Source organism: Ictalurus punctatus, chromosome 25 (assembly GCF_001660625.3).
Source record: "Ictalurus punctatus breed USDA103 chromosome 25, Coco_2.0, whole genome shotgun sequence".
Classification (NCBI taxonomy): Eukaryota; Metazoa; Chordata; class Actinopteri; order Siluriformes; family Ictaluridae; genus Ictalurus; species Ictalurus punctatus.
The window spans coordinates 10791633-10853652 of record NC_030440.2 but is presented as its reverse complement, the minus strand read 5'-3'; the positions used below and the strand labels follow the sequence as shown (position 1 = coordinate 10853652).

General features: G+C 40.0%; 5 protein-coding genes across 7 annotated transcripts in view; 4 read left to right on the top strand and 1 right to left on the bottom strand.

Moving 5' to 3' along the window:
• The first annotated feature begins 14381 nt into the window (after nucleotides 1-14381).
• On the top strand, nucleotides 14382-24634 carry LOC108257527 (coiled-coil domain-containing protein 190). The gene is made up of 3 exons (XM_017455391.3): nucleotides 14382-16072; nucleotides 16167-16299; nucleotides 23540-24634. Exons 1-3 carry the CDS (start codon nucleotides 15895-15897, stop codon nucleotides 24084-24086), a joined length of 858 nt encoding a protein of 285 aa, XP_017310880.1. The 5' UTR covers nucleotides 14382-15894; the 3' UTR covers nucleotides 24087-24634.
• Nucleotides 24635-25078: 444 nt separating this feature from the next.
• echdc2 (enoyl CoA hydratase domain containing 2) lies at nucleotides 25079-35300 on the top strand. Its single transcript, XM_017456651.3, has 9 exons — nucleotides 25079-25443; nucleotides 27567-27634; nucleotides 27966-28053; nucleotides 28172-28258; nucleotides 28585-28677; nucleotides 28850-28906; nucleotides 29015-29202; nucleotides 30814-30912; nucleotides 31194-35300. The coding sequence occupies exons 1-9, from the start codon at nucleotides 25233-25235 to the stop codon at nucleotides 31269-31271; spliced, it is 969 nt and encodes a 322-aa protein (XP_017312140.1). The 5' UTR covers nucleotides 25079-25232; the 3' UTR covers nucleotides 31272-35300.
• Nucleotides 32744-48287, bottom strand: zyg11 (zyg-11 family member, cell cycle regulator). Its single transcript, XM_017456495.3, has 16 exons — nucleotides 47910-48287; nucleotides 46251-46416; nucleotides 45481-45995; nucleotides 42560-42805; nucleotides 41360-41500; nucleotides 40809-40985; nucleotides 39961-40025; nucleotides 39533-39632; nucleotides 39341-39391; nucleotides 38420-38581; nucleotides 37381-37428; nucleotides 36789-36986; nucleotides 36457-36509; nucleotides 36245-36342; nucleotides 35930-36109; nucleotides 32744-35456 (listed from the first exon to the last, which is right to left on the bottom strand). The coding sequence occupies exons 1-16, from the start codon at nucleotides 47910-47912 to the stop codon at nucleotides 35440-35442; spliced, it is 2220 nt and encodes a 739-aa protein (XP_017311984.1). The 5' UTR covers nucleotides 47913-48287; the 3' UTR covers nucleotides 32744-35439.
• A 133-nt stretch (nucleotides 48288-48420) lies between these two features.
• On the top strand, nucleotides 48421-50529 carry LOC108258110 (cytochrome c oxidase assembly factor 7). Its single transcript, XM_017456496.3, has 3 exons — nucleotides 48421-48798; nucleotides 48918-49058; nucleotides 49797-50529. The coding sequence occupies exons 1-3, from the start codon at nucleotides 48693-48695 to the stop codon at nucleotides 50237-50239; spliced, it is 690 nt and encodes a 229-aa protein (XP_017311985.1). The 5' UTR covers nucleotides 48421-48692; the 3' UTR covers nucleotides 50240-50529.
• A 2678-nt stretch (nucleotides 50530-53207) lies between these two features.
• Nucleotides 53208-62020, top strand: part of ralgps2 (Ral GEF with PH domain and SH3 binding motif 2) — a 119798-nt gene continuing 110985 nt past the window's right edge. For all 3 annotated transcript variants that reach the window (XM_017455851.3, XM_017455848.3, XM_017455850.3), the window contains exon 1: nucleotides 53208-54629. The gene's annotated coding sequence lies outside the window, so the exon portion shown is untranslated. The remainder of the gene's footprint in view (nucleotides 54630-62020) is intronic.

The following is a 62020-nucleotide window of genomic DNA, read 5'->3' as shown; positions in this document are numbered from 1 at the left end:
GAAATCTCTCTCTCTCTCTCTCTCTCTCTCTCTCACACACACACACACACACACACACACACACACACACACACACACACACACACACACACACACACACTCTGCAGCGAGCAGGAGATAACTAAACACGGTCTTTCAGTTTACTCCTCAGGGAGCTCCAGCCAGTCCATAATTTTTGGTGTCCCACATCCTGAGCCGCATAACTGACATTGTGCAGACTTCATTATCTGGTGTGAGTGTGTTTGGAGCTGAAACTGAATGAACATGTGGTCTATATGGGGGTTGCTCAAGGACAGGATGGAGATAACTCGGAGTTTGTACGCTGACAGGATCTGTCTGTGGCGTGGTGTTCATCACTGCCCATTATACCATGCATGCAGTAGTGCAGCATTAAACTTCAGTACTGAGGATTTCCTCTTCTCTTCTCTTCTATTTTCTTCATCTCTTCTCTTCCCCTTTCTTCTTCTCTTCTCTTCCACTTTCTTCTTCTCTTCTTTTCCCCTTTCTTAATCTCTTCTTTTCCCCTTTCTTCCTCTCTTCTCTTCCCCTTTCTTCCTCTCTTCTCTTCCCCTTTCTTCCTCTCTTCTCTTCCCCTATCTTCCTCTCTTCTCTTCCCCTTTCTTCCTCTCTTCTCTTCTCTCCACCTTTCTTCTTCTCTTATCTTCTACTTTCCTCTCTTCTCTGCTCCTCTCATCTCATCTCTTCTCCTTTCTTCTTCTCTTCTAATTTCTTCTTTTCTACTCATCATCTCTCCATTTCTCTTCTTCTCCTCTTTTTCTCTTCTCTTCCCCTTTCTTCTTCTCTTCTCTTCCCTTCTTCTCTCCTGTCCTCCTTTCTTCTTCTCTTCTGCTTTTCTCTTCTCTTCTGCTTTCTTCTTCTCTCCTCTTCTCCTCTCCTCTCCTTTCCTCTCCTCTCCTTTCTTCTCGCTGCATTGCAAATTTCCCAGTCTACGGTACTGAATTAACAGTGAAAGTATTAAATTGACATCTACAGCTGGTTACAAATAAACAAAGTAAGAGTGTACAGGAATGTTTGCTGTCTCCCTTCTCTCAGCCCCTCCCCCATCCCTCCCTTTCTCTCACATTCATTCTCATACTATTATGCTGTTCTCTGTAACCCTCCCTTTCTTGCTATTTCCTCTTTTTGCTTCTTTCTTTCTGCATTGTTTGCGAGGAAGGATAAAGCACTGGCATGATGCATTACATTGCAATACACTGTATTGTTATTGTGCATGAATACAGGCCAAGTGCAAAACGCTTTTGAATGATTTAGATCCCAAATCTTTCACGCGCTTGGATGTGAGAACTGATTCAAGACACTCTTATTGTTCTGTCATTCCTGCACAGAAAACCAATGGCTACAGAGACAGGACGGGTTAGGTTTGAGTCTCTGTAACCCAAGACCTGAGGATTGGAGGGACATTTCGAAAAGTTAGTTGCCTCCCATTCACACAAACACAAGAGCCTGCAAATGCACACACACACACACACACACACACACACACACACACACACACACACACACACACACACACACACACACACACTTGTGTAAGAGTCTCTTTGCTCTGCCTGTCAGCAGCTGATGGGGCTGCGAGGAGAGGAGAGGGGTGCTGCAGAGAGAAAGCACAAAGCTCAGAAAGAAATCCGACAGATGTAGACATTTAGACCAACACACACACACACACACACACACACACACACACACACACACACAAAGCTACATAATGGCACGTTCTTCTCATGCTTTAATTATCGATTACTGATTTCCCTCATACCTTCCGCTCGCTCTCTGTTACTCTCTCGCATCCGTTCAGAATGCTGCAGTAGGATGGAGTCTTGTGTCTGAATCTAAAAAAAAAAAATCGAAAGACTTTGACATGCCAAAGCTACAGATTCAGCTTGCTGCTCACTGAGAATAACTGGGACCCTCTCCACACTTCAGGCTTTTAACCAACATAATATACTTTAAACATAGAATAAGCAATATACAATTAGAATTTCATTTGGAAAAAAATAAAGGAAAACTGTCCAGCTGTGAAAAAGTGGAATTGACCTTGGGTTGACCTGGACATGACATGGAGAGTGTGTGTATGCAGGAAGTACTGCATATATATGAGAGCATGTGTATGTGTGTCTTTATGAGCCGTGTTTCTACTTACTGATGACCAAAATAGAGCAGGAGGCTAATGTGCACAGATCTATAACATGGTCCATGACTGCAATGTACCTTACAGTAGTCTATATTACACACACACACACTCCCACTCCTTATTCCCTATAAACTGCAATGTACAATATGGGGCACAATCACACACACATTCACACACTATGACAATTTGGAAATGCCAGTCAGCCTACAACACATGTCTTTGGACTGGGGGAGGATACCGGAGTGCCCAGAGGAAACCCCTGAAGCGCGGGGAGAATATAAACGCCACCCACGCAGGGCGGAGGTGCGATTTGAACCCCCAATCCCGGAGGTGCATTGCAGTGCATTGTGGGGTTTCAGCTGGACAAATAAAATATCATATACGTAGTAGTAAGCCTCTTTAACTAGTGCACTATATAGTTAAGTGGGAATTTTTTTCAGACATGCTGATAGAATTGTTATCTCCACTCACAGAAAATCAGACAGATAGAGAGAGAGAGAGAGAGAGAGAGAGAGAGAGAGAGAGACAGTCAGCATAGAATAATACAAATCAAGGGGTAGTTATTTTCCTCTTTACTGGGGTACAGGATGAAATCAGTCCTCCGGAATCGACAGCACTTTCTGCTCCAGTGTGCGTTCGCATGGATCTGGCTGTGTGCCGCTGCTCTGTAGGAATTTCGTGTGTGTCTCTAAGACAGCTGTATGCTTGTTACGTAAGAGGTGACACACACAATCACACAGGGGCCCTGACCTATTTATGGGCCCCAACCCTGTAGCAATGCTGCTCACACACGCACACGCACACACAAATGCATATGTCCACCAGCTTGGTATTGACTATGGCTATACAATAAATGATAGCAGTAATTGCAGTGTTCATTAGCCTTTTTTTTGTTTTTGAAAGGGATATGTGATGATGTGTATCACCTCTGCTTGATTAGGAGATTTGTATGAGAGCGTTTGATAAGGGTCAGATGTGCGTTTGTGTTTTACTACACAACAATTTGTGTAGAATCACTGGACCGACACATATATAGTACCAATCTTAAGTTTGGACACACCTGACTGAATGTATGTTTTTAAGTTTATTCACAGACATCAGCTAATTCGATCTATTAGAGATGCTACTGTGGTATTTTATTTTATTTTATTTTATTTACACATCCTTTAAAGGGTTGTGGGATAGCTTCCACAACTTGGAGACCTTTCAGATTTTGGGGTTTCCATTGGAAAATGTTTTTTGATCATCATCATTTAATTACTTCAGGCAGTTGTTAATTGGGCTAATTAAAAGGGAAAAGTCACTAAAATATTAACCAGTTTGTACACAATTTTTCGCTGAGTTTTTTTTTTGTCATTGTTGCGGCCAAAAACGCTTGATTTTGCTGTGGCTTTTTGTGCTTTTTCTTTTTTTTGCAGAAAAGTTCTTGAATTGGTGAAATTACAATTGCATGAAATTGTTTTGCACGGTCTTTGACAATGATGATTATTGGTAAATGAGATCTTTCAGCTGTACTCATGTTCGACGCACGTGAATCGAAGAGGTCTTCGGCTGAATGCACGTTTGGATGATGTTACATCCTGAGTCGTGGCCCAAATCTGCGGAAAATTGAAAAATTGCAAGCTCTTCTTTATATTGCGGCATTTTCTCGATTTTGCGTTATTTTCTGCGATCGCAAACTCGAGAAATCCTGGAGGGACTGATTAATACAATAATTGATATAATAAAAGCTGCAGCTTTCAGACACGGTTTAAAGCCTTACTTCATATTCATGTCACAATATAATGATTGTAGATTGCAAACAAATTCATGGTCGAGTAGTGTAACCAAATCATATATGTGACACAAACATCAGGGTTCACTGGAAAATAAAACTGCTAGAAACCCACTTGTCCAATGTTAGCTAATGTTAATAGTCATATGGATACAAGGGTATTTATCACAGGGAAAATAATATTGTCCAAATAGGGCTTTTCATCATTTTACAGCCATTTTAATCCGGAGGTTTTATGTTTCTGAGGTAAATATTAATGAGAAGTTTCCTATGTTTGAATTTACTTGAATGAATCTACAAATCTAACAATTCTTTGAAAATATTTGGACTGTTTAATCTGCCCCCAAATGTAGGTGGTGTTTTTTTTGTTTGTTTGTTTGTTTGTTTTTTCAGTTGCAAGTGCATAGGTACTTCATGAGGACTATTGGAAAAGCATTGCAGGTAGCTCTCTCATGAAGCTGGGTTGGCAAAATACCACGAGTGTGTAAATCTCTCTTTAAAGCTACTTGGAAGTCCATAAAATATGAATGATATTTGGCTTCATTAACACATTTTTGGCACTGCATAATTCCAAACATCCGTACAGGATTTCTCAGAGGGTTATTTTTGTTGATTGTTGCGGCCAAAAATGTTTGATCTTGCAGATTTTTCAAACTACTTGAATTGGTGAAATCGCAATTGCACGGAATTGTTTCGCACGCTCTTTCGATGTGATGTTTGTTGGTAAATGAGACATTTTAGCTGTACTCGTGTTCGACGCATGTGAATCGAAGAGTTCGGCTTTGGCTGAACGTGCGTCGTGATGATGTCACGTGACGTGTCTCAGCCCGAATCTGTGGAAAATCTGTGGTAATTTAGAAAAATTTCAAACTCCTACGAACACTGCGGAGTTTGCTTCATTTTGTGTTCATTTCTGTGAACGCAAAATCGCGAAATCCTGGAGGGGACATGGTTATGACTATTATCGATGTGTGAAATAGTGCTAGTAATGAAAAAAGCTTGGAGTATGTGTGTTTAAACTTAACTGTAGTACTGTTTCTCTCTAAATAATATCCTTAAGATAGTACAGTCACGCACCAGCCTCTGATAAGGCCTTGCACATTTTAGTCATCTTAAATGCACCTGTTGGACACACAAATACAAAACGATAGCTCTCATTCTGAATTAGCACAAAAGTAGACCCATGTGCACTGTACTCTGTCTCTCACACAAAATCCTTTCTTTCTGTATGAGCGAGTAAAGAGAGGATGCCTGTGACCCAAATGCCAGGTTTCTGACAAGCAGGACACTCGTCAACTAATCAATCTTCAATGCTTCTTTTATACAGGGAGCTCTGTGTATCTAAAGAAAACCTAGTAACTTATATTAAGTACCATATATTTTACTATGATAGAAGTACTGTATAATATTTATGGATTAATTGAGGGGGTTCATTTTGAATTTAATTTGAATTACTCTGATATGGAAGCTCAACCATGGCAGCACTAAACGACTGTGAGGTGAGGAAAAGCTGAATGTTCTCTCCAGGCTGCGCCATCCGAGGGAACGGGCAAATGAAGTTTGAATTGTGTCATCTCAGCAAATTTGAGTGTGTTTGTGACTGCGTGTGGTGCTCACTTGTCCACACATCCAGCACAGCAAAGTGCCAACTTTGTTCTCATTCCCTATAATAAAACTCATCAGAGTAAAGTGTCCTGTGTCTTGTGTTTCTGTTGCGTATAAGGCAAACGTTTCTCACCAGCACTCTCCTGTGGCGTGGACGATGAGAGAAGATGTGTCTGTGACCCAAATACCAGGATTCTGACAACCAAGACAAGTGAGAAGCTTCTCAACTTCCCAGCTTCTAAATCTACAAAGCTTAATTTATACAGGAAGTCTGTGTATCTGTCTGTCTGTCTGTCTGTCTAAAGAAAACATAGATACAAATTTATGATGCTAGACATAATGTATACCTGGATTAGTTACTATCGTGGACTAACTATTAACTGCATGAATTACTACATTTACACCAAAGAATATTTTTTTATGGATTTTTATTACTTGAAATATATATATGTATACTTATATGTTTTTTATTTTTATGTTCAGGGGGTAGTTGGTAAATTGTTGCCATCTGGCAACAATGTGCAATGGTGGAAAGTATCATATACTCAAAAATTATACAAAATGTATGAGATTACAATTCCAATTACTGCATTTTCCAGACTATAAGTTGCAGAGTTTTTTGCCACCTAGTAAGCATGTGCAAGTTATATCTTCTAGAAAGGTTTTTAAAAAATATGTGGATGGATAGTAGCTCATTTTTGTTTGTTATGTCAACCTTAAAGCCCCCCTTTTCCAGTTACATAGGCAATAATACAAAACTACTATTTTCCTATAAAAAATAGGAGATAAATTAATTGATGCCATATGGCAACACTATGCAGTAAAAGGGCTAACAAATCCCAAATATATTTAAACATTTACTGAAGAAAACATTACTTTTACATAATTCCTAAATAATTAAGGTAGATTGCTGTGATTTGGATTCAGTGGTTTGGTATTATGGATTATACAGAGAATATACTAGTAAATATTATAGGCTGATGAGTGTGTAATGGGATCACAACATGTCATAATATCATGAAGAGGTTAATGGGAGAATACACACAGGGTCCTGTAGTGTGTGTGTCTTATGGTCTCTATGTGCCAGATCTTTGGAAAGAATTGTTGCATGCTATTATGTGGCTCATCAGGAAAAAAAGACAAACAACATAGTCATATAAACCCGCAGACTTTTATCTCTACACTATTGCTCAGGAGAAGGACCTGAACTGAGAGGACAAAAAATAAAAAGCTGTAAGATCTGAGAGAGAAAAAGGGAGAGAGGTCTTGTGGAAGCTCTAAAAATCCACGGATTTACATTATTTACTGTATGTAGTTATTGCATAATGTGGAACAGTCTGAGAAAACTTGTCAGATGTTTGTTGTGGCTGAATTCTGGACAACAACCAACATTGATGAATAACTCAAGGTTTAATCAACATTTTCGATGAATAATATACTTTGACATCTCAACTTTAAAATGTTTTTTACCAGAATGAATGGATTTATTATTATTTTCCCCCATTTCTAATCTTGCAAAGATCACAGGCCAGAGAGATATCCAGATCATTTGCTCAAGCTGTTGAGATAGTGGAATGTTTTATATGAGTATGGAAGTAAAATAATGACAAAGTAATCATGATTTTTTTAAATAAAAAAATCATGTTGAATTGCACTAGTAAAAAAAAAAAAAGCATTGCATTAACAGTTCTGAATATTTCAATTGGAAACATTGCACACACAAATTCATTATCAAAAATTCAATAATCAATATTCACCTTCCAAAGTTTGTTTCAAAATATTCAGTTTACCGCCTATAATATTCAACGGGCAAATTTATGTCATGTATATTGGAGAAGGAACTCTGAACTACAGTTCCCAGCAGCCACTGCACCTCAGTGCATCACAGTCACATGACCACCTGCACCCTTGTTAACGTATATATAGCCACAGTTTGCACTGTACTCCTTGTCTTACATTTGTCTTTCTTTGGCATTGTCTTTGTTGCTGTGTTTAGGTCTTTGGTTTATGTTTAGTCTTTGCCTTACTGTTTTGCCACAAGGTCATAGTGTCTTTTTGTGTTTTGTTTTGGTCTTTATTAAACTTATTATCTACACTTGCATCCGTCTCCGGCTCAAACTGTGACAATATCAAATAAAACAAACTCATTATCTGAATAACTTATGTCAATAAACTGTGTGAAACAGTGGCATTTTAGGGTTTCTGTAAGACCAAAATGTGACTGTGACTTTCCTTTTTTCCATTTTCCCATGACCCTAAACTTGGTATGTCCCTTTCCTTCAACCTTTCCTCCATGTAGCACAGTCTGATGCCACCATTCTCTCATCCTAAATGAGAGTCATTCTGCTTGATTTGGCCTCCCAGCCTTCTCCCCTGTGTACCTGGATCTTTTTTTATAGTGAGCTGTATTCATTAATAGGGAAAGGCCTCTCTGGAGAGCATGAAGCTCATTATAGAGCTGCGGCTCATCTGGGTGCTGATGGCTTCATTTGGGATTCTTGCTCTGCAGGTCAGACTCTGCTGACACCTTTTCCTGATTTGGACGTCTTCGGCAAAAGAATTCTTCACCTCAATCTCATCTCTTTCCAAACTTAACCACCCCCAGGACAGAGGGAGAGAGAATGATGCTTTGTGCATCACTGGAGTGTAATGAGGTTTGATAATGAGTCTCTCTCACACACTATCCCTAAGTGATATCGTTCTCATTATAGCCAGCATTGCCAAGTGAACGTCACTGACGGATTTCTTGTTTTTGCATGGATTTGTAAAACCACTTAGGATATGTTTTTAAACAAAATCATGAGCACGGAGACCATCAGAGAGAATTTACCCAAGACCTGAACGAAGCTAGGAGTAAAAATAAATATGGGATAGGGAAGTAAATGCCTGCCTAATTCAAATGATTTATCTGAGAGGTGAAATAAAATAGAAACTTCAGAAAGAGATTTTATTCATTAGGAATATCCATCCATCTATTATCTGTACCTCTTATCCTACACAGAGTCACAGGGGAACCTGAAACCTTTCCCCAGGGACTCAGGGCACAAGGTGGGGGACACCCTGGACGGATCGTATACACATTCATTTACACACAACAGACAATTTGGAAATGTCTTTGGACTGGGGGAGGAAACCTGGAGGAAACCCTCGAAACATGGGGAGAACAAGCAAACTCCAAGCAAGTTTTCGTTGACTTCTTCCAGCTATAGCAAAACTAGGTAATGTCTGCTAAACGTTCTAAATTGACTTCACAAGGACTAGCATAGTAAATTATTGATTTTGAATGGAAGTTTATATAAATACTTTAGACACATACTGAGAGTCCTGTTCATGCACTGGTGCTTCTTGCTACAGAGATAAACTTTATGCTGTTTGAGCTGTGAGTGAGGGCCTCAGATGCAGTGCAGATGGGAATAACTAACTGGAGAATTGGCACAGATTCAGTACTGTTGTCCTGACATCTTTAACAAACAGAGAACTGATTTAGCCTTTTTGCAACTGTCTACAGTACACTGTGTATTTGTGTGTGTGTGTGTGTGTGTGTGTGTCAGTGTACGGGTGATTCTATGTATAACTGGCGAGAGGACATATATAATATATTCTCAGTTGTTATTCTTTTATTCTAAATAAACGAATAAATGTCTATAAAGCTTTATGAGAATGGCGTAGAGCTTCACAGTAGCTTAAATTAGTTACTGGGATGTACAGAGAGCAGATGGAGGGAGGGGCAGTCTTTGCCTTCAATGAGAGATTTAAACTGATGGCCTAAAATTAGAACTTAATGGGCTTTACTCATGCCTGTCACTCATGCCTGCTCCAAAAGACAAGCACACACACACACACACACACACACACACACACACACACACACACACACACACACACACACACACGCGCACTTGATTAATTATTTATCTTTTCATTAACTGAGGCTTGGGGCTAAATTTGTAAAATATGGAAAAGAGATAAATATTAGACATGTCCTGAGACACACATGTTCTGATACATACACGTAGGTGTGATTCTTATGCGTAGTTCTTTGTAGGTTACTTGTCTCTATCCACAAACAAGGTCAAATACATTGCATATGTACTGGTAGTTGTGTTTTTATCAACTCAAAATAATATCAAATATCATATATCAAATATCAACCTGTATTTATAAAGGTACAATCAGTAGAGTAGGACCCTCAATGGTATGTCATTTATACCATTTGTACTGTCATGTTTACCCTCATTTAGATGATAAAATGCATTTGGTGTACCTTTAAAACTTGTCATATGGACGTCACGTGGATGAAACCAAGAATGCGTCAAGAAAATCCCCCATCTTTATTTGCACTTAATCAGAATCACTTCACTGATGACAGGTGTAAAATAACATTTGAACATAAGGTTGAATGTGATTGGTTAACAGAGTTAATCGACGTGTGAAAAATGAACGTTTTAAATACATGTTATTTTTCTGATAGTGACCCATGTGTGTTTTGGTAAGTTGGTGGAGGAAGATCATTTTCAATTTGAAAGGGAATTCAAATAGTGGACTCAAATAGTAGCACTGATAGGCTTGCGCTCCAGAACTGTCTTTAGATGTCTATCATGAGTTTTAACCTGATTTTTTTTTTTTTTTTTTACTTGTCCATTTATTGTTATTGTTCAGGTCATAAGTTGTATTTCTAACAGCAAAAAAAAGTTAGCAGTGCAGCTTCTTTATTTATTTCTTTTACAACCTGTGTCTACTGAACTGTAATAGCTATTTATTGCTAGACTAATATAGAAGTAATGTGTAAAAACACTAAAGTGAACTCAAATTAACTCATACAATAAATTTTAAAATGTGAGTTGGATGGAACAGTGTAGCTCCTCTGGACTAGTCTTACAATGTCAATCAAAGTGGCCTAGCGGACTTCCTACCTTTTTTTTTTAAGAAGAGTCCATTTGACTGACAAATGCAAATGTCAAACTACAGACTGTTGTGTTTTCGTAACATGTAGTGGGACAAAACTGTGAAAATAGTAACACAACAAAAACATACCCATGTGGAATAACTTGGAAACAGAGTGATTTGGTAAACCATACTAGAATGCAATTTTTTTCCATTTTTTTTAGATTCAGTCACTATATGTTTCTCCCAAAAATTTGTTGTTGTCACTGTTCAAGGGTTTGTCTCTTTCTTGAACTTCTGAAAAATAAGTGCATGGAGGTCGATACACAGAAAAGGTGCAGTGGCCAATGAGATGTTGCTGTGCCTTTCCAGCAGTGCATTACAGAACGTGTATACAGTCACGCACTTCTGATGATGCTCCCATGCAGAAGAAAATAAAATACCATGCAGAATACTGACAGAAAAATATGTATAAAAAGTTAATTGTCAATTGGAGTACTGACAGGTACACTTGAATCTCATAGGAGCTTTGCATTTTCTTATTTTGTGAAAGCCAGTTCCAAAACAGAGACTGTCCTACTGCCACCCAAATTCAGTCCCAGCCACAAATAATAGAAGGAAACTGTTAAAACAGCATTGACAATCACACTTGTTAAATCCCAGTAGCATAGTGGTGGTACTGAGAATTTCCTTCCCATGCTAGTCAGTTAGGACCTAACTAGAAAAAAATCCTAGAGGGAACATTGAGTGTAAGTATATGTACATTAAAAAATTGTGTACTATTACTTTTTTCCATCTCATCTTCACATTTCTCTAAAATATGATTTAGCTGATTTAGTGTAAGAAGAACCATAAACAACATGCAGACCCATCTGGCCCAATTTCTCTTGTATTCTCTCAGGGTCCATGTTTGATGTTGAGGCCACCGGTGTGTGATTGTGTGAGTTTAATGCCTTTCACCAACAAAAAAAAAAAAAAAAAAAAAAAACCCTGCTCCATTAGGTATCAAAATGTGTAGAAAACTACCAAGTTTAAAATCATTCTGTAGTGTACACACATTAGCAAAGGTTCACTTCAGACCCTCTGATTTCAAATATGCAACCCCTCAGTGTTTGTTTTCAGCTGTAAGCACAGAAAGGCCATGCAGAGCTGAGTAAGTGTTCACATCTAAATGAAAGCAACCGAGGCTTACTGGGGGAGGGAATGAGAGAGGGAAAGAGCAGGGGGGAAAAGATTGAAAAAAGAGGAAAAGATTGAGTTAGAGAAAGTGAGAGAGAAAAGAGATAGAAAGAGGTTACGAATCTTTTGCTTTAGGCATGTGCTAAAAACAGTTTCTGCTCTTCAAATCGATAAAAAAAAAGAAAAGAAAAAAAAAGAGAGACGTACACTGAGACACTACACACAGAAATTTAAATGCAAGTGCACACTTCCTCTTGGAGATGCAGATGAACTACTCTCTTTCCAGTCTGAGATTAAAACAGTGTTTTAAATTGGCCAGTGTTCATATTCATGAGGGAGAGAGAAGCAATCCCAAAGCTGGATCATCATGAAATATGTTCTGTATTTTTCGTACCACAAGACAGCACATTAAGAAAATGTGACTGGATCGTAACGTAGTACTATCTCACGGTACCGCTACAAATGTCATAACAGTACTAATAAAACAAATAAACAACACAACAAAATCCCCTTCGTGATATGTAAAAATAAATAATAAAAAAATTATAAAATAGGGTCTTGTTCACATTTCAGTACAAAGTTCTTGCTTCTACGTTCTGCATCAACAGACACAAAGTTGATTTTCATTGTTTTCCCTGTTCAGGCCTGTCTCTGTGCTCCATGATTCTCAGGTTAATTCTTAATCCAAGCTTGGCATGACAGCTGAACACTGCGGCTCAGAGATAAATGTCTTTGGGTCTGTTTCTCCATAAAGTCAGCTGGGACTGGAAATTTTCCATTTACAAAGCTGACCTAAATCGTTCAGATGTTATTATAAACGAGCCTGTGGCATTTCTGTGTGTTTTCCTCAGTGAGTTGTTAGGGATTGTGATAAACTTTCAATACAAAGGAAGTCCTGTCTTATTAGGCATTGTAATATATAATACTTCACTACACTATGATCATAATGAATCTAAATTAAAACCAGTAACTATTTGCTTAGGCCAATAGGATGACACCATTTTCCACCATAGAAGATCACATCATATTGCATATAAGTGTGTGCAGCGGTTAAGCTATACAGTACATAGAGTTGGTGAGACTGAGTGTACCATAGCATAAAATTATTATTGCTCTGAACAGTAAGTTAGGAAAGACATAAATTATAGATGTACATGTTTCAGATGGAGCTTGAAAACACGTTACCCTTGTCCCACTTCATTGATTATCATCAATGCTCAGCATGCAAATAATAATAATAATAATAATAATAATAATAATAATAATAATAATAATTATTATTATTATTATTATTATAAAACAGCTTTCTGAATATCTGATATACCAGCAGGTCCACGTGAATCCAGTGATTACTGTCTTTATCACTTAAGAGGTAGCTATGTCTCATGCCCACAATCAGCTCCTGCATGTGTTTGCCTTGTTAAGCTCACACTGTAACTTTGCCAAACAAAAGAGTGTAATTATGTGAAAGGCCTTTTAAAGTTAACATAATACATCCATTATCTGCAAGCTTACCCTGGTTGAAGCACTTTAGCCAATAAAAATATTAAAAAGATTTTTTAAAAAGCATAGAAGCTTGCTTTAACCAACGAAACACATAATCACTAGGAAAGTTTTTTGGTAGCTATGGAGATCCTGCCAGTGGGACTGGTCACATTTCTTTGCCCAGTGCCATAGTTGCCCTTGGTAACCCCTTGGGTGGTAGGGGACATAGGGGACTACAAGAGCAAACATTCAATCATCGTAAAGTATGCCACTGGTACAACTGACCAGGAATGAACCAATTTTCATCTGCGTTGTTCAAATTCTGTGCCGTTCTCCAGATTTTATGGACATTCTGATGGATAGGACTCCTTATCTCACAGCCTACATAGCAATGGACATTTGAAAATTTCAAAGATTTAAAGTTATTTCCATCTTTCTATACAGATGGCTACAGAGGCAAGCAAACTTATTTAATTTTTTTCTCGGATAAATATATGTCTTGCGTAAACCAGTATTTCAGGATCATATCCCACTTGACGGTAAGTTCCAAACATGGTAATATTTCAGAAGCTCTAATTATGGATGTTTTAAAATTCAAAATTACCATAATTTAATGAAAGCTCACTAAACTTACTAAACTCTTCATAAACATGGGGGAACAATTAAATGCAACAATTTAAACAGTGGAATTGAAAGACAGAGGCACAGATACTTAACACTGTATATACCGACATGTTATAATGCAGACAGAATTAGGTACAGAATATTAGGTTCATACTAATAAAGTTAATGGTTTTGAACACATGCAATGTTCCAGTACCTTATGGTTCTATAGCCATACATGCTACAACAAAACAGTATTCCCAAGTTAGAAAATAAATATTACATATGATTATATTATTATAGATATAATTATATCTATAACTATAACATGATGTACAAGATCTACAAGAGTGTGTCTCTCACAGTAGTTCCAGCTGTGCTTTTTCTAATAAGTTATTGTTTCAGGAACTTGTATGGTGGATGTTCCACATAATATAAGGCTAATAATAGACATGTTAATAAACGTGTTGTTATTTCACAAAGAATAATACATAATCATTGATCTGATAAGTTTTCTGTCAGTCGACATTTATTTATTTAACATTTATGGAAGGAGTCCAGGGTGACAAGGCTTTGTAACGGTCAGTAAGTTTTCTGCCACAGGAGAATCTCCAGGACAGAGGATTTTGTGCTTTCTGGTTTCTTGCTATATAATATAACAAGCTGCATTTTTGTCTTATTAGCCTCAAGAGAGAAAAAAAAGAAGCTGTTGAGGAAACAACTGTTTATAGCTTCTATAAGTTAAGTGAGAACAGTACATAACTTGTCTGGTGGACGTTCCACGACATTAAATGTAACTGTAAATGCATGTTAAAAAGCATGATTTATTAATAAATTGAAATATTGCTATGACTGGCACAAGGCTGTGATATAAGAGGGATAAAACTCTTCGGGATGTTCTGCTACAGGAAATTAATTCACTTTGGGGTGACATCATATCACCCTGTCAAGGATTTTTCCTCCCTATATAACAGCACTCCATGCCGTGAGTTATTACTTACATAGCATAATAAATATATGTGATGCTGGAGATCAAAAAGAGCTAAATGTCTTAAATAAAACGTAACATTATAGAGTATAGTTTAAATAGGGTATGTTCAAAATGGCCCTGTTTGCAGTGTTTTACAGCTGTATTTTGATGCTATGTGTAAGATTCAAGTGTCATTTCTTCATTTTGGGGAAGAAGAGTCTCTCTGATACAAATGCACATGAGACACATCATGTGCCATATTATTATTAGGACTTAACGACTTGTGATAATTTGATAATTTGATATCAGATAATTGTCACCAGTTAAGGCAGGGAAATTAAGGTGGCTTTCTCTCCTGCTGATCCTCATTTGTGTTTCAGATTAATTGCTTGTCATAATGGATATCTCAGGCATAATTTAAGGTGCTAATCTTTTCGTTATGTTAATTAGGGATTTTGCGTTGTTGACAAAACATGGACTGCATTATAACCATCAAGACTTTTAATGCAAATGCGACTTTTATCGTAGGCCAAATGTAGAGAGCTAGACAAAGAAATCATGATGTTTTTTAATGTAATCTAATGTAATCTAATGTAATATAGTGAACTGACTTCATCATAACAAGAGAAAGCCCATTGAGTTGTAGGGATAAATTGATTGGATTGACTGAATGGGTTGATGAATAGATGAATGGATGTTGCTGATATAAAAAACCATTAGCAGTGAAAGAGAATGAGCATTTCATGGAGATTTTCATAATGTAGCATAAATCTGAGAATAAAGAAAAAACCATAATGGATATTGGGGTCTGAAGCACTTATTACACACAAATATTAGGTAGCCAAACCATTAGCTCTCAGGAGAAGAACTCAGAAGAAACACACATGAGAACATGATGAACTGATGTGTAGAGAAAGAAGCAGGTCTCAGTGCAACAGCTGAGTTCATAGCCCTGGTCATAGACCAGACGAAGGTTCGAGAGCTTAGAAACACTACAAGCTGAAACATGCCAGTCCTTCTCGTCATGTTTCTATCAACAAATATTAACAAAGCTGTGAGCACACATACTTTACCACCTACAAATATTATAGTTCATTTTTTGAACAAAAGATCAAAAGGTTAAACAATAATGACAATTATTGTTGAATAGGTCACTCTGGGTCAGGTTCACTTTATAGTCATATTCTTGTAGCTATGATAAGTGTGTGTGTGTGTGTGTGTGTGTGTCTGTGTTGGTAAAGCATGCGTCGTACAGACTGGTTAGTGTGGCCAAGCGAGGCCCTGAAGAGAGAGGAGAGGAGGGCTGAAGCCAGGCTGGCTTATGGGATACAACGGCTCGATGAGGCCAAACACTACCACCTGAACACGCTGACCCGAGAGCAACACAGACTACACCGCCATCTCATCGCCCTTAACACAGGTGTTTAAGTGAATGTTTAGAGTGTTTTCTATATTGTGTTTTGAGGGCAGCAATTCTCTAAATCTCACATGCCCATTTTTTAACTTGGATTCAGGTAACCGGTGGAGAGGCTTAAACTCTGTGGGCTCACGACCCTCCAATCATGATCTCACCCACCCTGCTGTGTCCTATATCAAGACTCGTTTACCCATAATCCCACCTGCAGACAGGGAGACAAACAGGCATAGGTGAGGACAGCAGTTTTAATTTCCTATTTTTCCCCTGTAAGACTTTAAATGTGTGCACACATGGTAATGCATTGCTGCTTTGAAACCTTTAAGATTAGCAATGCCATAGGAATGGCATCTATTTAATAGCACACATAAAATATACACGAAGTGGATAAAAGTTTGTGGACGCCTGACCAACATGCCCATATGTGCTTTTTGAATATAAGATTCCAGATTTATTCCCCTTTGCTCTTATAATATCCTCCACTCTTCTGGGAAGGCTTTCCACTAGATTTTGGGACGTGGCTGTGGGGATTTTTGATCATTCAGCTACAAGAGCGTTAGTGAAATCAGGCACTGATGTTGGTCTGGGGTCTGGGGTGAGGAGGTCTGGGGTACAGTTCATCCCAAAGGTGTTCAGTGGGGTTGAGGTCAAGGGCTCTGTGGAGGACACCCGAGTTCTTCCAGTCCAACCTTGTCTTCAAACCATGTCTTCATGAACCTCGCTTTGTGCACAGGGGCATTGTCATGCTGGAACAGGTTTGGGCCTCTTAGTTCCACTGAAGTGAAATTTTAATACTACAGTACTATACAAAGACATCATATACAACTATCTGCGTCTAACTTTGTGGCAACTGTTTGGGGAAGAACCTCATATGGATGTGATGGACAGGTGTCCATACTTTTGGCAATATAGTGTATATGGTATGATTGAAAATATATTTTCAAATATAAAACATGTAATGAAACAAAGTTTTACCTATTGGTCACCTAATAATACTTAAAAATATGACATATGTTACATTTTCTGTAATCCAAAATAGAATTTGTCTTCATCTTCATCGAGACTTGTATATTGTCCTTAAAAAAGATCAGAATATCTGACTTTTAGGATAACATTCAGACCTAAGTGAGCAACGCTGTCAGATTTATTGCATTTGAAATAGGTGAAAGGTGACAAAAAGTGTCATTTGTCCTCAAATCCTTATGACATTCCTTGTGTTCCCTGTCATGGTCTCCTACCTCTCCAGAAATATTGAAGATTGATTTAGTATGATGTTTAAAAAGTAAAAGTTCTTATAGATCATTTAAATTAAACAAGTTCCCAAAAAGCTGTTTGAACATTCATTTTTGCAAGCTGTGCTTGACATGTTTGTAAGGTCAGTCGTAATTTGTGCCCATAATGAAGTCAGGGTACATAATGTCAGAAAGAGCTGAGGTTACCATGGTTTAGAAGTGTTCATTTCCAGAGAGGTAGGGAAGAATGTTAACTCCTACGGTCACTCTTGATGCAAAACTTCTTCAAAGGGAATGTTGAAAATGAAGCAGTAGCAGTTTTGACTACAGCTTCAAAATCAAAATGAGATGTATCCTGTGCTTGGTGTGATGTTGGCTGCCCACTTTGTATTCATCAAACTCCAGCTGGTTATATAACAAACTAATGAAAAATAATCAAAGCCTGATCAGAACATTAAGTAAAATGGTATAGGTAAAATTATTTTTACTCTGTAAAACTACAGAGAAATTTAGGTTATGTAGATTGTAGATATAGCTGGAAAGCTGTATTTGTGTGATTGTATGGTTGGTACATATGGTTAACACCATGCACATAGAATAATACAACCACAAACTAGATATATTTAGTTATTGTGGGACCAGGATTCAGTTGTAGGCTAATACAAATCTATGGAGAGATCTACTCTGTTAAATTCAGCTGTAACTCACATTTAAGAAAAATTCATTGCTTTGCTACAGACATCATAAAATTCTACATGTTTCAGATATAATATACAGTTGCAATCAAAATGATTTAACCCCCACTGCAAATCAGGTTTATTGTCAAAATTGACACACTTTCAGCTGTTTGCAATGTACAAATCAGACAAAAGCTATTGAAATAGTTTGACACAACGAATGCTTGGTGTGTCCTCAAATTCAACTGAAAATGCAACTTATAAGGATTTCTCCAGTCTAAAAATGACTCAATATAATGATTGGCATTTCCAAATTGTCTGTAGTGTGTGAATGTGTGTGTGGTTGTGCCCTGCGATGAGTCTGCACCATGTCCAGGGTTTCCCATGCCTCGTGGATGTATCCCAATACCCTGGGATAGGCTCCAGTCTCGCAACTTCTTAAACCCGCAACCCTGTGTAGGATAAGCGGTACAGAAAATGGATGGATGGATGTATAATATACTATAGGATACTGCAGTGTATTTTAGTACAGATAGTGGATGTAGTGAAAGTTATGTGCAGTACACAAACTTTCCAGAGAAACAGGACATTTCATCATCAGTATATCCATTGCTTATACACTCTAAGTACTAGAAAGAATTCAAGAATCCATCAAATCATAAAGCATAAGCTTCATGTATGATTAGGTAAAACTATCTTTATATATTAAAACACACATTTACATATAACAGTGGTGCAGCAGGGAGTGTTGTGGCCTTCAGGGTCCCCAGTTCAATCCTGAGCTCAGGTTGCTGTCTGTGTAGTTTCACATGCTCTCCTCACGTTTGAGTCGGTTTCCTCCTACTCAATTAATTAATTATTCAGTGGCTTAGTGAGTAGCGCATTTGTCTCGCACCTCTGGGGTTTGGGTTCGAATCATGCCTCCACCCTGTGTGTCCGGAGCTTGCATGTTCTTCTGTGCTTCAGGGGTTTTCTCCAGGTACTCCGGTTTCCTTCCCCAGTCTAAACACATGTGTTGTAGGCTGAGTGGTATTTCCAAATTGTTCGTAATGTGTGTGTGATTGCGCCCTGCAATGGGTTAGCACCTCGTTCAGGGTGTCCCCCACCTTGTGCCCCGAGTTCCCTGGGATAGGCTCCTGACTCCCCTGTGTAGGATAAGTGTTATGGAAGATGGATGTGTAACATATTCATGACTACATATTACAGATTTATCCTGTAACATAACCACAAATCTTATTAAGAACAAACGAGGTCAAGCAACAGATAAGCTAAAAAGACTAAACTGTTTAGTAAAAATAAGTAGATACGATGCACATGCATTTATTCCACTGATAGTTCACAGCTACAACGTGCTTATTGTGGAGTACTAAGAGCACCCGCAGATAGAAGCACTATTTGGCGTACTGTTATATAAAAATACAGTTGGTTTGAAGTGGTTTGAAAGGTTGCTGGCTTTGTGTGTGTGTGTGTGTGTGTGCGTGTGTGTGTGTGTGTGTGTGTGTGTGTGTGTGTGTGTGTGTGGGGAATAAGAAGACCCTAATAGCTACAGTATAATGCCACTTTTAGGCAATTGCAGGCAGTACAGGCAGGTGTTGGTGTGCTGTGTTATGAGTGGGAGGATGCAAGCACCTTTGTGTGTAAGGTGTGTGTGATTTGCTTTGTGCTATGTGGCTGTGTGTCGTGGTTAAATTATATCTCCTGCTCTAGTTATTAAGATGAGAGTTGTGTGTGTGTGTCTGAGCGCGTGGGAGTATAAACGTACAAATGTGTTCATTGCAATTGCTGGGATTTCCTTGGATATTTGCACTGTTGAATTTAATAATGAGACACCACTCACACACACACACACACACACACACACACACACACACACACAGAAGGAAACAATCACTGAGAGGAAAACATTACCAAGGTGAATGCATGCAAAGCCATGGAGAGACAAACAAAAAGAAAAGAAAGGTCAAGGAATTTCAGAATATGTTCACCCTTGCACACCAGATCATTCTACACCTTCCTGTAATTGTAATACAACCTAAATTACCTCCTTTTTCTACTTATTTCTCTCTCTCTCTCTCTCTCTCTCTCTCTCTCTCTCTCTCTCTCTCTCTCTCTCTCTCTCTCTCTCTCTCTCTCTCTCTCTCTCTCTCTCTCTCTCTCTCTCTCTCTCTCTCTCTCTCTCTCTCTCTCTCTCTCTCTCTCTCTCTCTTTGTGGACTTGAGGCCATCCTGGCAGTTTCTCCTCTCTATGCCAATTAATCAGAGGGCTTATGGGACCATCTCAGCACCTCTTCCCAAGTTATGTTTCTGCATATCACATCATTTCAGCTTCCTCCCTCCCTTCCCTGCCCTCCTTTGCTAACAAAACACAAAACACATCAGCTTCTCTATCTGTCAACTCTACTCCTCTTTAGCTCTTATCATTCATCATTCTCTCATCACTCCCCCCCCCTTTATTTTCCTTGGTCTGTCCTTTCCTTCGTATTCTCTCACGTCTTTTCATCCGCAATTCAATCGTCCTCTTTTACACACTTATTCCACATAGATATGTGCCTTACGTAAGAGTAAATGAACGGATATTCGTTTAACTGCTTAGAGTGGGAAAGGTGCTCTGAATAAAAGCATCTGCTAAATGCCATAAATGTAAATGTAAATCTTTAATGTGGGACATGCAGACTTTTTTTTTACTCCTGATACACACTTTGATAGTGTTTTAAAATTCAATTTGATTTGATTTGTATAGCGCTTTTAACAATGGACATTGTCACACAGCAGCTTTACAGAGCTATATAAATTCAGACTATTCAATTTACTAAAAAAATAAATTATCCTGGGGCAGTGGTGACTTGGCAGTTAAGGATCTGGGTTACTGATCAGAAGGTCGGGGGTTCAAACCCCAGCACTGCCAAGCTGCCACTATTGGGCCTTTGAACAAGACCCTTAACCCTGTCTGCTCCAGGGGCAATGTATCATGGCTGACCCTGCACTCTGACTCCAACGTCCTGACATGCTGGGGTATACGAAGAAAATAATTTCACTGTGCATATGTATATGTGATAAATAAAGACTCGTTATCCCTAATGAGCAAGCCAGAGGCGACGGTGGAAAGTTAAAACTCCCTGAGACGATATGAGGAAGAAACCTTGAGAGGAACCAGACTCAAACTGGAACCCATATTCATCTGGGTGACACCGAAGAGTGAGATTATAAATCATTTATCTTCTATAACTTTGTACTACATAGTCAAAAAGTGCTGATTGCGTAACCAGGAAATTCATGATAATTAACAAAATGTCTATGTTGTTGAAATGATCAACTGTTCACTGATGGAGACGTCCCTTTTCTTTTTCGTATTTTCTCATGTGGATGTAGGGCACAATGTGTACACGTATAGTGATTTCAGTATTCAAATAACAGTGCCTCAAAAGGCTAACCAGGTATTCCAATAATCATGCGCACCTCTTAATCAAAACAAGCCTTCTTTCATGACTACGCAGTCATAAGCAAACTCCTGCTGAATTAAAGCCAGCTATAGTACAGTATAGCGTGTTGCAGGCTTTAAGCAGGATGCAAAAAAGAACCAGGCTGACTAAATGATTAGTCCTAATGTTTATTCCATGCTGTGTTAAATGATCAGTTTAAAAAAAGCAGAAGCGAAAAGATATTTCCATTCATCTTGTACTGTTTCAGTAACTTGCACACGATTTATTTTTGTGGTTGGAAATCAAGATATTCCTCTCCTTAAGGCTTACGTTCCCTCATGCAATCTGTGATCAGTTAACGACTGACGCTTAGTAGTACCTACTCAGCATGGCTCAAGGTCGCTTTCCAGAACCTTCACACTAACTGTCCCTCAGTGGTGGAATGAACTTCCAACCTCAAGCCGGTCCGCAGAATCTGTCCCTATCTTCAAAAAACAGCTAAAGACCCACCTCTTCCATGAGCATGTAACTAACCCCTAAAATGCCAACCCCACATTATTTAAAAAACAAACATACAAACAAACAAAAAAACCCTTACTCTGGCTCTTACACCTCTACTCTGTGCACTTTGCTTTACTTGAACTCAAGTATAAATCTTGTTTGATAGCACTACTTGTATTGTTCTCTGCTTGACATATCGCTTTGCTTGTATTTCCTCATTTGTAAGTCGCTTTGGATAAAAGGGTCTGCTAAATGAATAAATGTAAATGTAAGATGCAAACAGGGTCAGAGTGAAACCAGTTTAGTGGCAGCATAATGAGCATGTTGTTAACTCACTCGTTTGGTACTTGACTTGCTGTTCCAACAATGATCCTGATCTGCTAACTGTGTCAGGCTCATTGATCTGATGACTGCAGGCCTGTGGATGCTGCAGAGGGAGCAGAAGTGCAGCCTGGAGTCGTTGCGATCAAATCAGGTAGCACAGAATCAGGCCGCTACAGTGGAATATTTGAATTTTTCAGTTGTATTATACTGTAGGCGCAGCACTGGTGCACAACCTTCCTATCAGGAACATGTACAGTACGAATGCAGACCATTTCCTTTCAGTGTTTGTTATAAACCATGCTGCAAATTTCAGCATGTTTTTTCAAATTAGTTTTTTTTTTCTTCTAGATACTTCAGTTTCACGATATCCTGGACCTAAATTCACGATGCTTGAAAAAATACAGTACATATTTTCATGTTTTTCTGTTCATTCCTCTCTGCAAATCTTTAATAATAGAAAGTTTGACTTTTGTGTATGTTGTTGTACCCACAAATTGCACCGTTTTTCTGCTATCTGAAAACACCGTTTGGCCTTTACATTGCGCAAATATTTCATGGCCAATGGATCAATAGAAATGAAATAAAATAAGCTCTACAAGCTCTGAAATCTGCCAACACTCAGAACTCCAAGGATGCTACTCGAACATCAACATTTCTGGAACATGCTATCTTTGCCAAATCGCCTCCAGAGCTAGAGAATATTTCTACTCAAGGTTCATGAGTAACAGTGTTTGAGGCGGTAGATTGCCAGCTGTAGAGACTTTTGTGGTTGGGTTCGAGTTAGCTAAAGACAGCTGAGGCAGACTTCTGAAAGAACCCTGTAAGTCTTTTGGAAGCACCTGTTATCTAATATTTCTTCATTTCAGATTCGACTCATACATGATGCCAAGTTTGATTGGCACTCAATTATAAGTAGGCCGACAGATGAATGGTTTAGAAATCTTTAGCTACACGACTCCCAAAACCTAACCATCATGTTCTCAAAATGGCAACGAAAAGTGGCGTTGAGGCTGAAAGGAATGAGTGTAACAGTGAAAGAGGATCAGCAGCTCCAGATGCTTGAAAAGCACCAAGGACAAATACACGTACTTGCAGCGATTATAAGTGTCAATCATGGATTTCATCAGTTTATTACAGAAGTTCTCCTTTTACAGTTTTGCATACAGGATGATGCAATTCAAGAACTCACTTCCTAGAGGCAATTATTTAATGTTTCTACTGGCTTTACTTCAGAAAGTTTTTCTGTACAGTTGAGAAGGGACTGCTTCAGTAATGACAAAGAACTAGCTCCAATCCTGCTTTTATTCCTTTATCTCTGTAGGTCTGGGAAGCCGCAGTCCATCTGCTCCCTGCAGGCTCGCGTTCAGGACTTTCTCAGCAGTGGTGAAAACAGGGCTGATAACGCTACAATGCCTGTATGTCTGCCAGACCTCAAACCACGGCCCCCAAGCAGCATGCTTCCTCCAGCCAACCCAGAGAGAGAGAACAAGGCTGGAGATAGGGATGGACAGAATAAGAAACACAGGGCTAGAGGGAGGGAGGGATTGAGGTCAGCACTGGAAACACGTGGATTTAGTTCAAAAGACAGTCAAAGAGAAAATGATCAAATAGTAGCAAGTTATACAGAAAAAGAAGAGGAGATGACAGTAACAATACCCTACTCTACTCCTCTTTCTCCCCTCTCTGACACCCACGCTTCTGATGGCCAGTTGAGGATGGTTCACACACCGCCTAATTTTGTGCAAGCACTGGCAGAGGCACGCAAAGCCCGATACATACGATACAGAGGACATCCTTTGTGTGAGAGAGAGCTGAGCATCAGAGAAATATTCTCAAGCAACTCCAAAGACACAAATAACACTCACTAACACAGTAGTATCTGCTAGTGTGCTTCACACTCAAACATACTTATGTTGAGACCTGTGAGCACACAAACACATTTTTAATCTATGCAAGGTGCATTTTTGAAAGAAAGAAAATAAATAAATTTTCCTTATGGAGACCAGCCAAATGTCCCCCAAGGTCAAAACAGTCATGTATTCCTAAACATGGTCTAGTAAATGCATTATTTAAATTTTAACATCATTCATATAATGGACTACACTACTGGGTTAGGTCAATATAAAGCATTTTGTAAACTCTGTAACTTATGTATGCAATTGGTATTGCAACATGACCTACATTTTCAGTTCAACATATTATAGTCTATTGACAATATTTTTGTGGGTTTTGGGAAGCATACATTATATTTATGCTCTGGCATGAGCTATGTACAGTATAAGTTTACCTCAAACTTTGCCAGAGTAAACACAGAGGGTTTACCATATGATGTAAACCATTGGTATGCCTCAAAAACAGGAAGACCAGGTCTGAGTTTGCCAAAAACATAGTCTTGTCCCATATCCATCTTTTGATCTCAAACCCAAATGTCTTTTGTATACACACACACACACACACACACACACACACACACACACACACGAATATATATATATATATATATATATATATATATATATATATATATATATAAACAAACATAAATCTATTATTATATTTGTCCTCTGTCAGACACAAGTCCTTTAATGTACACCTTTCCTGTACCAAAGCAGAACATGTGTACAGTATAATGATGCTTTACTGTGCAGTACTGAATGATTTAGATCTGCTGTTCCCACTACAACACTATCGCCCTCTGCTGGTAGTGCACACCACTGTACCAGAATAAACCTTTTTTTTTTTTTTTTTTTTTAAACGTTAAGCGTGAGTGAAACAAGAACTATCGAAATAAGTTAGAATTTCAGTGAAAATAAAGTGAAAAACTTTCTGCTTGGTCACTGTTTGAATGACGTGGGGCGTGTCCATGGTGATGTAAGGACGTGTGCTGTACATGTGGGTTAGGCAGCCAACTCATACACGGAGTTTCAGAGTTTTGCGAACTCGAAATGTGATTTATAAATTTCTGAGAAACAGACTTCAGTCACAGATTAAGACCGCAGACTAACAGGCAGAACATGACTGTGTTTCGGAGGCTTGCTGCAGGAGTTTCCTCGTTTAGCCAAAGTCTCACTAAACTAAACGGGCTGCTTTCTGCTCGTCAGTGCTCACTACCTGACAACATGGGTGTACTTCACGGGAATAAATGCTTTGTTCGAGGGTTTAGCGCTGTGCCGAATCAAGACGCTGTCGAAGTGGACATAAGTCGCCTGGAAGGTGAAGACCAGGGTAGGTGCATCGTGTTTTTAATTACATCTGCTCGTCACAGCTTGTGGCGCCATTTTAAAGTGTATTTAAACAACTGGGAAACGTTGATTAACACGTAACCGATGTAAACTCTTGTTTAATAAATACATTCATTAAGAGCTAGTTTGGCGATCCTAATGGCGTTGGGTGTGTTCCAAAAAGTAGAACACTCCGTGTATAGGTGGGCTATAGTATTTACTTGTACTTCTGCAGCCTGTGTAGTCGTTTAGAGGCTCAGAAATTCAGCCAATGGCGAGGCACTATTTAATCACGTGACCATACATTGCCCCATACATTCAGTGTGTCAGAAGGCTGTTATTACCTTTGACAAACTTGTTTAGCGAAGTCAGATAGGTGTTGTTGCAGCAAACGTTACACTTAACGAACACCTAACTTGACCCGCCCCTCCTTATATTTATTTAAATAAACACCATTTTGCATCTACACTGACTCTTACAACTCTACACTTCTTCTCTAGAACTCAATTAAAAGATCTTGTATGGTAGCACTACTTGTATTGTTCTCTGCTTGATGTATCGCTTTGCTTGTATTTCCTCATGTGTAAGTCGCTTTGGATAAAAGCGTGTGCTAAATGAATAATTGTAAATCTAAACCTGGTTTATTAACTGACTTCACTGACGCATCAAATACACTTTTGATGAACATAAGCCTAACACCACATTTATATATGTGTTAGGCAGGAGATGTAAAAATGGTCGGGCCCAATGACTCAACCTAGGATGGGGCAAAATACTAACCCACATCCATAGAAAATGGCATAATGTGGCTCCCCCATTTGTGTATGGCCTGATCCATACACAGATGGATCCATCCATCCATTTTCTGTACCGCTTAGCCTACACGGGGAGCCTGGGAAGTCGGGGCACAAGGCGGGGGACACCCTGCACGGGGTACCAACCCATTGCAGGCCATAATCACATACACATTTACACACTATGGAAGATTTGGAAATGCCCATCAGCCTAGAACACACTCCAGAAGCACAGGGAGAACATGCACACTCCACACAGACAGGGTGGAGGTGGGATTTGAACCCCCAACCACGGAGGTGCCCCCTAGTTCCACATCATATGACAGTAGTAATTATATCAAGAACAATAATAATAATAATAATAATAATAATAATAATGTCTTACTGGGGTGGCCAGAGGGCTAGCCATGCTTTGCACTGACCACCCCTTAGAAAGGCCCATGGCAGTAAGGTCACATAGACAGGTTGCATGTTTAGTTATTTAATTCTGTATCAACAGATGTTTTGGGGAAAGGCAAAAATATTATGGGTCCTGCATAAACTCCATACTCAAACCACACCCCCCTGCCAATAATTAAATTGTTTACTTATGCTGGTTACTGAGTGATAGTAGTAGTAGAAGAGTACTGATTTTGTCAGATAACCTGACAGTCAAGGGTCTCCATCAGCAAAGATATCGAATACGTCTGTTCTAGTAGTAGTAGGTCTAGCATTGCCTCAATTTCACAATAGGGAGCTGTGCCGTACTATTTTGGACAGGTTTTTTGAGTATACATTACTGTCTAGTGTGTTTATACTGAGAAATATGAACAAATATATAGCATAGTAAAATGACATGCACGTATAATATTGACAAATATAAATAAACTTTGGAGAGCGGCAATTTAAATCATGTAGTTTAAGAGACCAGTACAATCCTAGTTAAAATGACATACTGCTGTATTAAATACCAGAATAGTGCAGCAACAGAGGTACTGTATTACTTACTGCTTTCTGACAGAGCTATTCGGATTGTACATTAAGTCCCATTGTTTTCCCGTTGTAACCTTCAGGATGTTACCTGCATGTTTAACATTTCCAGTTAGCTACTGTATTAATCGAGGTAAATTAAGACCATGTGTATGTGGCTGCATTTGAAAAGGAAATCTGCCTCCACCTGCCCTGAGAGATATTAAATCATTACCAGTGGCATAAACACTGACTTTTTCCCCATCTGTTAAAGTTAAATGTGCAACTTGTAACCTAAAACATGTCTTATCTGTGTGAGCATTTCTCTCTCTCTCTCTCTCTCTCTCTCTCTCTCTCTCTTTCTCTCTCTCTCTATCTCTCTCAGGCATTGTGGAGGTTCTGATGTGTCGGGAACGGGCGCGGAACTCTCTGGGCCGTGTGTTTGTGGCTCAGGTATGATCAGACTTGCTCATATCTGTGAAATTAACCTTTTATTCAGCACCTCTCAAAAATCCCAGCAGACAATCCAGCCCATCCACACTCTTTTTATCTGATATTTTTGTCCTTTTTAAAACTTATTTCATCTGTCAAAGTCAGGCTGTGCCTGAAGGATGCTATAATTCATCTTCTGACAGCAGTAAATTCTTATGTGCAATATAAAAAAATGACAAAAAATGGCAAGATTTATGATGTTACTTTGCTCTTGCTGATTCCTCTGTCTTGGCTCCATTTCTCAGTTTTATCAATATTTCTCCCACTCATGGTTTCACATTTCTCTCTGTAGATGCGAGAGCTGGTGTCGGGTCTGCACCATGACACAGCCGTGCGGGTGGTGATCTTTAGGAGTCTGGTGCCTGGAGTCTTTTGTGCAGGTCAGCTTTTATCTATACAGAGAACATACCTACATGCAACCTTAATTTATTTCTCCTTTTCGAAGACATTTCATTTGTTAGCTAGATTGAATGTGAGCGATCTATGATTCTGTGAAAGGGGCTGATCTAAAGGAGAGAGCACAGATGAGCAACTCTGAGGCTGAGCAGTTTGTTCATGGACTCCGTTCACTAATGAATGAGATAGGTGAGACATGATGCCAGGAAAATAATAGCAGTCTGGACTGTCCATATTTTATGTGATGAGATGTTGCTTAATTGACTATTCCAAATTGTAACTATTGTCATGATGATAATTTTTTAAAAAAAGTTGTTATAACAGTTGAACTTTAAGTTTGCGTTCACTGCTTCATTCATTCATCTTCATTAACCACTTCATCCTGGTCAGGGTCATGGTCAATCCAGATCCTATCCTGGGAACTCACTTTTTTCTGAGGTCTCTCTGAAGAAATTTAAGTGTACTATTTTGTAACAAGTTATAATATTGCCCTATATCTGGTCCCATTCTGCCAGCGGCGTTGCCCATGCCAACCATCGCTGCAGTGGACGGCTTCGCTCTAGGCGGTGGGCTGGAGCTGGCGCTGGCGTGTGACCTCCGGACAGCAGGTAAATGGTTACTTTGACCTTTCAAGTGTAGGTCATGGCAGGGTAGGGACGAGAGCACAGTCCTCACATGACAAAGTGGGGTTGTAGGATTTGTTTGTTTGTTTGTTTACATAAGCAATCATGGCAGAAGCATGAGTGTGCAGAAGCATTGGGTGTGCTTTTTTTTCTGCAGCATACACTGCTCAGATGGGCCTGATTGAGACCACGCGGGGACTTCTTCCAGGGGCAGGTAAGATAACGGAGTTTGTTTATAGTGATGACAGAAAGGCAAACCATGAGATACCAACAGTCTACCAGCCTGTCATCCTGTGTGTACATTCCCCTCACTGTGCACTAGGGGGCAGTCAGCGTTTGCCACGGGCAGTGGGATTTGCTGTGGCGAAGGAGCTGATCTTTACTGGGCGGCGTGTGGGCGGGGAACAGGCTCTACACCTTGGATTAGTGAACCGTGCTGTCCCACAAAACGAGAGCAGAGACGCAGCTCATAGAGAGGCTCTGAACCTGGCCCAGGAAATCCTCCCTCAGGTGGGTCAGATTGACACGGCTTCTCTTACTGTGATTCGCCAAAGGGACCTAATTAGATTCTATGGTCAGAGTGACATCCTGCTTCAGCAAACTCACTCAGTGTTTCTGTGTCCTTCCCTTTCTAGCTGTACGTTTTGTACCATAATCTTCCTGCAGTGTGTAATCTTCCAGCATGACTACCTATTGTACTTTGTGCAAGAGACTGGGATTGATAATAACAGAGAGGTGCTAACTTTTTTCCACCATGTCTTGTCTGATAGCCAGTGTAAATTATAGCGGTGGATCGGTGATGCTTTGGGGCTGTTTTAAAGCATCATGAAACACTAAACTACAAACAGGGCTCGGGGTGAAGATTGATGGCATCATAAATTCTGCCAGGATATTTTAGCCTAAAATGTGGTTGTCTGTGCCAGGACTTGGATCTTTATTCACAATCAACCTCTTGCAATAGCCAGCTCAGTGTCTGGATTTAAACACTATTAAAAACAGTCCCAATGCATAAACCTATGATTTATAAAAGAGCTTGTTCCCTCTGTGTTTGTTAGACATTACAGGAAGATGCTCCCTCCTGTTCTCTACATAGTCAGAAATGGAAGTTTTTTGTTGTTGTTGTGTGTGTGTGTACATATGTATATGTGTGTGTGTGCATGTCTCCATATCACTCACTGCTTATGGTATTTATTTGAAAGTCCCTGTGAAGTGCAGAGTTATTCGATGTGTTGTTATAATTTCCATTTAAACAGTAAGTCAGAGTGGGACATTTTAATAGCTCCTCCCCCTTTTTAAATAGCCAATAGCATTTAGCTTGCTTCACAGCCAGGAAACCTACAACTCTTGCGGGCGGAACACTTCAGATTCTAGAGAGAATTTGATTGGACAGAAAATCTGTTGAGCCACTGAAGTGCAGAATGATGTCATCGAAATTGTTGATCTGTATTGGTGGTAGAGAGAGAGAGAGAGACTGTAAATTTGAAACGCACGTCCTTCTAAATGCGACTTTTGTTATTGTTTTGGAGCGCACTAGCTTTTAGATAACCTTAAGACTAACATGTTCATACTGAAAGCCAGAAAACTTCCATTTCGATTTCATGGGGACTTTAATACATACTATGTTGGCACCCTTCATGGAAACTCATTTTCATGAAGGGTGCCAATAATTATGGAGAAGCCGCTACTTAAATAACCCGTTATGACAAATGATTAATAAGTAAATTCGCTAGAAAGAGTTTGTATTATAATCTACATGTACTTCCCATCTAGGTGAAACATTTTTCCTGACTGACAAACAAACCTATTTAAGACAAAGTCATTCACGGAGTGTAATTCTTCATGTCAAAACACAATTAAGCCGAACTTTAATTGCGTCCTCCTTTTTCACAAAACAAAGCTGTTTTTAATCCCTCTCCGGTGGAAGCGGAGATGAAAGGACTATTTATGTCACATCGATGAAACCCAGTTGAACCAGAACACTGCCATCGCCTCTTTATGACGAAGTAGGATTTTGATTGGATTGTGAGAATCTGATTAGGTGTCAGTATCTTAAAAGGAGTCTTGATGCAGATCATTTGATCAGCTTCGAGACTGTCAGATTACCTACTCTGGTATTTGTAGGCTCCGTTTGCAGTGCGGATGGCCAAGGAAGCCATGAGCCGAGGAATAGAGGTGGATGTCGCTTCAGGAATGGCCATCGAGGGGATGTGCTATGCCCGGGTGAGACACTGATTAAACACAGTACACATTCTTTTACTGTGGGATTCTTAACCCTTTTATCTCTTATATTTTAATTAGTTTTTGATAATAAGTTGATGTTGGTATAAAGGATGGAGGGATGTTGAGGCTTAAGATAACATCTTGGTGATAAAAAGCGATTTTACTGTAGTCAGAGGACGTACTTTATTAAATATTACAGACTACCGCTTATAATTTTCTGTATTTAAGCGCAATGTTCTAATTGTTTTGTATGAAGAGTCATTCCTGCTTGTTTCCTGCAGGTTATTCCAACACAAGACAGGAAAGAGGGAATGGCAGCTTTTATAGAGAAAAGGCAGCCCAGATACACTGGAGAATAAACAGACACTGATCACACAAGCACTTTAAAGAGCTGTTTTGTGATTCTAGTTTTACTGGATTATTAGAATACTTTCTAATATCAAAACATACAATATCGTACATATTGGTTACATACAGTTTAGTTAAGTAAGGAATAAAACACTTGGGGGTGTACTGTGCTAGGAAAATTATCAACAACACGGTGATGTGATGGCGTTACCAGTACTATGCTATTTTCCAGTAAACCTTTAATTTGCCTTGTAACTACTGTCAGAGCTGTGCTAGGACAGTATAGAAAATTAATCAACACCTTCTGACCAATCTCAATCAAGAATTCAGCAGCATCGTGGTATAATAAACATTATATAGTATATGCTGAGAATCTGTCTATGGTTAATGTGCCAAGAAATGCAGTCATACATCATTTACTTCAACCACGATGAACATATCAGATAACAATATTATGTATTTTGTTAAAAAAATGTTTTTGAAAGCTTTGGTATTAATTACCATTTGGTATGGTCATTCATAACAACCACAGTACAGTTGATTTACAGATGCATTTTTAGCAATCTGTATTCATACTGTTTAGGTGAACATGGTATTTCTGATAATAAACATTTATTACCAGAAGGAAAGATCCTATGTTTTAATGTTTTGTTTGAATTATGCAGACATTTTGATTGTATTACAAGATAATCATTAAGTCAGATCAAGTTTTATCCAACTAAATCTGCTTAGATGAAGGCAAATAAATTTGGGAAATGTATTTTCTGAGTTCATTGTGCATCTTTTTTTTTTTTTTTTTTTTTTTTTTTTACCAAACCAGAGGAACAGCACTGCATCAGATAAATACCAAATTGATCTAATATCTCTTATGGGATTATTATAAATCAAATATAAGATTATTCAGATTATTCTGTTTTTAGATGCCTTTACACATTTCAAGCTTTAAATTTACTCATTCTGTTGGCACATCATTTTGCTTCTTTTTAGTGTTTAAAGAAGGGGGAAATGCTCTGCCAACAGAACAAGACTACAGGCGCATTTAAAAAATTTGAATATCGTGGAAAAGTGGAACTTCCATAAATCCTAGATTCATTACACATAAAGTGAAATACTTCAAGCCTTTTTTTGGTTTTAATCTTGATGCTTACGGCTTATAGCTCATGGAAATTGCTTTAATAGTCTTATGAATGGCTTATTGAAATCTTATATATATATATAAAATAAAATGTGTATATGATATTTTCACTTCCTTGGATGTCATTTTTTGCAGTGCTGATAAAGGTTATTAAAGAAAAATACACTCCTGTGGTTGAAACAGTTGGTTTATCTTAAATATCTTAAGTAGTTTTCCCCACCATTCAATAAGACCACCAAACTAAGAGTGTAAAGTTATCCTTTAACTTATTTTTCTGATTGGTTAAGGCCTGTTGCCAGATTATTCTTATTATATTGTAAAAGCATATCCATTGTAATAAGACTAAAGGGCAGTCTGGGTTAACTTTATTTAAAAAAAAAAAACCAACAAACAAACAAACAAAAACATGGTTTGGAACAATATGACTTTTGCTTTATCTGGATGCTATGTGTTTGGTTTAAAAAAAAAAAAAAAAGTTTATGAGGGGCCATGTACACCTGATGTGTCTTTAGATAACTGACCAAAATGCTATGGAGTTTAGTCCAATTATACCCAAAGAGCAACAGCCAGGTTTTTCCTCACTTGAATGAAAAGGTTTGAATGCATGACCTTGTATTTTTACCCAAATAGGTGCTTTCAGTAAACTTTCAGTCTACCACAACGTTTATGAAGTGTCATGTTCACTGTAGGTGATCCAGCAGACGTTTCTGACATGGTTGGCAGTTAACTGAAGATATATTTCATGCTACCTACAGAAGCTAGCCATGTGTAGAAGGGTAGATAAATATATAGCTGTGTGAAATGTAACCTTTAGTAAAATTCACATGACAGTCTGCAATTCAGACCCTGTTAGAGCCCCGACCCTGTAGTTAAAAGAGATTTGGAATGTGCGAAAGCTGTTTAAATGTTAGGAACTCTATCTAGGTATACTATTTCATTTATAATGCATCCAATTGTAAACAAAGTTAATAACAGCTAGAAAGGCAATTCAGGCAGGCATTATAAGGCAACATACCACATGGTCAAGTAACGAGTTTGCCCAAAAATGGATCATCTCTTTGGTATCTGATATAGATTCACACACCAATTAACATACTCAACATCCAGTTTATTAGGAACACCTGCACATTCTGGCAGTTATCTAATCAGCCAATCATGTGGCAGCAGCAGCGCAATGCAAAAAAATCATGCAGATACAGTTCAGGGGGATCATCTGGTCTTTTTCCAGTCTTCAACTGTCCAGTTTGGGTGAGTCTGTTCCCATGATAGCCTCTGATTTCTGTTCTTGGCTGCCAGAAGTGGAACCCGATGTGGTCTTCTGTTGTTGTAGCTCATCCACCTCACGCTTTGATGTGTTGTGTGTTCTGAGATGCTTTTCTGCTCATCACGGTTGTTAAGAGTGCAGTGAGTTACTACAGATGTCTTGTCAGCTCAAACCAGTCTGGTCATTCTCCTCTGATCGCTCCTCAACCTGCAGACCCTATGTTTGCAGGATGTGGTGTTTGGTGTTTTTTTTTTTTGTTTTTGTTTTTTTACATGATTCTGTGTAAACTCTAGAGACTGTTGAGTATGTGAAAGTCCCAGGAGATCAGCAGTTTCTGAAATACTCAAACCCAACCTATCTGGTACCAACAACCATGCCACAGTTAAAGTCACCAAGCTCACACTGTCGTCCCCCCCCATTCTGATGTTTGATGTGAACATTAACTGAAGCTCTGTACTTGTATTATTTTACACATTGTGCTGCTACATGATTGGCTGATTAGTTAACTGCATGAATGTGCAAGTGTATGGGTGTTCCTATTAAAGTGCATGGTGTGTGTATATACACAGAGAGAGTGTGTGTGTGTGTGCAATTTCCCATGTAGTTTCCCAGCAATTTTCAAGTCTTTATTATTGAAGTACATGGCCCCACATACTAAATGAGATTAAGGAAAGAAATACAACATGAGAACAAAACCATCAACAGAAATAAACCAAATGAAAGCAAGTCTGAAATGTTCATTGGCTTACAGTTCAGACAAAGCAGGCGTGTGATACCAAAATCACATCATCTCGCTCAACATCTCACATCCCACCCTGGCATGTCTGGCTGTTAAATACAGACATCCATACCCATTTTGGAGCCAGTGTCACAGATTGTTGCGTGGTCTCTCTCTGCAACATTTGAATAACAGGCCTAAGAAGAGCTGTGCAATATTGAGCAGTGAAGCCCATGGTTTAACACTGTCCTAATCTATGCTTCACTGTCTCTGATGCTCTTATGACCTTATTACATAGAGCTTCTCAAATATAAGTTATCCCCCAACCCCCCCAAATTTGTACCATTTTTCTCCGATTAGAAAAAGCAAAAATCAACATAGCGTTAGTTCTTTACGTGCAAAACACAACTTTTCTTTAGAACAGCATCTTTGTCATCTGCCACAGTAGATCCCATTTACAGTACTATACTTTTGCATGAAACCTCTCATGCAGTCAAATGCAGTGACAAGTACAAAGTAACTACCACCAAACCCTCGAGCACCCACACGTATACATGCATACATCTATATACATACAAATATAACAATTTAGGAATGAACCCCATCTCAAAATGATACAAATCGGAGTTTCAGAAACATACGTTTGAGATATTTATTGCCATGTGTCCACAGGGACAAGAATCTGTCGAAATGGGATTTGACTCAATCCGTCTGTGCATATTGAGCATCCCGAGGAACTAAAGCATGCTCTCTCAGCACATGCAGACATGCTGTCATGCTACTCTTTCGTTCTTGCCACTCTTCACCCAATTGTCCCCTCCCCCCAGACAACAGAGATGATAAAGAAACAAACATTATAGTTTCGAAACAGAGAAAGGACAAACATTTTTATAAAGATTTGCTTTGTGCAAACGAACGCTTGGTAGGGTAGGGTAGGGTAGGGTAGGGTAGGGTATAGGCTGAAGTATGTAATGAAACAAGCCATACAAGGACACACACAAATACACAGTTTCCAGGTAGTACACCATGCGTCATCCTGAGACTGGTAACAGGTTATCCGTGTCATGGGACGTCTCTCTCTAAAATAAAATGACAAAAAAACAAACAAAACAATGAATCAATGATATATCTCACACTGAAATATAAAACCAATCTTTTTTTGTAATCTTTACCACCTTTAATCACTGCACTTGTCACTACACCGCTGATAAATGTGGATCGCTAGATTTTTGACCCGCAGATGAGATTTATTCGCACGTCTATGACTGTGACGACAGTCGAACATTTACATTTGTCAGACGCCCTTATACAGAGTGACTTGCTTCATTTATCTCATTTATACAACTGAGCAGCCGAGGGTTAAGGGCCGCGCTCAAGAGCAGGTTGGCAGTGCTGGGATATGAACACACGACCTTCTGATCAGTTCTTAACCACTAAGCTACCACTTCCCAAAAGATGTTTGTTGTTTTCCTTTTTTTTTTTTTTTGTTCCCTTTCAGATAATTGATCTTGTATAACCTGTTTGTGTGGCTGTCTGGGTGTATATACGCCACCTCTGTGCGTGTGCGCTTGTGTCTCTCCGCTGTGGCCTGTACGCGCTCTGTGGCGATGAAGGCTGTCCAGAATGCTCTCAGTCAATCGTCTCACATCGCCATGAGTTTCAGGATGGGAGCTCACTGCCTCCAGATGCACCAGTCCTCCTTCTTCTAACAGCATGCTACAGTAGCGTGCAGCTACACACACACACACACACACACACACACACACACACACACACACACACACACACACACACACACACACACACGCATTAAGGATATTGTTAAACTAATATTTAACAGATAAAGAGTTCTCTATGTGGTTCTCACCATTCTTACTGCACACATGCTGCATGGCCCAGGCTGCCCAGAGCTGAACCCCGGGAGTTTGGAAGCACTCCAGCAAGGGGAAGAAAGGGTTAAACGATCTAAAAAGCAAAACACATTCACAGTCTTGCATGTTTTGCTCGGAATTTCAAGCAGCACGTCACAGGGAGAAGCGCGCAGGTTGTGTGTGTTTAAGTTTTGTTTTGTTTTTTTACCTGTAGGCCACCATTTCACATTCAGGCGTGGGCCACATCAGAATTGCCGAGTGCTGGGATACAAAAACCACCAGATGAGTTGAACATGTTACTTTTCACACAAACAAGACAAATGATCCCGGACACACCGTGCTAGCTTTACATCGGTCTTCTTGCGCATAATCCTTTTCTACGCTGATTGTTCTGTGTATAGACGCTGACAGATTGGATCTTGAATCTTAAAGCCAGGTGAGCAACATGCAAAACCATCCGTTTTTATTATATTTACACCATGCGCTAGGAAACCCGCTACAACCCTGATACATGGTGAAGTGGGTTTAGGAACGACGTACCAGCTGCTCCAACAGTGTGTTCCTGAGGGACATGTCGAGGGTCCACACTGTCCTGCCCCGTGAAGTGAGGTGGGCAAGGATCCCTGCAGCGAAGTAGCTCACCTCCACTTCAGGACTGTGCAACAGAGACCTGATATGATCCAGAAAGCCCTGTACCATCAGCTCTGCATGCAGCTCGCCCACTTCAGCTATGTTGTTCTGAATCGCACAACAAAAGTGAACGTTAGGCGGTCTGACTTATTACTGAATGCGAAGAGACAGAAGCTGAGCCTTCGCAACTCTTTTGCAAATCTTTAAGAAAAAGGACTGAAACACAGCCAGCATCTGAGCAGTAATTAGGACTGTAAGCAGCTGCGTCCTGCCCGCATGGGGACAAGCTAAATAAAGCAATCAATTAGCATGAGCCGGTCATGTGACTCAGCCAACTGATCCTTCCTGCACGGAGCACAGGATGACTTTCCCCTATTCATTTCTTATCTGAGCATAGCTGGGTACGGAACATGAAGAACTCCCTTCTTCTGATCAAATACAACCAAGGCACAATGTGTTTATACTGAGTCACACACACACACACACACACACAGTCTCTTACCAGTAAGCCAAGGACTTTCTGCTGAATGGAAGACTCTGAAGGGAAGGACTGAAGAGACACAGAAAAAGGACACCGGATTAATCAATTAACTTAAATATCAACATCTCAACATGGACACACACACAAGTAAGGAATTACTTAAATTAATCAACGGAAAGGAAAATAAAAATGGAATAAAACACTACAAGACACGCTTTGTGTCGAGCCGCATCACACCACCCTGAAGTTGATTACTTTCCAATAACATCACATCCTGGGTGTTTTTTTCCCTCTCTCTCTGTTGAAGATGACAGGAATTTGCCATCCATCCATCCATCCATTTTCTATACCGCTCATCCTAAACATGGCCTGGAGCCTGGAGCCCATCCCAGGGAACCTGGACGAGGTGCCAACCCATCACAGGGCACAATCGCACACGCATTCGGACAATTTGGAAACGCCAAGCAGCCTGCAATGCATGTCTTTGGACTGAGGGAGGAAACCGGAGTACCCGGAGAAAACAGCCCAAAGCATGGGGAGAACAAGCAAGCTCCGCGCACACAGGGTGGAGGCGGGATTCGAACCCTCAACCCCGTACTTTTAATTGTTCAGAGTTACATTTAATATTATGGAATGTCCTCAAGACAAGTTTGCTTCTGTTAACCCTTCAGAAGCTATAAACACTCGTTCCCTCACCGGCCTCTCCCCCTTTCCTTTCCTCTCGCGAAGTTAAGAAGACAAAAAAAAGAATACAGCTTGTCATGTTACACAACATCCTCTGCTGTGACAAACACAAAAATGCTTCGTAGCTCAAACTACAAAATCTTCCGTAAAACTCGCACTTAGTTGCTGGTGAACTTTTTAATAATCGAGAGTATTTGCTGTTCTCAGAACACTTTGTATGCATGTACTCGAATTTAAAACATTGTTAAGGCCTTTTCAGTATTTCATACAAATTTGAAGTAGTCGCAGACACCCTGTCGAAAGTAAGATGTTTTTGGACTGTGTGTGTTTGTTTGTGAGTGTGTGTGTGTGTGTGTGTGTGTGTGTGTGTGTGTACCTCCAGCACTCTGATGAAAAGCTCCAGACCCTGGTTCTCTATAAAATGTCTGCAGGTGGTAGGCGACTCATCTGTTAGGTTCCACAGGGCGCTGAGTGTGAACTTCAGTGTGGCATCCACTATACCCTGAGATGTCTTCTGACGCACAATGTGCAGGAGTTGCTAGAGAGAGAGAGAGAGGGAGAGAGAGAGAGAGAGAGAGGGGCAAGTTAATTAAGATATTATTGAGAATGTAACAAACAAAGCAATGCATTATTTACACTAAAGACATGGTTCTGCCTTGCCTTGCCTTAATAACCAACAATCCTGACTAAGAACCAGTGTCTATCTGTCAGTTTTCGCCCACTCTTCCACTAACTGGTTCTGCTAGAGCTTGTACGTGTCTATTTTGGTGTCACGCTTCCTGTTCCACATTCACTGAAATACACTTCCAGTACATACAGTGTCCTCCACTAATATTGGCACCCTTGGTAAATATGAGCAAAGAAGGCTGTGAAACTTTGTCTTTATCGATTAACCTTTTGATATTTTGTTCAAAAAAATTCACAAAAATACTCTGGTCTCATGGATATCAAACAAATGCAAACAAACCACAGGTTTATAAAAATATCTTTGTTCTAACAGTTATTTCCCCTCTCTGTACATGTTTTCTACTGGAATTCGGTCCTTTTGGTGATTTTGCAGGCCAGTTTAGTGTCCCAGTATTCCATCATGCTCACTACAATTGTTATCCTGGAACATGCGAGTGTCAATGTTGTGTTCAACTTGGATATGAAGCACAAAAAAAAAAAAAAACCCCACCTCAGAGTCAGACCAAGGCCAACTTCAACTTATGCTACATCGATCCAGATTTGTCACCTACGGACATATGCGACTGAGTGGTTGAGAGACATGCAGAGAAACACGAAGCTTGATATTCACCTTCACTATATTTAACTCTGCTCCCAACTGCGCCGTTTGCTCAGTAGACAGCTGATAGAAAAAGCGAAAAGGGGAAAAAAAAAAAACAATAGATGTCAGATGCAGAGAACGTACACGGATAACAAGTCCCAGAACTGCCACTAAATCGTCACCTTCAAAAATGAACCAAACTTACTGTCTTTGGTGACTCACCTTAGCAGCCAGGATGGATATGATTGCCACTGCCATCCTCTGCATATTCTGATCTTCATGGTTACATAACCACTGCATGACCAGCTTAGCAGCTTCAAACCTGAGAGAAGTGCACACATGTTCACACACACATATATGCATACATACATATACATGTATACACACATATATACATATACATATATATACATACATACACACATATATATACACATATACATATATATATATATATATACACACACACACACACACACACACACACACACACACACACACACAATGACACAATATTTAAAAGTCTTTCCATATCATCGTCAAAGAAAAATGATTAGCGTTTCCTGATCGTCCCTGAGAACGATTCTTGAAAAGCTGGATTCTTGATTAATTTCCAGAACAAAGGATAAAGTGAGTAGCTAGAGACGGACCTGTTGAAGGGAACTTCCTGCAGGATCCGGTCACTACACAGAGACAGCAAGCAGTTCTTCTGCAACTGCAGGAACAAAATTCAAGGAACCGATTAAGTCACCAAATCTTTTACACAATAGACAGTAATGTCGCAGTAGGAAGGAATGTGAGGAAGTCGTAAATGTCATCGTGAAACTGGGAAAGTGCGTTTCCTCAACGAGGCTAAAAACGCTGAAAGGTGATCCACGCATGTCGTTAATAATATTAATGAATACGTACGACGCATTTTCGATCGTGAAACCTGTTACTATTATATACAAAGAACGTGCCGTGGTTGGTTTTGGCTATATATCTGGATTATTATAAAAATATCATATCACAGTACACGGGATGTATTGAAGTTTTCGATTTACGTTTACGAATAAATTAAGTATTTAATGAAGTAGAAGTTTATACGTGTTATGTGGCTGGTGTGTGTGTGTGTGAAATGTGCTGCACTAATGAATGCGTGTGTACACATTAGAGCCATGGTTCTTAAAGTGAGTCTGCCATTAAGGTAGTATATTTATTATTGAGTTCTTATTGTTGTTTATTTGCTCAACAAAAGGTCGATTTTGATATATTTTGATCAATAACTCAAGGCTTATGAATAATTTCGACTCGAACCTTATGTGTTCGGTGAGTAGAAAGTTCACAAATTACAAGCCTTACAGATACAATGAACAGCCACTTTTATTAAAACCAAGCCTACCATTTGAATAGACTTGATTACGTCCATAAAACAAATCTGTCCTGAGAGGAATTTATTTCACATTTAAAGGCGTCCATGGCTGCGAACAGTTCTGAGAACCGCTGCATTTGAGCGTACCTGTTGATGGTTGGGGAAGGTCTTCATGGCCTCTAGTAGCAGCTGAGTGACTTGACCTAAGAGACGTACAGGCATTCCGAATGCCAGGTCCTGTTTGGTGAGGTTGAAGACACAGGCGCTGGCTGCCAACTGCACATTCAGAGTGGTGGGGTGGTTCTTCATCCCTAAAGCTACCAGCTGAATAAAAGGAGAATAAAAATAATGTGCAGCAGAGTGGGCGAATACAAGAAGAAAACAGTTTATGAATATCATATTAATATCAAGGTCTTTACAGTAAAAGAGCGAAGGTAAAAAAAAAGAAGTATTTTTTAAAAAGCAAGTGGAACAAAAGAACAAAAGCGAGGAGAATATCATTGTGTGTGGCGGAGAGTGGAGAGATCGAGTGACCTGTGATTCATCAGAGGGGTGACTATCTATGTTCAGATTAAAAACTCTACTTTAATCTGAGCATAGATAGTCACCCCTCTGATGAATCACGGGTCACTCATCCCCGAACTCTCTGGGAGTGTGTGGGAGGACCAGAGTGAGGGGGAAGATGATTGCGCACGTACTTTGAGGATGTCAGGCCGAGCTTTCTCGATCACGTGCGTAAGGCTGAAAAGATGGAAGAGAGCTTCCCTAACAAAGCCCTCCCTCTCAGTGTAGCGCCTCAGAGCCTCGCAGATCTGAGTCTCATTGGCCTCCCCGGTCACCTGCATGCACAAACACACACAAAACACACCAGACTTACACTCAGCCAGACAGGATTACAATCAGACGAAGATAGATTCTGAAAAACATCAAGATTTGAAAAGATCACAACGTACTGTCAGATGTCCAAAGATTCTTATCATTTCGATGCAGAATTAAAATTGGGCTTAACCGTCGATTGAGTTTCTATAACAGTAGCTCTTAAAATAGTAAAATAGAGTATAAGTTAGCGTTTCTATAGTAGTAACTCATTCACTTGGCTATGCCCGACGTTAGCGCAATGGCTCTGATAGATTTTCCCTCTTTTCTCAGCCTCAAAATGGCTTGCTTTTCTCCCATAGACAGCTCTCTGATCTTCATGTTGGTTTATCCTTTTTAACAACCAACTCTGTCTTCACAGGAGAAACTCAGGGCTCAAACCAAGACTAGACGTTCAGAGATAGATGTAAATGTCAGTAAATGAATGCTGAAATTCTGATCTCATTCATCTTTTGATCTCGAACCCAAATGTCGTCAATGTATAGCGAAAAACAATAGAATTGGCCTTGCTGTTCCAATACTTTCAGAGGGGACTGTATATGGTGGACGCTTCATATAGCCAAAGCCTAATAATAAATGGATTCAAAATGTTTTGAAAAAAAGCTGCTACAACATAAGTGATAACAAGAACTAATTTGTCTCCTGGACGTTTCACAGCTTTAAATGGTTAAAAAGCGTGATGTGTCGTTCATTAATAAATTGTATACTGCAATAGGGAAATTGCTGTGGTGTAAGAGGAATAAAACAAATCGAGACTGTTCTTGGAAAATAATGGAAACGCCGCTGTCGAGATTTACACCTTACTTGTGCTGCAATTATACATCTTTTTTAATGCTGGAAAGACTCCCTGGAAGCAAAACAGTTGGAGAACCTCTGCCCTAGCTATATATTCCATCCTCGGAAAGTCTATGTCACATGATTACAACACCTTAAGTGTCTGTTCAGCCTTGAAGTCATTTTCCTCATGTGTGAATAATCACTCAGTGTTTCATTTACTGTGTGTGTGAGATGGAGCTGCTGACCTTTAAGGTTCCCTCTCCAGACAAAAACTCGGAAAAGCCGGCATCAGTGGCAAGCAGGCCAACGAAGGTCATTCCAGGCCGCTCCGCGACAAAAGCCCGGACGGCTGCGTCGGTCACCTGCTTCCGGCCTGAGAGGTCCAGAGACACCAGTGCGGGCAGGATGTCTGGTGTTTCCAGAAGCTGCCAGGCCACGTCTGACATGAACTGCTTATCATCTGAGATGTCCAGATGCTGCAGACCTTCCAGCTAAAAAAAGATAAGCGTGAATGGGTTAGAAAGCGAAGCTACAGCATGCAGAAGAATAAGGAAATAACTCTTGTGTTAGAACCTCAAGGACCCATTTGTGGCATTTTCTCAGTTCTGCTTAACAGTCTAGACTGTACCACAAGCTGCAGCTGCTGTATAGACTTAATGCTACTGTCATAGAAAGGAACTTACTACATTTACATTTACGGCATTTGGCAGACGCCCTTATCCAGAGCGGCTTATGTTTATCTCATTTATACAACTGAGCAATTGAGGGTTAAGGGCCTTGCCCAAGGGCCTAACAGTGGTAGCTTGGCAGTGCTGGGGCTTGAATTCCTGACTTTCTGATCAGTAACCCAGAGCTTTTAACCACTGAGCCACCACTGCCCCTACTAGACTTTCGAAATGATCAAGAACACTGAATGATTTGAAATTCCAGCAACTCAAGTGTGACAATGAGCGACTGAGACATTCTTCTGATATAAACTGCCTTGCATTAATATTCACCCCCTTTGAAATTTTGTGGAGTTACAACCTAGAATTGAAATGGACTTAATCCATATTCAGACAGGATTCAATTTTCATGGGGTCCTGGGGTAAGTTCGGGGCTACTCTGTGATTTTAATTTCCTTCCTGATCAGCCATGTTGGCGTTTATCTCCGTCCTCTTCTGAGAAAATCACAGGCTGAAATACCAACTGTTTTCCCGCCAAACTTGGACATCGTCCAATCATTTTAGTCCCAGATACACATGTCCGTGATTTTCTTATGTAGCTGTTTGACTGCTGCTACTTGCTGTATTTAGTCTCATAGTATTCGGATCAGTGGACCTCCCAAAGATACTAAACACTTGGATTCTATAAAAATGAATGCTTTAGAAGAGGGATTAAACCGTATACAGTCCACTCTGAAAGTATTGGAATAGCATAGCCAATTTAAGTGTTTTTGCTACATACTGAAGACATTTTGGTTTGAGATCAAAAGATGAAATATTAGACGATGGGAGCTTTCATTTCCTTATATTTTCATTCAGACGTGTTAAACGTTTTTTTGTTTGAACGCACCCACTAGCTCAGTAGCTCACAGACAAAATGTTGAAATAAGCCTGGATATTGATGGCTTCCTCACAATTTTTTTTTTAAATCTTGGAATTACATTTGACCCATCACTGACTTTTGAAGAAGCGCATATCAAATCTGTCAGCAAAACTGCCTTTTCTCACCTCAGACAGATTGCCAGACTGTGTCCTGTTCTTAGCATGAAGGATGCTGAGTCACAGGTTCATGTGTTCATAAGTGTCTGTTTTCTGGCCTCCCATCTAAGTTGATTACCAAATTACAATACATTCAACACTCTGCAGCACGGGTTATTAAAAAGCTTTGTAATAATACAAAGTGCTTCGAACATATTAATCCCAGTTTGGCTGCTTTGCACTGGTTGCATTAAATTCAAACTTTTTCTCCTCACCTTCAAAGCCTTAAATGGTCTAGCCCCCCAATACCTTTGTGACTTGCTGCACATTTACACACCCTTCGCTCATCAAACCTAGGACCTCTCCGTGTCCCTAAATTCCGTCTCTCCGCTGCTGGTGGCCGATCCTTCAGCGTACCTGCCCCTAAGTTATGGAACTCACTCTCCCGAAATCTCCAGAACATATCCTCCATTTCCTTGTTTAAATCACAGTTAAAACCCTTTCTCTTTTCCCAACACTACCTGTCTACTTCTGATGCTTGACTTCCTGGAATTCTTTTGTCTGTATGTTCAATTATTGTTTGTTCCTGATTGTAAAGTGTCCTTGAGCTATGGAAAGACGCTATATAAATTAAACTTTATTATTATTATTATTATTATTAAATACTAGGAAATAAAAGCTGAAATCCTAAACTCTTGTCTCCAATATTTTCAAAGGGGACTGTATTTGGTCTGGGCGGTAAAAACCTCGACTACACACGCTACATGGGAAAGCATTTTCAGGTGGAGAAAGAAAATAAAATCGTTAAGAAAAACGAGCTCCCACTGATCAAAAGAGACATTATAATGGCAGCTACAGGTATAAAGCATTACCTTATATTCACATAAAGCACAGTATTATCGGCTTTTGGATTTCTATAAATAATAACGATCTGTATTGCTGCTTGTTAAATGCTGTATATTAATACCATAAATGATTTTATTTTTTATATCCAGACTGCTAATCATTTACATTGATTCATTCATCAGCATTTAACAGTGGATATTTAAGGAACTGACCACATGACACTAACATCCGGGTTCGTAAAAGTTACAACCCGCTAGAAACTCGCTCGTCCTGTGGTAATTTTATGGAGTTTTATCGGTGAGGACGCACGTACAACATTTATTACAGGAGTCCCCTGATAAACTAATCCAATATGAATAAGGCTTTAATTGGGATTTTATTTATGTTTGTCTCCATCAGCTTTGCACATCTGGATCCTGTTAGTGATTGTCCATTCCTCTAGCAAAATCTCTCAAGTTCTGAGAGACTGATGACTAAATAATTTTGCAAACTATATAAATGTGATGTGCTATTTTTGTGTGAATTCATGGCATATAAGCCCATTTCAATTCCAAGGGGAGGGGGTGTGTAAATACTTAGCACGACAATGTAGTGAGCGACATCAGCAACTTGTTTCTTGCTAGTGTACACAAGCTGACCTGGCTGAGTACGGCCAGTAGTTGTTTGGAGCTCATCTCCAACCGCTTGAGCTGGTGCATGGTGAGGTAGCGTAGCCGGTCCTTGCAGCTCAGCAGTGGTGTCAGGTTGGTTACAGATGTGTTAGAGATGTCCAGGCTCTCCAGACGGGGCAGTGAACACACGTCGACAAGCCCTGAGTCATAGAAGTCCACGCTGGACACACTAAGTGCTCTGAGGCCCTGCAGCGAGCTGAAGCAGCGGCCGCTCGACTCCTCCAGCGACGACATGCTCAGGCCGTTGAGCACGAGCCGTTGCAGGCTCTCGCGTGCGGCCTTGCTGGCCGAGAGGCAGCGCAGGATGTCGGTGATGGTGAGGTCTGCGTTGACACGTGACGCATCAAGCTCCAGTAGACGGTGCAGGCAGAGAGCACGCTCAAAAGCCTCTGCTGAAATGCGGGCTGTACGGATGCATGCACGACGCAGTCGGAGCTGCCGGACGTTGCGGAAAATCCCCACCGTGCTGTCATTCAGCAGGCCTGTAATATGGAACAGACGGAGTTTTAGCGCATTTACTGCTCTGCATGTAGCTATTAACATTCACTTCCTTCTTCAGAAGGATAATCCACATTCTTTATGCAAAAGTGATGCCTATTTTACTTTACTATTCATGCCTAAATAAAAGGTGAATCTACTGTACCAGCTGGTAGAGCAGCCAGCTCTAATCATCACTGTAAAACCCCTAAGCACAAAAAGGGTTGTTTTTTTTTGAAGGAGAATTCAGTTCTGCTCACCCTCTGTAGCCATCTTGCAGAGCAGCTGGTCAGCCAGCTCCTGAGGGAAGACCACAAGATCACGGAGACACAAGGAGCCATCGGCCTGCTTCACACAGAACCGCTCCAGTCTGGAGCTCACCAGTGACAGGCACATGTCGGTGAGAGATGCTGGGGCTGCCTCATCCTAAAACAAACACACAGCATTGGGTCACAGGCCACTTCTTCATACCGATTAAACAAAACATCACACGAGTATGTTTAACAGGAAGACTGTATTGCAAGGATTGTAAGAGTACTGGTGAGAAATAACAGTATAGACTACAGTTTATAGCAGGGCTTCACGATACCACGATTACATTGTCATATTGCTATATGCCTTTCGATAAATTAAAACATAACAGTCAAAAGGTGATGCGTCACGGTTAAACATTATAGCCACAACCTATAACACAATAAAGATTTCCAGATTCGAAAACAGACTCCCAGAGCATTTGCAGTCTGTGTGACTGCTCAATTGATTCTCCATTCTTTGTATCGGTATCGCAAAAGCAGACAGTGGCATTGTGATTAAACAAACAAAAGACAGCGCAACCCTAGTTTATAGCCTACACACATTCAACAGCGGTGATTCCTTACAAACACTGATATATAAATATAGGCTATAAACTTAGCAAGTGAAGATATCTTGAATAATTTCATCTTGAAAATATATCTAATCTTTCTCCTTATGAGATTACAATACAAGAAATAGAAGTCAAGCGAACAACTGGTATCATCAACAAAACAGACTCCATGTGAAATCTAGAATCGATTTCCTGGTTACACAATTGCACCGTTTGACCATGTAATACACAGAACTAGAAGGGTAACCGTATAGAAGTTTATATATATATATATAAATACATGAATCAATGAACCCAGCTGAACATACGGCACTAGAAGACAAATGGGTGTCTTTAGCAAGACCACTGCTGGGAGGTCAATATGGTCAGAGGTGAAAGACACTGAAGATGATTAAAGCAGTCTGTCGAGTCATTGATTTTAAAGGAGCTTTGATAGGAGACCAATGGGTGTCTATAGTAAGAATGCTCACCGGAGAGGTCAGTGGTCAGAGGTAAGACACTGAAGATGATTAAAGCATACTGCTGAATCAGTGATTTTAAAGGAGATTTGATAGAAGACCAATTGGAGTCTACCGTAAGAAAGCCCACTGGTGAAAGGTCAATGGTTAGATCTAGTAAAGATGACTAAAGCACACTGTATCTGTCCCATCAGTAATTTTAAAGGAGCTTTGATATCTATAGTATGAAAGACCATATAGTAAAGATGAGTAAAGTGTTCTGTATCTGTCCCATCACTGATTTTAAAGGGGGTCTACACTGTTTAAACACAGTAAATCTTCTGTTTTGACACTGACATGACAATGATATTAGACGAAGATCTTCATGCCTTCTTAGATTACATAACTGTCACTCATGTTAAAAATAAACAGTACATGACAAGGCTTATTGTGGCTTTACTTACTGACTGAATCAAGACACCCAGTTTAGCTGAATGCCAGACATTTAAACTGTCATGCTTCAGTTATGTAGGCGTTAACACTTTTAATACTTAATCAGTAAAATTTGCTTCTAGCCAGCTAGATATTAAAGTAACGCTTACTCAACACATTCTTACCATCGTGATGCAGCACGTATGTGAACCAAAAGCAAAAATACAGTCCAAAATACAGATAAATCCCACTGAGAAGCACTAGTTAACTAGTTAGTTAGTGATCTTAACTAGCGAACGGCTTCCATGGGAGAGAAAAATGCTTAAAATAATTCTCTAGACAGGAAGCGTGCAATCCTCAAGACGCGCCATCTTGTTTCGTCCAAAACATTTCCCTCCACCTCCTTTGCACACACCGCTGCAAGGTGCATTATGTAGAGACAGGAAACATTATTTATTTATTTATTTTTAATTCTGCTACAAAAAGACTTTGCATCGACAAGTAAACAAGGTCATAACACAGGAAACAAATCGCAATTGGACGGAGGTGGGACGTACGGAAGCCCGTTGATATCAAATTTGGTTGAATTCCAAAACTCTTCTTCAAGCCTATCTAGGTGCACTACATAGGGTATGGAGTCAGGGATTCGACGCGCTGTTGAAGCGCACTAAATGTTCTCAAAAACAATACTATTTATTTAACAGCAACCCTGTGAGAGTAGGAAGAAGGGGTGTTCATTACAACACTGGTGTTTTCGCGGTGTTCCAACACTTTTCTGTTAATTTCCTCCTTTAAAAAAAATCGCATTTTATCACCAGTTTGTTTATTTATTTTGGTGTTTGGTGCATTTTACATCACTGAAAGTGCAGGAGTTTATATTTATTTGTAACTTCACCAGCACAGATCAAGGTCACGCGGTTAGATGCACTCACACGTGGGCCGTGTAAGGGATCACAGGTCTGTACATTATGGCAGGATTGATTAATTTTGAGGACGAAAAAGAAGTGAAACAGTTCTTGGACAATTTGGGAGTGGAGTACAGCTATCAGTGCTACAAGGAGAAAGACCCTGAAGGTACTGTGCTGGAATGCTGAGAGCTGTCCCACGCATGCAGTGCTGAAAATACTGGACATTCAGGATATTGTTGAATTTTTAACTCCTCCCAAACTGGGATTGTTACTTGTATGTTTCAGGTTGTCAGAGGTTGGCAGATTACTTGGAGGGGGTGAAGAAGAACTACACCCAGGCCGCTCAGGTTCTCAAGCACAGCTGTGAGAATTACAGTCATGGAGAGAGCTGCTACAAGCTTGGGGCCTACCATGTCACGGGCAAAGGTCAGACTCTTCATTGGGCATGGTCGTTTTAGGAGTTTGTATAGGTCTACATGCTTACATATTCAGATACTCTGAGTCGTAAAATGCTGATTAAAGAAACAATGAATTTTGAAGGCAGTCCGTGGGCTTATCCCACTCGTCACGCCACAAACGGTTCAGTCTGCCCTTTTAATTTAAAGGGTCATGAAACCCGCCTCATTCAGCTCAAGTCTACCTTTACAATCTTTTTGAAAAATACATCTAGTTATGGTTCAAGCAGATGTCCTAATGTACAGTATAGTCCAGGGGATCTTGAGCGTTTTATACCCAGGGACTCCTTTAACTGTAAATAAATAAATTAATTAATTAATAAATTCCATAGACCCCCTCAGTATGGATTTGTTTCATGAACATTATTTTAAAAAAATTTTTGGAAAGCCATAGAACTTTCTATTGCTGAACTTTCCACCAACAGAACACATTAGGTCTAAGTAGACCTTGGTGCTTGGACCCGTAAAGATAATAACCTCACTGTGAAAAGCCACTCTGTTCGTGATTACCCTAATGATTATTACAATTCATAATGTGTTAAAAGTGCGTAAATAAATACGTTAAAGGTCTAAAGTAAAATTTACAAAGAAGGTTTACAAAAACCTTTTAACTGTTAACTTCCAACAGTTGATCCTGATCGCTGATGCTTATTAAATCGCTCCACACTGTTATCTCAGTGGATGCATTGTTCTCTCTTTGCCAAACCAGGTGGGGTGACAGAGTGTCTAAAGAGCGCCTACTCCTGCTTTGTCAAGGCATGTGATATCAAAGGAAAGAAGTCAGTGGATGCATGCCACAACGTCGGCTTGCTCGCCCATGACGGTCGAGCCTTAGAGAGCAGTCCAGACCCTGTGGCGGCTCGTCACTACTATAAGAAAGCCTGTACGGGAGGGTTTGCTCCTAGCTGTTTCAATTTGAGTGCACTATACATCCAGGGCTCAGCAGAAGTGAATAAAAGCATGCCAAAAGCTCTAAAGTATGCCATGCGGGCCTGCGAGTTGGGCCACGTTTGGGGCTGCTCCAACGCCAGCCGCATGTACAAACTGGGCGATGGCACGGAGAAGGATGAAGAGAAGGCAGAGAAGCTGAAGAACAGAGCGAAAGAACTTCACGGACAGCAGAAAGAGCGGCAACTGAAATTCGGAGAGTGAGAGAGAGAGAAAAAACGCTCGATTTAGTGTGGTATTTGGGTTCTCGGTGATGTGCTGCCCGCTATACAAGATGGAGGAGCGTGTGAGAAGTGTCGCAGCATAATGTGTGTATTGGGGGCGTGTTTAAGTAATGTGCCATTGCATGTGATTGGTTGTTGGTTGCAAACTCAGACAAATGATCTTGATATGTATGAACATGTGGACATTTGAACTTTCCATTTGTAAATCTGACAGTACTGTATGGTAATCGAGTTAATAAATGTGTTATTTATTGCACTAACACCACCAAATGCCATATTGTTTGTTTATTGTGGACTTGGAGTAACTTGAGGCAGGGGTTCTCAACATTGTTTGACCCCTTCCAGTGGAAAAAACCCCCAAAGTCTATGGACCTCCTAACGATGAAAGCACTAATTAATACTTTGACCACAATCCAACTGTGTACACTATTGCATTTATTTATTGGAGCCATGAGAGTTGACACTATTCCTTATTTATTCAGATGTTTCTGAGCATTAGATGATAAACCAGTTCGAACTTCGATTATCTGTAATGACGTTTAAGAAAGTGTGGCTCCCGCAGCTATGCTTTACAGAACCCCACACTGGCACTTAAGGTACTCAATGATAATCAGATCTGCATTAACACAGTCATCCAAATGTGACAATGAGTTTAGCTCCAATACACTTCATAGTGAAATGAGTTCATCTATAAGGTCACCTATGCCTTTGCATCTTAGGCTCAATGGCATGACTCTGATTTGCTGATCTAATCTCATCTAGTGAGTCATATTCTGAGATTATTAATGTTATGTTGTCCTTTAATCAGGAAATATTCTCATAATTGTCACAGCATCAGCATCAATCTTTATCACTCCACAATGAAAATAATATGGCTTTCCAAATGACCTGCTTGTTTCCTGTTTGGAAGAGAAAGGTCTTGTGCTGGCTCTATGCCACAAAATATATTTCATCCCCAGGCATGTAGTTCCCAATCGCTACTGCAGCTAGAGTGTAGGGAATGTGGGAATGTCTTTACACTGCTTAAAAACCTACAAAAACGGCTAAATTAAATATAGTAAAAGCGATTTAATATTCTCCTGTGGTGTCCTCAGTGGTTAATGGTTTGGATTATTGGTCAGAAGGTCAGGGGTTCAAGCCCCAACACCACAAAGTTACCACTGCTGGCTTGGCCCTTAACCCTTTCTGCTCCAGGGGTGCCATATCATGGCTGAACCCAACTTCCTAACAAGCTGGGATATGCGAAGAAAATAATTTCACTGTGCTATAATGTAATATAGTGATAAATAAACCACATCGCATCATGGTTAAATTCTTCACAGCATTTCCTACAGGTATATATCAAAACAACAAAGTTTAAAAAAAAAAAAAGTGTTCATCTTTTTTGGTTTCTCTGTTTTACAAAATTCTTTTTTTGTGCAAAATATATTTATTATTTGTCTTCATTAGTTGCTCTAACTTAATCAGAATTGTGGTGGATCTGGAGCCTTTCCCAGGAACACTGAGTATAGGATGGGAGAGTTCTCCCCAAATGGAACACCAGTCCATCTCAAGACATGATTCACACACACACACACACACACACACACACACATTCATATTCTTCTTCACCCTGGGGGCAATTTAGTGTAGCCAGTCCACCTAGCTGCATGTTTTTGGACAGCAGGAAGAAACCGGAGAACACCCAGAGGAATGCGAGTGAGTACAGGGAGAACATGTGAAACTCCACACAGATGGTAACCCAAGCTTAGGCTCGAACCCTGGAACTGAGAAACTATCCAGGACTATCCACTTGTTGCAACAAGTCCCAAATAGTCAAGAAATGAATTCCAAGTCAGCAGTTAAGAACAGTGAAATCCACCAGTCAGAAATGCAAGAGACATAGACACTGAAGAGTAGAAGAAAAATAATTGTGAAGCAATATAAAAAAAATCCCAAATGAATGGCAGCAGACCTAAAATAATAAAAATATTATGATTGTTTTACTACCGTGCTAAAAAAAAAAAATATCCAACTCGGTCTGATCAGCTCCCAGAACACAGGTCTGGTCTGGATGGGAGCTGGTCAGGATTTGCCACCTGGTGAGTGGTTCTAGAAAGGAAACAGTTTCTGAACTAGATAGGCAAAGTTCATCACGACAAACTCTGATGTTGGGTGAAAGTTTAAAATAGTTATCAGTTTGAAATCTGAACGTAACGTTCAGTTTTAAGAAAGAGAGAGAAGACATAGATAAGGTGCCAATACTTGTAGAGTTCAATAGATAGATTTTCTGATATAGTTTAGCCAATCAGATTTCGATTTAGTTTCTAAATTAACGCTACTAATGCTACACCATAGACAAGTCATTTCTTTTTAAGGAAATAACACAACAGTAAAGTAATTAGAAAACATTTATTAGTCAGTTTATTCATACAATAGCAAAGGTGGAAATTAATTTACCAGCTGGCAAAGATAATCTACCAGCTGGTAGCAGATCAGACTAAGCCACAGGTTCCCAACCCTGAACCTGGAGAACCCTCTGTCCTACACGTTTTAGTGTATTTCCTGCTCTAACTCACCCACTTGCACTCAGGCAGAGCTGTTAATTATCACTGTCACTGAGTTGAATCGGGTGTGTTATGAGCAGAGACAATACACGTTTTTGTTACTTAGGATAGTGAAGGAACACGTGGTACACCTAAGCCACATTAAATGTCCTGTTGGCTGCATCATTTTGATGTGAGTTAACCGTTAAATTTTGCTCAAAGAGTATGCACAAAACAAAAACAAAACAAAACAAAAAACGGGAATCCTCTAGTGCAGTGGTTCTCAAATGTTTTGTCACCAGGGACCCCATAACTCCAAAATAAATTCCACTCACCGCCTCAGTATGGATTTATCTCATGAACGTTATTTCAATTTTTCAAATAAAACTTTTCAGAACCATAAGTCTTTCTGAACTATCTATCACTAGAACACATTAGGTGTGTGTTGACCTTAGTGCTTGGACCCAGTCCCTCCAGGATTTTGCGATCGCAGAATGCAATGAACGCAAAATCAAGCATGCACTGCAATATTTGGAGGAGCTTGCAATTTTTCTAAACTATCACAGATTCTTTGCAGATTTGGAGATTTGCAGAAGATGCGTCATGTGACATCATCACAACGCTCATTCAGCCAAAGCCCTCTTTGATTCGCGTGCGTCAAACATGAGTACAGCTAAAAGGTTTCATTACCAACAAACATCACTGCGAAAAAACTGTGCAAAACAATTTTGTGCATCGCGATTTCACCAATTCAAAGTAGCTTTCTGCAAAAAAAAAAAAAAACTCCCAAGGTTGCACTGAAAATCGAGCATTTTTGGCTGCAACAATCACAAAAAAACTCTATGAGATCCTATATGGAGTGCTTGGACCCCTAAATATAATAGCCTTGATAATGTGGGCTTCCACGATTGTAGCAAAATTAAATAAATAAAAAAATTCACAGACCCCTTGGCTATGCCTCATGGATCCATAGAGGTCCCTGGACACCACTTTGAGAACCACTGTTCTAGCCTACATGTTGCCAACCCTGGTCCTGCAGAATCTCCTGGAGACATTTTAGTGTTTACCCTGCTCCCATGACATCTGAATGAACTACTCAGCTAATGTAGCCCTGATTTAGTCCTAATAACAGCCCTGCTGAAAAACAACAACAATAACAACAACAACAACAAAAACAATACCAACCTTTATATAAATTGTAATGGTTTTAATGGAAACTGTAATGATCCCTGTGGGTATCTACTGGTAATTTGTTTCCTTCTATCGGTAGTAATGCTTTTGAAGGTTGGCTGATGCTTTGTAATGGTATTTGTAGTGGAAACAATTAGAATTTCTGTGACGGTGATTGTTCTATTTTCAGAAGGGAGGGTTGGGAACATGTGCTACAGCTAGCTGATATATCTGCAGTGCGGCACAGGAACCAGCAGGGGGAGCGACGATCAAACAAATTTAGGACAATACAGTAATATAAACACGGCTTATATACAAGTGCTCAGTAAATACTGCGTATGTTCTTTAGTTTAGTTTGCGAGGTAGCTTTAAGACGAGCTGGTTCCGAATTTGTAATTCTGCTCGCGCTATCGACTGGGCCTGTAATCGAGCTGCACTCGTGTGCACACCAGCTGCGCGCCGCCGCACACACGGGCGGCTTCACCGACACCTTCTCTTGCGATTTTTTTTAAAGCTTTGCAGGAAGCGCGTGGACCGTAAGGCAGCCGCTTGAAGCTCCGCCCATCTCCGTTCCCCTGCAGTTCAAACAGCACTTGTCCTCTCCCCGGCTGTAATAGGATTTTGTTTGTGTCCAAATCCACGACAGGAGCGCGAGCGTTACGACTGGAGCAGGAGGTAAAGTTGGCATGTTTCTGTTTGGCTTTTGAGAGCTGTGATGAGGGTGAGGTTATATCCAGTGCTAGCTCGTATAGCAGCTAGCTGAGCTAGCAAACCACTTAAATCCAGCTGAACCAGGCTTGAAGGTTTACTGCTGCACAGTCCTAAAAACCTAATATGATTACACCGATGCTTGTAGTTTGCTGTTGGTTCGAGCACGCGCTTTGTTTACAGCTTTTTTTTTTTTAAATCCTCAGTCACGTTTTGCAGGATTAGTCTTGGCGCGCGCGGGGCCAATACAACAATAACAACAAACACAGTTCTTGCAGAAAATATCTTACAATCTAAACTGTGCATGCTTTTAGTTGATGTTTAGTGGTGCGGAAATGTCCCTCCTCAGATTTTAGGGTGTGTGTGTTCGTGTGGTCCCTCACAACAACAATACGGAGTGAGAGAGAAAGAGAGTTCATACGCACACAGCCAACTTTAAATAACGCCCTTGTGTCGTATAAAACCTCCACTCCCTAAATTTAACTTTCAAATAACTCGCTTGCATGAGTGCTTTTCCTCGACTAGCTTGAGAAAGACATTAACGAGGGCGCTAATCGTCCACCATGAAGGCCCACATCACGCCCTCCTCTGTGAGAGATGCCGTGCACAGACACACAGACCCAGTGCTTCACTCATAACTGGTTCATCATGGCATGATGAGTAGAGTTGGCACTTGCATCTCTGAGGTTTGTGTGTGTGTTTAAACCCATCTTGCTGGTCCTTCTCTCAGCTGGTTGTTGCACGTGCTGTATCCCCCCCTTGCTCAGAGTGTATTGATCATGCAGCAGAGAGGCACCACAGGAATCCGTTTCATTAGAGGCACACTTCTTGTCTTGGCTTTCCCGGAACTCCTTGTAGGAGCTGTCAAGCTGGAATTACTAAACACTTCATGGCATGCTGCTGCCTGGTTCAACTCCAGGCATATGAAAATGCATCTTCACATTGACGTCTGTTCATTTGTATGCTTCTGAGATGTTGTCCGGCCTGAGGAAAATACAATGGGTCGCTTTAAATAAATAACTAAAGGGAGGGGACAAAAATCAAAATCTAATTAGCCATTCCCGTGGACCCAAAGAATACAGGACTGTGCAAGTCGGGGCACATGCAGAGAAATGCTGTATAGCAAAGACACCTTCTATGTATATGTGTGTGTGATATATATCATCTACACACACACACACACACACTTAAGGGATAATCCACGTTTAGGTGTGCATTATACGGGTTTTAATGCACAGCGTGGAGGAAGAGAAGCACACTGCATTACAATGGTGTAACACACCTAACCATGGATTATCCCTCTTATACCAGGTCACTTGACATTTTTGACAAGTCAAAGCTCTGACTGATGTTTTCAGCACAAAATGTGACCGAAAAGATGCAAATAAATTAATAACAATACTGAAAATGAAGTGATTTCATGTACTGGTCGTTAGATCTAAAACTTCACCTGTACGGAATCATACACTAAGATAAAGCAGTGCAAGGAGATTGTATATATTTGAACGAATTCTAATAAGTAGTTAAAATAACTAATAAATTTAAAGCGAGAGAAAGGGATTGTGTGTGAAATTACCTGTGTCTGTGCCGCATCTCTACTAATAACAAAGCTGTGAGTTTAACTGTATACATATGTAACTTTGTTACTATGGTTACAGTTGTTTATAGGCAGCATATTAATTTAGAACAGTGATTAAACTGACAGTGTGTGTTTATAAAACCTTTTTTTTAAAAAAATGCATCATTAGTCTTGGGCATGCTCTGAGACGTTTTATAAATAAATTAGCTGGTAAGTTTAACTGCGTGTCTTCTGGAGACTCCTAGCTGCGTCCGAATATCCCCACTACCCTAATATACAGTAGTAGTAAATCAGTATGCTAAAGCAGTATGTCCGAATTGTCAGTATTCATAAAACAGTAGGTGCGAAATACTTGGCTGCTTCCGCCGAGATTCTGCAGTATAGAACCAACGGATACTGCACTATCCCATAATGCAACGGGACTGGCGCGGAAGAGCTGTCGGAATCAAAAATGGCGGAAGGCGGCAAGTCGGCTCTTTTTAAGCATAAGTGCTATAGGTATTAAACGTTGTTCCTTGTGGTTAAACCGTACTTGTTTAACAACACCTGAGTAAACTGTTAACTTGTTGAAGGTCTAAACAAGAAAAAACAGTGAAGTTTTTGCGGTTATGATGACGTCATTAGTCACATGACAATGCCAACATGGCTGATGTAGTACGTCCGGATTGTATTCATACTACACACGTGTACTGATCAGTATCTACCGTATCAACGGCAGTAGATACTGAATCGAATGCAGTAGGTACTGTAACAGTACGTGATTTTTGGACTGGACATGTTGCACTTTCAAAACCCAGCAGCCTTCATGATCTTTTATTATTATTTTTTTTTATTCTGAAGGTGGTCTGTTACGTAACATGCTGGTTTCCTTACTCTCACACACATGTTTTTCTGTAGTGTTTAATTTTCTTTTGGAAAAGTAAAGTCAGATTATTGTAGATCCCGTGCACTGTGTACCCAATATTATTTCTTTTCGGTGCTACAGAAATGTAAGGTTTGCGAACATCAAGCTGGTTCAAGGCAGTCTTTTACGATTGTTACTCGTCACGTTGTATGAGATGATCTGAAAGAAATCTGTAGAATGCTATAACAGACTGCGCAATAACAAGTGGTGTTCTTGTCAGATTATATGATGAAGATCGTAGGCCTAAAATGAAAGAAAATTACTACGTTCTGCCGTAGTGGGCGTGCAGCGGTTTGTTGTTTGCAGCACAGGTTTGTAACTCTTTGACTGGAAATCACGAAGTAGTTGTCATAATAGTCAAAGTCCACCTATTATGGCTTTGAAACGTGCCTAATTTTGTTTTAAAAGGCTCATACAATATATTTTATGCATCTGAGGCCAAAAACGCTTTAATGTGCTCATAATTTAAACTGCAGCATTACCTTTCCCCCCAGTGTCACAAACGACTCGTTCAATGATCCGTTCTAAATGATTCGCTCTAAACTCCACCTTTCAGAGAGCATACTCTGCTCTGATTGGTCAGACATCTGTTGTGATTGGTCTACCGCTGTTTGAAAAAGGAAACGCCCACTACCATAACCACTTTCAGCTCCGCCTGTCAGCGAGCAACCGATGAAGACCAGAGGCGGGGCTTTTAGTTACAAACCTACGTAAGTACAGGAAGTAATGTCTGGAATCACTAACGACTCGTTTCAGCTGTTCAGAAACGCTTCCTTCTTTTGGGAGTCAACAACTCCGTTTGTCCTGCGCTTTGATTTTTGAAACTTTGCAGACGTTTTACATTCACAAACAGCCGTATAACACACTACATGAAAGGGAATATTTGAAAAACCCTAATAGGTGCACTTTAATAAGCTTGATGAACAGAAAGTTTGTGTGCAAATTAGCTAGCTACGTACTTAATTCATCATATATTTCTTTCCATGCTGCGCCCATTTTTGTCCTATTTGATATTGAGGAGACATTCTCTCTGCTGTTACAATTCAACAAACCGCTCTTCTTCTTCTTCTTAAATCTCATGTTTTATAAAATAGCTTACTAATCACTATGCTGTAAGCTGCAAGCGATGTCTCTCATCCCAGACCTATCCATAGACTCCACCGGTCTCCAGATTAGAGAACACACAAATGAAATCAGACACCAGTGTGTTGACCTTCCTAAATCGAGGAAATGGCGACAAAAATAGCTGCATGTCTGAAATTTCCCATATCCACTGTCGGGAGAATATTTAAGACGATCAAAACAGCCGGAGCTGTAATAACGCTTCCTGGAAGAGGACGCGACTGTATTTTATTCCCATGGAGGGTGGTTCGAGAGGCAGAAATTTCCCACAGTAGACAGTTGGAGATTTGCAGAAGATGGCAGCATTTTGGGGACTCCAAATCTCCAAACCAACAAACTATTTGGCATGCCAGACGAAAGCCCTTTCTTCAACAGAAAAGAACCTTATCCTCACTGTTAAGTTTGATGAAAGATCTGTTGTTTGATGATGAGCTGTTTTTCCTTCAGAGGCCCTGAGAACTTTGTTAGGATGCATTGCCTCATGGACTTGCAATGCAAGTCATCTCCTTGCATGCAATCATGGACTTGCATGCAATATGTAGATGAATGGATTTTTTTTCTGTACAGTGAATATAAAAGTATTTAACATAAATACAGGATGGAAAAGGAATGGAAGAAAAACATAGAGCTGTGGTTTCATCTTGTCCTGTCGTATACAACCTCTCATTAAATATGACTAGAGACATTATGAAGCAGAATAAATGTTGGAAGGATATAGCAGAGATCAGTGCTGGATCTGGAGCGTGTTTGTAGCCGTTATACGAAAAATACGAAAACTGGCATATGATGTTGCTCCACTTTGCTTCGTGTCATGCAGTATCGCACCACCCCCGGTATGGATTATTTCTATATAACTGCACGGACTGTTGGGTGATATTCCTTACTTAAATCAATAAGAAGCAGTGGCTTTTCTATGTTTATGTTATAACTTCACTTGGGGTTGGGATGTGTCCCAATGAGAGACCAAATTCAATTCCGGGAAAGCCTGTAATTTTTGGAACATTATACAGTTGGAAAATGTAAATTTCACAGTGTGGATGGGTTTCCCAGGCTTCCACAAATGCACTATGTTTATATGTTAGAATGCTGTTCATTGACTTCAGTTCAGAATTCATTACAATCATCCCCCAGCAGCTGGTTAAGAAACGCCGCCTCCTGGGCCTCGACTCCTCCCTTTGTAATTGGATTCTCGACTTTCTGACCGAGAGACCACCGACAGTACGCACTGGCATCAGATCATCAGGCACCAACTTGCTCAGCATGGGCGCTCCCCAGGGCTGCGTATTCAGTCCACTGCTGTTCACGCTGCTCACCCACGACTCTTCTGCCAAGCCTGAATCCAATCATACCAAGTTCTCAGACGACATGACCGTGGTGAACCTTATCAGCGAAAATTATCAAACATCGTACAGAGAGGAAGTGAAGCAACTGGTGACGCAGTGCAGTGAAAACAACCTGCCTCTTAATGTAGTAAAAACAAGAGAGATGATTATAGATTTTAGGGGGATGCCGATTGACCACTCCCCACTGCTTATGAATGGCTCCATGGTGGAGAGGGTTAGGAGCGCCAAGTTTCTCGGTGTGCACCTCTCTGAAGATCTCACCTGGTCTCTCAACACCCACTCTACAGTCAAGAAGGCACAACAATGTCTTCGCTTCCTCAAAACTACTCAGAACTTCACAGCATCAAAACTACAAGGTTCTGGAAAAGCTTTTTACCCCCAAGCTGTCAGACTCCTAAACACCCTGTTGCCATCCACCACATAGTTGCAATCAAAATTATTCAACCCCCATTGCAAATCAGGTTTATCGTCAAAATTTACAGCCTTTCAGCGGTTTGCAATGAACAAATCAAACCAAAGCAACTGAAAAAGTTCTTACGAATGCCTCCTAGTACTATTGTGCCTTATGTCTCTTATATATGTTGTCTTGTTACAATGCACTGTTTGTTTTTTTTAGCACATTTGTTCAAGAGAAACAATATTTCGTTCAGCTGTATACTTGTATGTGGATGAATGACAATCAAGTTAACCTGAACTTGAACTATATGGCCAAAAGTATGTGGACACCTGATCATCACACTATGTGTTTGCTGTACATCACATTCCAGGTTATTCCCCCTTTGCTGTTATAATTATCTCCACTCTTCCGAGAAGGGTTTCCTCTAGATTTTGTGTGGGGATTTGTGATCATTCAACTACAAGAGCATTAGTGAGGTCAGGCACTGATGATGTGTGAGGAGGTCTGGGGTGAAGTCTATATCCCAGAGGTGTTCAATGCGATTGAGATCAGGGCTCTGTGCAGGACACTCGAGTTCTTCTACATCAGCAAACCATGTCTTCACGGATCTCACTTTGTGCGCCTGGGCATTGTCATGCTGGAACATGACAATGAAGGGAAATTGTAATACTACAGCATCCAGAGACATTCTAGACAATTGTGTGCTTCCAACTTTGTGGCAACAGTTTGGGGAAGAAAGAACTGCATATGACTGGTAAGGTGTCCACAAACTTTTGGAGATATTGTGTATATGTAGAAGTTCTCTAGATCATTTGAGTAGTTTATAGGTCTCTGCAAATGTTTTATGGTTGTGTTATAGTCTCAGGGTACTGTACCGCAGTCTGTGTGACGGTGTAGCTGCACAGCAAGCAATCATTCACGTTCCCAGTAATGACCATCCCTTCTCATCAAACAAGTTCTCTAATGAATCACAGGATGTTCAGTGTGTGAGAACGCTGACTGATTTTCTGCTGTTCCTGTTCCACCCTTATCTTTTATCTGTGTTTTATAATCGGTTATGTGGTCTTTATCATAATAGTGATAAAAATATTGTTACTGTACTGGATATTTCTACAAGTCATGTTCTCGTGTTTGACCTGTTCCAGGTCTTTATACCCTCTTTTTTTCTTTTCTTTTTTTTTCTGTACATGGCACACATGGTTGGTTAAAGAGTTCTGGCTGTGTGTGCTCAGCTAGTCCAGCACATGTCGAGTGGAAGCGAGGAGCCAATATTAGGCAGCCTGTAATTTTGCAGCTTTGCACTTGTATGGTTTTAGCAACCAACGTGAGAGTGAGAGAGAGAGAGTGTGTGTGTGTGTGTGTGTGTGTGTGTGTGTGTGTGTGTGCGCGCGCAATTTTTATTGGGTGAAGGGTCTGAAACCCTCACAGCTCCCCCCGCCGCCCCCCACACACACTCCACACTCAAACTGACTCAAATCAACTGTGTTTCATGTTCATTCAACTTGCTTTGGTTTGTGTCTCTGCTCAGCTGACAGCATATTTTCTCATACACAAGCTTATCACGTGCACATGCAGCTCGGTTAACGCTGTGCTGCACCGTGCTAGGTTTCAAATTGTCCGAGCCTCTGTTTGGGGGGGGAAAACTAGAACTTGGGACTAAAACTAAAAAAAACAAAAAAAATCTTCAAATCCTTCGGAAAGCATCCGAGTGGTAATATTTTGGGTCATGTTGGATTAATTATTCCATAAAACCGCTAGTCAGCTACGTAATTTTAATACTGGAAAACATCATGTGTGGGATGAACAGTATCATAAAATAAAACAGAGAATCGTTTGCATTTGCAAATAGAAAACGATTCATTTGTTCATTAACAATAACCGGACATGTATACATATTTCGCTTATACTAGAGAGAAATCGAAGATGTACAAGTCTCTTGGTGTTGTTTATGGGCACGTTCAAGACGTGATGTTTTATGATTACAACATCAAGGACGTCATGATGCTGAAAGCG

Bases quoted from the DNA above. Each gene is read 5' to 3' on its own strand.
- LOC108258110 (XM_017456496.3), top strand. From the start codon at position 48,693: ATGGCAGGATTGATTAATTTTGAGGACGAAAAAGAAGTGAAACAGTTC. The intron at 48,799-48,917 runs GTACTGTGCTGG...TGTATGTTTCAG, and splicing joins CAAGGAGAAAGACCCTGAAG to GTTGTCAGAGGTTGGCAGAT. The intron at 49,059-49,796 runs GTCAGACTCTTC...TTGCCAAACCAG, and splicing joins CTACCATGTCACGGGCAAAG to GTGGGGTGACAGAGTGTCTA.
- echdc2 (XM_017456651.3), top strand. From the start codon at position 25,233: ATGACTGTGTTTCGGAGGCTTGCTGCAGGAGTTTCCTCGTTTAGCCAA. The intron at 27,635-27,965 runs GTATGATCAGAC...TTCTCTCTGTAG, and splicing joins GCCGTGTGTTTGTGGCTCAG to ATGCGAGAGCTGGTGTCGGG. The intron at 28,054-28,171 runs GTCAGCTTTTAT...ATTCTGTGAAAG, and splicing joins GCCTGGAGTCTTTTGTGCAG to GGGCTGATCTAAAGGAGAGA.
- LOC108257527 (XM_017455391.3), top strand. From the start codon at position 15,895: ATGCGTCGTACAGACTGGTTAGTGTGGCCAAGCGAGGCCCTGAAGAGA. The intron at 16,073-16,166 runs GTGTTTAAGTGA...ACTTGGATTCAG, and splicing joins TCTCATCGCCCTTAACACAG to GTAACCGGTGGAGAGGCTTA. The intron at 16,300-23,539 runs GTGAGGACAGCA...TTATCTCTGTAG, and splicing joins AGGGAGACAAACAGGCATAG to GTCTGGGAAGCCGCAGTCCA.
- zyg11 (XM_017456495.3), bottom strand. The intron at 40,986-41,359 runs GTACGTGCGCAA...CCTTTTATTCAG, and splicing joins CTCGGCCTGACATCCTCAAA to CTGGTAGCTTTAGGGATGAA. The intron at 37,429-38,419 runs GTACACACACAC...GTGTCTCTTCAG, and splicing joins TTTTCATCAGAGTGCTGGAG to TCCTTCCCTTCAGAGTCTTC.